At 38.2% G+C, this 71,634-nt stretch overlaps 4 protein-coding genes across 7 annotated transcripts in view; 1 reads left to right on the forward strand and 3 right to left on the reverse strand.

Moving 5' to 3' along the window:
- The first annotated feature begins 1,316 nt into the window (after positions 1-1,316).
- On the forward strand, positions 1,317-36,853 carry atp2a2a (ATPase sarcoplasmic/endoplasmic reticulum Ca2+ transporting 2a). The gene is made up of 21 exons (XM_022670582.2): positions 1,317-1,807; positions 3,988-4,005; positions 4,121-4,203; positions 9,739-9,843; positions 10,102-10,240; positions 18,785-18,865; positions 19,661-19,746; positions 20,501-20,965; positions 22,788-22,876; positions 23,464-23,566; positions 24,494-24,625; positions 24,754-24,873; positions 25,895-26,113; positions 27,334-27,669; positions 28,614-28,834; positions 29,615-29,817; positions 30,393-30,478; positions 30,714-30,847; positions 32,001-32,118; positions 33,458-33,578; positions 36,090-36,853. The coding sequence occupies exons 1-21, from the start codon at positions 1,690-1,692 to the stop codon at positions 36,101-36,103; spliced, it is 2,991 nt and encodes a 996-aa protein (XP_022526303.1). The 5' UTR covers positions 1,317-1,689; the 3' UTR covers positions 36,104-36,853.
- Positions 36,854-37,797: 944 nt separating this feature from the next.
- Positions 37,798-45,988, reverse strand: anapc7 (anaphase promoting complex subunit 7). The gene is made up of 11 exons (XM_007229100.4): positions 45,770-45,988; positions 44,766-44,952; positions 43,850-43,969; positions 43,654-43,765; positions 42,835-42,988; positions 42,585-42,727; positions 42,114-42,231; positions 40,981-41,177; positions 40,359-40,583; positions 39,531-39,681; positions 37,798-38,805 (listed from the first exon to the last, which is right to left on the reverse strand). Exons 1-11 carry the CDS (start codon positions 45,868-45,870, stop codon positions 38,616-38,618), a joined length of 1,698 nt encoding a protein of 565 aa, XP_007229162.1. The 5' UTR covers positions 45,871-45,988; the 3' UTR covers positions 37,798-38,615.
- Positions 45,989-48,253: 2,265 nt separating this feature from the next.
- Positions 48,254-49,999, reverse strand: LOC125806100 (proline-rich protein HaeIII subfamily 1-like). Of its 2 annotated transcripts, none has more exons than XM_049485835.1 (2): positions 49,738-49,999; positions 48,254-49,611 (listed from the first exon to the last, which is right to left on the reverse strand). In XM_049485835.1, the coding sequence occupies exons 1-2, from the start codon at positions 49,997-49,999 to the stop codon at positions 49,463-49,465; spliced, it is 411 nt and encodes a 136-aa protein (XP_049341792.1). In that variant the 3' UTR covers positions 48,254-49,462. The 2 variants fall into 2 exon arrangements, with proteins under 2 accessions (XP_049341792.1, XP_049341791.1); XM_049485834.1 differs by having other exon boundaries at positions 48,254-49,635.
- Positions 50,000-50,352: 353 nt separating this feature from the next.
- The window catches only part of rapgef1a (Rap guanine nucleotide exchange factor (GEF) 1a), a 37,611-nt gene continuing 16,329 nt past the window's right edge, over positions 50,353-71,634 (reverse strand). Inside the window, exons 10-25 of one of the 3 annotated variants that reach the window (XM_049485825.1) lie at positions 70,363-70,565; positions 65,463-65,627; positions 63,231-63,323; positions 60,935-61,011; positions 58,580-58,685; positions 56,377-56,452; positions 56,056-56,144; positions 55,651-55,739; positions 54,572-54,757; positions 53,714-53,798; positions 53,406-53,500; positions 52,708-52,786; positions 52,500-52,601; positions 52,311-52,408; positions 51,312-51,440; positions 50,353-50,503 (exon numbers count right to left, since the gene is read on the reverse strand). In XM_049485825.1, the coding sequence (XP_049341782.1) occupies positions 50,353-50,503; positions 51,312-51,440; positions 52,311-52,408; positions 52,500-52,601; positions 52,708-52,786; positions 53,406-53,500; positions 53,714-53,798; positions 54,572-54,757; positions 55,651-55,739; positions 56,056-56,144; positions 56,377-56,452; positions 58,580-58,685; positions 60,935-61,011; positions 63,231-63,323; positions 65,463-65,627; positions 70,363-70,565 (1,823 nt within the window). The remainder of the gene's footprint in view (positions 50,504-51,311; positions 51,441-52,310; positions 52,409-52,499; positions 52,602-52,707; positions 52,787-53,405; positions 53,501-53,713; positions 53,799-54,571; positions 54,758-55,650; positions 55,740-56,055; positions 56,145-56,376; positions 56,453-58,579; positions 58,686-60,934; positions 61,012-63,230; positions 63,324-65,462; positions 65,628-70,362; positions 70,566-71,634) is intronic. The other 2 variants (XM_049485826.1, XM_049485827.1) reach the window with 2 other exon arrangements.

Below are 71,634 nucleotides of genomic sequence, written 5' to 3' on the forward strand. Positions count from 1 at the left end.
ACTCTTCCTCCAGACTCTGTTCCCTTGATTTCCTTCAAATGAAATGTAAAATTTACTGATGATCAGTGATGGTGGTTGATTGGTGTTGATTCACTGTGTTTTATTAGATGCCGATTTCATTTTCCAGCAGGACTTGGCACATTTTCCACACTACCAAAAAAATCTCAAATGGTCTTTAAAAAATAAAATACTCAAATGTTCTGAGACACTGATTTTTGGTTTGTTTGTTTTTTATTGGCTGTAAATCATAATCATCTTAAAATAGACCACTCTCTGTGTAATACACCTATATAAAGAATATGTGAATTTCACATTTTGAACTAAAACACTGAAATAAAGTAAAAGCAAAACTTTTTGATTAAATTTTTTATGCACTTGTAGGGCTCTGGAAAGGGCCACTTTATTCTGATTTCTGAATCAGTTTATTTGATTTTGCTACGTATAGGTTTATGTTTGAGTAAAATGAACATTGTTGTTTTATTCTATAAACTACAGACAACATTTCTCCCAAATTGTATATAAAAATATTCTAATTTAGCATTTATTTACAAAAAAATTAGAAATGTTCTTATTGAGCTTTCAGACCTCAAATAATGTAAAAAGAAAAAGTTCATATTCAGGACGTTTTAAAAGTTCAGAAATCAACATTTGGTGGAATAACCCTGGTTTTTAATCACAGTTTTTGTTCATGCATCTTGGCATCATGTTCTCCTCCACCAGTCTTACACACTGCTTTTGGATAACTTTATGCTGCTTTACTCCTGGTGCAAAAATTCAAGCAGTTAATCTCAAAATAATGACTTAATATCTCAAAATATTGAGATAGTATCTTAAAATAATGACTTAGTATCTCAAAATATTGAGATAGTATCTCAAAATAATGAATTAGTTTCTCAAAAAATAATGAGATAGCAGTTTACTTAATAATAATAAAAAATGTGCTGGAATATTATTTTTAGGTGGCGGTAATAGGCTTCTATACACTTCCTATCTCAAAATAATGACTTAGTATCTTAAAATATATAGATAGTATCTAAAATTATGAACTTACTTTTTCAACATATTAAGATAGCAGGTTACTTAATACTAATAAAAAAATATGCTGGATTATTTTAATTTTTTTATGTGGCGGGAATAGGTTTTTATACTAGACAGTGGGTTTATTATGGATTATTATTATATTATTATATATTATTATAGCAGGGAGGGTTTGTACCTCTTAAAGCACAAACTCCTGAGCCGGGGCGCGCGCTGATTGGCTGTGCCCGCGCGCCGAGAGGGGGCAGCAGCGAGGCGGTCGCGATATAACCTCATGTGCCAGTGGACGCGGCGCGAGGCTCACCGGCACAGGTCCCGGTACACACACCCCGAGCGCGTGAGAACGCCAGACAGAGAGCGCGAGCTCAGCGGAGTGCGGGAGTGAGTGTGATGCGGTAATAATAAAGCGGAACCTGGAGATAGTGCACCTACCTGTTTAAAGGTAGGAAAAGGAAGAAGACCCTCACTCCTCCTCCTCACACCTGTGGAGAAAACTACTACTGCTGCCACTGCTCACCTGAGACAGAGACCTGAGACAGAGACCGGACTACTGTGAACGAGAGACAGCTACTCAGCCTGTTCTGAACGCGGATAGACAAGCAGACAGACACACAGACGGATAGACAGACAGACAGTGGCGGCAGTGGCGGGATGGAGAGCGCGCACACTAAGAGTGTGGAGGAAGTTTACAGCTTTTTCGGCGTGAACGAGAGCACGGGACTGGGGCTCGAGCAGGTTAAACGGCAGCGTGAGAAATGGGGACCGAACGGTACGTGAGAAACCCGCGCGCCTTTGCGCGTGCGTGCGTTTTACTCAGTATATTAATGGGAATTCCGGTGTTCCATCGAATTCATGCGCTACCCATCGATATGTGATACTTAGCGTCTGTGCGCATGCGCAGAACTCTCATTTTTTGACTTGTTTAATGTGCTAGAAGTGGGAAAAGTCCAGAAAGTAAAAATCCATCCCAGGGTTTTGTACCAACTGCCTGGGCGGCTCTGCTGCGGGGCTGCAGCAGAGCCGCCCAGGCAGTTGGTACAAAACCCTGGGGTGGATTTTTACTTTCTGGACCTGGGTTACCCATCTTTAGTTTTTCCCCTGATAATTTACAATTATGATTTTTAATCACCAATAATGCCTTAAATCTATCCTGATACATACATTTAAACTTTTTAAATTTGATTTTACCGATATTTCTACTGCATGCAGCATATTTTAATAATATATAACATTTTTACAGTTAAACATTAAAGACTAGGGTAACTTAGCACGATTTGACAGGGTAGCAGAATTTGACATAACTTTTGTAATAATACAAAAAAATAGCACCATATTAAAGCATGTTCCCAGTAGATGTAGCTAGCTAGTATGTTTGGAAAGCATAAATTACTATATCATATGTTACGCCAATAATGATGATGATGATAATAATAATAATAATAATAATAATAATAATAATAATAATAATTGCATTTATTCTAATTTTTATTAATTTTAATTATTATTAATATTATTACAGTATTTGTGCAATGACAGTGAATGCAGGTTGTAAAAGATTTATTATTAAAAAAATTAGAATACAAAATAATGCACGAGAAATAATTTAAAAAGTGTAGGTTGGCGCATGCGCAGTGCCTTTAGGAAGCACTTATCGATGGGTAGCAGAGCTCGACAGAACACCAATCGCTAAACAATCAGTATAAAGGCTGTTAAACGATTGCGAAAGTGCTGACGTCACCACGCACGTCTTTTATATATGTATTTATGTATACATTTTTATGTATATGAATGTAAGAGAGAGAGAGAGAGAGTGTGTGTGTGCGTGTGTGTGTGTGTGTGTGTGTGTGTGTATCAGCACTGGACTGAATGTGCAGGACATTTGAGGCAGATAACGTTAGATGATGAGGGTGAAAGCAAGGTCATTATAATGAACATTGTTGTTTTATTCAATAAACTACAGACAACATTTCTCCCAAACTACAAATAAAAATATTCTCATTTAGAGCATTTATTTACAGAAAATGAGTAACTGCAAAAATGATGAAAAAACAAAAATAGATTAGAAAATAATTCAAAGAAAACAAGTTCATATTCATAAAGTTTTAAGAGTTCAGAAATAATCAATATTTGATGGAATAACCCTAGTTTTAAGTGCATCAGTTTTTTATGCATCTTGGCATCATGTTCTCCTTCGCCAGTCTTACACACTGCTTTTGGATAACTTTATGCCGCCAAATTCGAGACAATAAAGAGCAGGATAGAAACTACCACCACCATGTTTCTCAGCTTCTCTTGCCTTTATTAAATGGACAGTTGTTTGGCACTTAATTTAATGTTAATGCTAGAATATATAAAAGTTAATTTTTAAACTTTTTCCCAAGTAATTTTCGGGTGTTTCTATTGGTGTACTCCTTGTGAAAGTTTTATTCCAGGTTTATTTAATGCAGCAAAGGGACACAATATTCAATCTTGTGTGATGATGCTATATATATATTTTTTAAATATTTTGCATATTTAAGGTTGGTGCATTTAGTCCTGGGGCTTTTTCATTGTCAATAAAGCTCTATTTTCAGTTCTATTTTACAGTTGTTGGAACACTGTCTATGCTTGCAGTTGTTGCTATTTGTAGACGTATTAAATAAAGCCTTTCTAGTCTAAAATAACGGCCCATCTGTTCTCAGGAGAAGATGTGAGAAAGCCCGGTTAGAAAGCAGCTGCTAAAACTCCTTTCTGTAGTGAATCATCATCATCATTATTACTGTACAAAATCATCCAGTGCTGCTCTGTGTGTCTCAAATGTAGGCAAAAGTGTGCCTAATGCTGCTGTTATGAAGCTTTCTGGATTTGGATAATGTCAGGAAAAGCTGTTTTTTAAAGTGAACAGGACCTTTTAATTGACACTTTCCCTCTTTTCCCATTTTTCCTCTTCTGGTCATCATTCCTGTGCAGAATTACCAGCTGAAGAAGGTAATTTTCTTCTTTCTTATTTTAATCAGTACTTTTATTTATTCATTAATAAAATGGACCTACACAGATTGGTTTGCATTGACCGATCCTGACCTCCTCCTCCTTTTCTCTTCAGGAAAATCTATATGGGAGCTGGTTATTGAGCAGTTTGAGGATTTACTCGTGCGCATTCTTCTACTGGCAGCTTGTATATCATTTGTAAGTATATCTTTTGCTATCAGAGGGGTAAAAGTCTCTCAGGGATTGTCTCTTAGTTTTAGGAAACCCTGATTAAGCTCACACATTTTTCTACAGTGCAAAATGTTAAAAGTTTGCTTTTCAAATATTTTTTTGTCTTAAACATGCTTCATTCCTTCATTAATATTGCTAATATTAGTTAAACTAACGTTAGCTGGATAAATGTTAGGGAGATACTCTACGCTGTCCACTAAATGTTATAGTACCTACAGACAATTATTCGTATTTTTTATATTTTCGTTTAATATAAAGCTCTGGAAAAAATAAGAAACCACTTAAAATTATGAGTTTCTTTGATTTTACCAAATTAAAAACCTCTGGAATATAATCAAGAGGAAGATGGATGATCACAAACCATCAAACAACCAAACTGAACTGCTTGAATTTCTGCACCAGGAGTAAAGCAGCATAAAGTTATCCAAAAGCAGTGTGTAAGACTGGTGGAGGAGAACATGATGCCAAGATGCATGAAAAAAAAAAAACTGTGATTAAAAACCACCAGGGTTATTCCACCAAATATTGATTATTTCTGAACTCTTAAAACTACTTTATGAATATGAACTTGTTTTCTTTGTATTATTTGAGGTCTGAAAGCTGTGCATCTTTTTTGTTATTTCAGTCATTTCTCATTTTCTGTAAATAAATGCTCTAAATGACAAAATACATACAGGTATCCTAGAATCCCCTAAAAAATAACATCCAGCCTGTGTGAATGTTTCCTATAAAATATTTTTATATAATTTTTAATTTAATATAGGTATATAGTCAAATGTAGGGCATGACATAAAAAATAATCGTGACTAATAAAAAATAATTGCGACTAATAAAAAATAATCGCGACTAATCGAACAAATAATCAGCTGATTAATCAACTAGTAAACTAGTCAGATCTATAGTTGCAGCTGTAATATACAGTGGACAACAGTAGCATGTTTTTGTGGAATGCTAATGCTAATAATTAGCGTTGTGCTTGTTACAGCAGGCTGGGGAATGTAGATGAGGGTTCCTCCTGTTGTCCTCTCTGAGGGCATGTGGAAGTGCAGATTAGCTTGTTAGCGATGTTAGCGTCTCGTGTCTCATGTCTTCACCGTGTCTTGGGTTACTCACAGATCAGAAGGTTAAACAGCTGAGAAAGCCGAGGTGTTTAGGAATGGTGACAGCAGCGTTTGTGGGGATCGAGTGTCGGTCGCTGGCTGCCGGGCGAGGCGTCGGGGCTTTGGGCTGATGTGTAAAGAGTTTTTTATTAGTGCGGATTGCTTCTGGAAGGAAAGGTCTATCGCTGTCTGTTTGGACGTTTAGACGTTCAGTACTGATGGTGTTATTATAATAGTAAATGGTTCTGTAAGGTCATATTCATATCCTGTCACTTTTATTTCAGGCTAGGCCGCCAAATAGGGACATGCGACTTCGTTGTATTTACAGTATGCTAAACAACACTGAGTGTTTTCATGCACACCTGACTGTACATCTATCAGTACATTTTGACGAACGTACTTGGGGAAAGGTTTTGTTCTGATGACTCTGTTACTACCATATTTTTTGGACAATATATCCTAAAAATCACAAAAATCGTCAGAGCTCCTTATAATCCGATGCTCCCTCTGTATGAATTCCACCAGTCAGGTATTAAAGAGCAGTAGTACAGAGTTATACAGGAGTTTCAGTAAAGTTTCTCCAGCACTAAGGCTGGAGCAGCGCTAGGTCTTTCGCCGTACAAAGGTGACTATATATCGGACTGAAGTCTGCATGTTTACTCTGTTAAAACAAGCTAAGCTAATATCAAAACCGCTAGCTAATATCGCCCTGGCTTACTGGAACACTCAGTGTAGCGCTATCGGACGGCATTTACTAGCGCTAAGCACTGCTGCTAACCATGCTGTTGAAAATAATGGAAATCTAAGCTAAGTCTGAACCATCTAGAAAAGTGTTTCACACTGCAGAAGAACCGGACCATAGTCCTTTAATTCAGATCTTGGTTCACAGCCTCTTTCACACATGCTACTTTGATCTGGATCCGAACTAAAACTCCTTTCAAAATGCTGTGCTGTCCAAAACTAGGCTTAATACCTGTTAATACCTAAAACTGACCTGTAATGTTTAATTTACTTACAGCGTCTTTCAGACCTCAGCTTGAATAATTTTGGTTAACTGGTATTGCTTTATTGTAATATAATTATTCTATTATATTGCTTATGTTTCTTCTTCTATAAAGAGAAAAAAAAGAAAGCACCTAAAATGATGAGTTTCTTTGATTTTACCAAACTAAAAACCTCTGGAATATAATCAAGAGGAAGATGGATGATCACAAACCATCAAACCACCAAACTGAACTGCTTGAATTATTACACCAGGAGTAAAGCAGCATAAAGTTATCTAAAAGCAGTGTGTAAGACTGGTGGAGGAGGAGAACATGATGCCAAGATGCATGATTTAAAACTGTGATGTATGTTTCCTCTGCTCAGCTAGTCCTGAGCTTAGTTTTGGGATAAGCTGGTAAGTCCAGTGAGCACTGAGCATGCCCTGTGGTACTCTGTGGTGATCTCTCGACCACATGGCACTTGGACCAGTTCGTCCGTCCGTCCGGAGAGAGGTATGCCCGCCAGCTGTCCGCTGCCCAGCTGAGAGATAGCAGGGTGTTGGACTTTGTCTCTGACAGCTCCTGCTGAGCGGACTGGGGGAGAGGGCATCGCTGCAGGCCAAATTTGGCTCCTGACCTTCGGTGGGAGACTACTTGTTCCGGTAACTGGGAGAACTGGCCGGCAGCGGAGGACTAAAGCCCACAGCCGAGAGCGGGGTGTTAAATCTGCAGCCAGAACCAGCAGGTAGCACGAGAGGAACATCATGTGGAACACGGCTTCTACTGTTCTGTACTGAGCGGCTAACTTTAGCTCTGACTTCATTTCTGTGGGGTGTAGATCACAGTATTGTGGACAGCTATGCCCACCCACAGTGCGTGTCATGGGATAATAGTAGCGTTAGTTAATAAAAGGTTAATAAAGGGCATATCACAATAAACCAATAGCAAACAATTGGTAAATGTACTATAATATAACTCAATTCAGTGCAATGCAAAAAAATAACCCCTGGTCAAATGTAAAGATTAACTAATTTTTACTAATAAACTTCAAATTGCACAATGTTTGATTATTTTATACTGAAATATGTACTTATGTCGTCAACACAGAACTATATAACTAAAATGTTTCAGCACCAAAAAGACATAATTTTTTAAGATTTTGAACTTTTTTAATTCTAAGCCTTTTAAACTTCAACCAATCATTAATTTACTAATATAACAGGGCAACAGAAAGAGGTCAGACTCTCCATAAACAGCTCTGACCATGCAGAAGATGTCTTGTGGACCTGTGATTCTCTCTTTCTGTGATCCTATTGGCTGTCGGTAGCTGCTGCTCCTGACTCCCAGTCGCCGACTGGGTCAGATATCTAGCATGGCAAATGAGAGAGATCCCCGATTTGCCTCTGAAAGGATTTTTTTGTCGCTGATCAACAAAAAACTGAAAAACTGGGATGAAATCATTTAGTGCGAACCTGGCATTAGATGTTTGAAAGTGTCTGACAGTGAATTTTGTGTTCCAATGACTCTTTTATATTTATTATTTATATTTGAGCAAAAATAAAACAAGAAAGAAATCATTTTGTACTGAGCAGAAACAAAATGATGAATAGTTTTCCACACTATATCAAAACTAGAAAAGTATCTCAATGCTTTGTCATTAAAAACTTTACAACACCCCATTTGTTTAGTTCTATAAACCACTCCAGGCACCATGTTTGATGCAAAAATCGCAATTTTTTGTCATTTTCTGAGCTTAATAACTCAAAAAATTGTCAATACATCAGCATAAACCATATATATGACTTCAAAGAAATCATACTGTTTCTAAAAAATTGCAGCATCATCACACTTGCTTAGACAGTTTTATTTTTAATGCTCTGCCCTTTTTTGGATCAGTTCCTCTTCTCATTACGTAGTTTTTCACACCGTCTCTTTTTTTTTAGGAATGCAGTGATTCAACCAACGACTATGATATTTCAGTACAAAAAGTCCAGACTGTTTATTGTGAAAAAGTGAGAGTGAATTAATTGATATGTGAAGCAGTTCATAGTAAGAACAGCAGAATTTACAAACAACAAAAAACACCTCTGCTCTCCTCCCACCTCCAGCTCTAGTGCTGTTAGTGTTATAGTGGATTACGCAACAACCTGGATACAGTCCTGAGTTTACTCCATTCAGACACTTTTTAAATTCAGTGCCTAAATTCATTATTTTAAAATGCATTGCATTGTGGATAAATGCTAAAGTCATCTAAATGATGAAGAAAGTAAAGCAGCACCTCTTCCTTAGATTAGACAGTTTTGAACATCTCTGCTGGATTTTCTCAGTCAGTTTTATGAGGTAGAATTCAGGCTTTCAGTTAACAGCTGTGCTGAACTCATCAAGAGTTAATTACTTGAATTTCTTGCCTCTTAATAAAGTGTTTGAGAGCATCGGTTAAAGTAAAGTAGTGAAGAGGTAGAGTTACAGGTATACAGTGAATAGTGAATATTTGAGTAATGTTCAAATCCAGATTATTGTAAAAACTACTCAACTAAGTAAAAAAAAGGAAATCTGAAACATTTCAACTTTTATAATCTACTCAAGTGCAGTCAGAAAGATCATCAAAAGCATTATGATGAAACTGGCACTCATCAGGACTGACCAGGGAAAGTAAGAGTGATCATGCTTCTCAGTTTGGCAATCCAATGTGGATGATTTTGTGTTTGGCGGTTGTCAGGAGAATGATACTTGTCTTGACTGCATTGTGCTGAGTGTAAAGTTTGGTAGAGGGGGGATTATTATGATTATGGTGTGGGGTTGTTTTTCAGGGGTTAGGTTCGGCCCCTAAGTTCCAGGGGAAGGGGCTCTTAGTATACCAAGAGATTTTTGGAGTCAAAACGTACAATTTACAGTTTTATTCAACAACTATTTTAATGCATCACAAAAAAGAATATTCAATTAATTATGTTATTTTATGTTGATTTAATGTCATAATTGCCGAGCCCTAGATAATGTTCTACACAGTGACAGTGAAGAAGCCACATTACAGTGAAATCGTTCATATACACAGTTTATATGAGTCTTGCCAAAACACTGCTAAAAAACAGTTATATAATAATAATAATAATAATAATAATAATAATAATAATAAATAATATTCTAATTTTCGGAGACACTGATTTTTGGGTTTTCATTGGCTGTAAGCTTCATAATCATCAACAATATATATATATATGAGTTTCACATTTTAAACTGAATTACTGAAATAAAAAAAGTAACTTAAAATAAATGAGAGTGCTGACTGCTAGTGTTGCGTGTTTCTACACGAGGCCTGAATCTGTGGCCCTCCAGCTAAAGTCTGTTATGAGTAATGCTGCATTTATAATGTTGTGTATCAGGATGAATCTCTCATTAATATTCTCTGTTATTCTCTGCAGGTTTTAGCCTGGTTTGAAGAGGGAGAAGAGACCATCACAGCCTTTGTGGAGCCTTTCGTAATCCTGCTTATTCTTATAGCCAATGCCATCGTAGGGGTGTGGCAGGTGAGTGATGGTAGTTTATTTCACACCTGTACATGTGAAAGGTGTAGCTACAGCTTATTTGTAAGAGTTACTTTTTTAATTTGTTTTTTTATGTAGATAGTTTGGGATCATTTTTATTGTATTTATAATAAATTAAGACCATTTCTTTTAGTACCTCTTAAAGGAAGTTAATTTAAATTCTTGCCTCAGCTCTAAACCACTCTTAAGAAGAATAAATAAAGAGATCTGACTGAATCGGCCGCTCTGTCTCTCCATCAGGAGCGTAATGCTGAGAATGCCATCGAGGCTCTGAAGGAATACGAGCCTGAGATGGGGAAGGTGTACCGGCAGGATAGGAAAACCGTGCAGAGGATCAAAGCCAAAGACATTGTGCCTGGAGACATTGTGGAGGTGGCTGGTAAGATGCATTAATCATGCTTATAACAGCTTATAACGTTTTGTGTAAGTCAGTAGGGAAATGTAATCTATTAAAAGTGAGCTTAGAGTACAATTAACACTTAGAGGTGTTACTGAAGGACACGCTTTACACATACATGCATTTTTGGACAAGCTGAGAGAAACAGAACAAGTATCATAAGTATTGTACGCAATAATATCACCCTTATACTCTCTCTCTCTCTCTCTCTCTCTCTCTCTCTCTATATATATATATATATATATATATATATATATATATATATATATATATATATATATATATATATATTCTGCCATATCACCCATGATTAGGGTCTTAGGGAGTTTAGAGCAGCTATGATTCTATAGAAATATTCATGTTTGGTTACGCCACGTAACAATTCAATATGATACGATCGAAATGATACGATCCCACCCCTAGACACCCTCAGTAAATGTCCGTATCTGAACTCTTTTCTGTGCAGTGAGCTCTCAGCCTCATTGCTCTGCAACACACACTCTCACACACACACACACTCTCACACTGCTGATGCTGCTCACACACTCTTCACACAGCTCTCAGCTCTGTCAGCAGCAGCAGCAGCAGCTCTCAGCATGTGCAGAAAGGCTGGGAGTAATTCTGCAGTGAGGGAGGATTAGATTCTGTAGGATTCGGAGCTGCTGCTGCAGTTCAGATGGTTTCTAGGAAATTAAACCTGTTTTTTTTTTTGTGGGATGATTTCCAGGAATGTCTCACATACCCTGCTAATCCAGGCTCATACAACACACTGATCAGAAGCCTGGAACATCAGTTCTAACACTTTCTTGTTTACGACGGCTTTTGTTGGAGTGACTGTTACTGAATGATGTTCATTACAGGGAGCTGCTGTCGGTTTACTGCATTCAAGCTGTGCAAAAAGGGCAAAACACTATAGCACTACATGTAGCGTACTGTATTTTTTGCTCTGTAAGGTGCATTTAAAATCCTTTAATTTTCCCCAAAATCGCCAGTGCGCCTTGTGTAGGAATTTTATCAGTCAGATATTAAGGAGCAGTAAAGCTACTCTGCTGAAGTTCAGAGTTATACAGGAGTTTTAGTGAAGTCTCTCCAGCACTAAGGCTGGAGCAGCATTAGCATTAGCCACTAGGGAGTATTATCATCCTAAGCTTACTGTTAATAAACTCACCCAAATAAACAGTTTTCAGGGAGAAATCTGTGTAAAATAATACCAGCGCTTGTTTGAAAATGTTGTTTTGTTTTTAAAAAATTACAGTTTTGTTTACTTAATTTAACCTGCTGAATTAGAAGGGAAACATGGTGATGCCGCTGTTCCTTACTAGTGTCGCATAATACACCTCATAATCCTGTGTGCCTTATATTACAAAAAATACAGTATGTTTTATTTGCACTTTGATTTTACTGTATTTAGAGTAAAGAACTTAAATCTGTGTGATGGGTTCTAGGTTCTTGATTGGTGGATTGGTGAATAGGTTCTCCTGGCCGGTTCTGCTGCTGTGTGGTTTTGTAACGAGCTGAGAGCTCAATCCCTGCATTCCTGCATTCTCCCTCTTTTCCTCTCTCCTCTTCTGTAGTGGTGGGTTTTATTTTTAGCTCATGTGGGCTGTTGAGATTATGGAATAGCTTATTTATAGCTCTCAGTTACAATAGTTAAGATGACAGGTGTTGAGCTGGCCCCTCCCCTCGACTGCAGTGTTGCAGGGGATGACGTGAGGAGGTTCGGTCCAGACGGACGACGGTGTCACCTTGAAAAGGTCACTGGTGCTGCTGAGAGCTTTCAGACGTCATAACTGTTTCCACAAGCCTTTAGAGCAGCATTTACATACTGAGTGTGCAAGAGTTTGGATCTGGGTGAATCTGGATTGTGAGTGTGTGTGTGTGTGTGTGTGTGTGTGTGTGTGTGTTTATAACATAGTGTGTTTAGATAAGCAATCCCTTGTGAATTTGCTGAAAAGCCTCTTCTGTGTGGTCCAGAGAGGAACTGAAGAGATCAGATGAAGTGTTTTAGACTAAAGGAACTTTAAGTCCTTAAAAAAAAAAAAGATTTGAAGATTAGCTGTGGGATTTGTGGAGACATTATCAGATTTGACCATCAGTGCTGTTCTAGTCTTTTATATTTAGAGTTAAGTTAAAAGAACACTCCACTTTCTGAATCAGGTTCTCTGATTTTGCTATTTATAGGTTTATGTTTGAGTAAAATGAACATTGTTGTTTTATTCTATAAACTACAGACAACATTTCTCCAGTTCATATTCATTAAGAGTTTTAAGAGTTCAGAAATCAATATTTTTTTAATCATGCATCTTGGCATCATGTTCTCCTCCACCAGTCTTACACACTGCTTTTGGATAACTTTCTGCTGCTTTACTCCTGGTGCAATAATTCAAGCAGTTCAGTTTGGTGGTTTGATGGTTTGTGATCATCCATCTTCCTCTTGATTATATTCCAGAGGTTTTCAATTTGGTAAAATCGAAGAAACTCATCATTTTTAAGTGCTCTCTTATTCTCCACTCCGCCACATACAGGTAACCTAGCAACGATGCAGCGCTTACAAGCCAAACAGTGCAGCTACAAACAGAGCAGCAATGGAACTATTTTAATTGGTGGAGTGTTTATTTTAGAACCAAACAGATCCTATTTTTCCCCCTTCTTAACTCAAAATCTTTCAGTAAACAGTGATAATGGAACTATGGTATAATCGTGCTATTAAGTGTAATATATTGGCACTGCTGTGCTGCGGTCGTAAGCACTCCCTCTTTTGTTCCTAAACAGTACAGTGCTATGTTGTATTGATTGATATTAAGAGTAATGGCATTTTTGGCATTTTTTTTGTACTCCAGAAGGTCTATCTGTGGTTATTTTGAGTAGAATGAGTGGTTTATGTTGGTGATGGAAACGATGATGATGAATTGGTGAACAATTGCTTAACATGTTGATCTCAAGCCGAGATTTTTGGACGTGTCTTTAGAGGATTTTGTAACCTGACATCTGCGGCTTTTCACTGCACGCGTGTGCTGAAAGCGTGACGCAGGCAGTGGCTCGGCGCACAGGCTGGACTGGGGGACTGGGGGACTGTAACTGACTTGGCCGTGAACAGAATTACAAACACAGCCAATCCTGTGCTGAATGACCGTCAGCTTCTCCGGGGCTGAGTGTGTGTTTGTGGAAGTGTGTCTCATCAAAATTCTGCTACGTGCATCATTTCTGTCGGATCAAAATCTCAGGGCTCTGGCAGCTGATGGCAAGTCAGTTTGCATCTCTAAAATTATTTTATTTCAGTAATTCAGTTCAAAATATGAAACTCCTATATTATATAGATGTATTACATACAGAGTGATCTATTTTAAGTTTTTATTTATTTTATTGTTGATCATTATGGATTACAGCCAATGAAAAAAAAATCTGTCTCAGAAAATTAGATTATATAACAACAATAGGTACTTTTGCCAGTGTGGGCAGTGTGCCAAGTCCTGCTGGAAAATGAAATCTGCATCTCTATAAAAGTTGTCAGCAGAGGGAAACTTTTTTGGACTTCTTTGGATAAAACACAGTAGATCATCACCAGCAGATGACAGACATGTCTCTCCAAACCATCACTGATCATCAGTAAATTTTAAAGGTCTTGTGTGACGTTTCCACCAATCAGTGATGGTTTGGAGAGACATGTGATCTGCTGGTGACCCTGCTGCTGATGGACAGAAGTAAAGGTATCTGTGCTGGGCGATGTTTCTGGGAGCTTTTGATCTGTTCTATCAATACTCGTGTCGTGATGGTGTTATAAAGGTTTGATTTATACCTCGTCCTCTGAGCCGTGAACAAAGGGGAAAGCCCCCTCAGATAAAAGGCGGGGGGCGTGACTCTCGGCTGGTGGTTGATAAGCACCCTGAGCTCGGCTCCTATTGTTGGCTCTCAGAAAGATGACCTTGTAGGGAAGAGCTCGTCCTGTCCCACCCCTTACCCCCCGGGGCAGCGATCGAGCTACTCCCCAGCCCCTCTCTCTCAACCACGTGGGCGATGGGATTCCAAACACCCTGTGCTGGAATGCAGGCTTCTGCTGGACCTGGCAACCATCTCCTGTCACTGAGGATACTTGTGGGCAGTAGTAGGGTAGTGCCAGGTGTCTGATGCCCTCGTGCTGTCAGCAAGAAGCCACAAATGGCTGCGCTGAAAAAAAGAGAGCGAGCAGGAGGGAGGGAAGAATATGGGTCTTTATCAGGGACATGAATGAGACGGGTGTCTAGCGGGTGCCTCATTGTTTGATCTTCCTTTGAACAATATAGCGAAATTAGGGTAATAAAACTATATAACGCATATATACAGCTGAATAAACTGAATTTAATGGGCTTTGAATTTGTATGCCTTTATGTGTAGTAAAGCAGTGCTGTATGTGTACAGTACACATTCACACTTTCATCATCATAATAACTAGAAAAAGACACAAACACCGAGAATTCTGTGACTATTAAAAGTAGAGAGAGAAACAAATGGAGAAAAAACTGCTACAGGAAGAGTCACGTCTGGCTGACCCACATGGAAACAGCAGCTTTAGCCTTTAGCTCAGATTAACATGATTAAGGACTGAAGGTCCAATCCCATTTCTCGTTCCTTATTTCTTGTGTGATGAAGAGCTGAAATGAACTTTTATTTGCTTTAATTTTATTTTTCCGTTCCACCTTAAAAGTTGAAGCTTTTGTCGATTGTTTCACCGTTTAAGGTGGAAAAGCAAAGTTAGCTAGCTGGCTAGTTACTGAGGAGAACTACGAGTGAAATTTTATTTATATTTGTTTATTTATTTTTTATGCTTGTCATGAGGTCCCAGAAAATGTGTATATTTTCTAAATACCGGTTTCTAAAATGCTAAAACGATTCCCATCCCTATGTGAGACATGACCTAAGTTAACCCAGGACTTTACCTGGAGTTCCCACTCAACAGGTGATTTCGAGTGTTTGTATCTAAACTCAGGATCTTCACAAATTTCAGTCAACATGAGCTCTGTGATAATTCACAGAAAGTGAACTTTACAGTGCACCACAACCTGTTCCGTCACCTGCACAGGGCGTGCGTGTACTCGTGTTCTCACCTGTGTGCTACCGTTCTGCTCGTGGTGTTTGAGGTGGATTTGTGCTGCAGGCTCTTTAAATCTAAAGAGGAGTTAAGAGTTTGTTTGGCTTCGTCTCTCTTCGGCTCCAGCCGGTGACTCACGAGGCCGGTATTGTTCTGGTTCTCAGCGTGTGGAGGGTCTGGCGTGGGTGTTTTAGGGCCAGGCCGCTGGTGGAGAGTGGGGGCGGATGTGTGAGCAGAGAGGGCGGATAACCTCCTCACAGCAACTCGAGAAGTGAGGAGAACAAGCCTGTACCTGCAGGCCGCTCTGCAAATAGCTCTCCCACCACACTCTGAGCTCTGAGCTCTGAACACTGAACTGCTGCTGCTGCTGTAACTTCTGTAAAGCTATTAAGTTCTTAAAGAAATACAGAAAGACAGCTTGTTGACCCAAAACGCACTTATTAAAATCAATAATAAACTTCTGATTCTCTGCTTCAAATGTTCCTTTAAGTGAAGCCACAGAAAAAACACATTTGCGATCATGAAGATCCATTTTTGGATCTTTATGAGCCTGGGCCTGGGCATTGAACCTATAATCCTGCAAAGTATAATACAGCACATTTACATGTTTTACATTTTCTTTACATATCCCAAGTCGGAAAGCTGGAATCACAGGGTCAACTATACTGAACCCATAACCCTGCATCACTGTTTGCGATCATAAAGATCCATTTTTGGGCATTGAACCTATAATCCTGCAAATAATAATATAGCACTTTTACATTACCTGTGCCAGCTTGGAAAGCTGGATTCACAGGGTCAAATATACAAGAAGATACCCTTGAGGCAGAGAGGAGCCAAGAGTAGAAGCTTAGAGGACCTAAGTATTGAACTCATAACCCTGTGATGCATAATAAAGCACGCCTGCTGCTGAACCACCAGTGCCATATAATAACCAATATACTTATATACTATAATACTTCTGTAGTAGAAAGGAACCAACAATGGCAGCTTGGAGGATCTGGGAATTGAACCCATAACCATGTGATTGCTTTTATAGGCATTGACAGATGGTCTTAATGAAGTGTTCTTCAAGTTTTCTTTACATATTCCAGCTTGAGGATGTGGACTCGGAGCACAAGGGCAGCTATACTATAGGGTTAGAGACCCCTTATCGATTCTAAGAAGTGGATTTTTGACTGAAGGACACTGGTTTGATCCCCTAAACAAAAATAGAACTAGACTGAAGTTCCATCAAGTTCCAACACCTTCTTGCACTGATCTGATCTGGAGCCACGTGTTCTGATTGTCCTTTTAGTTTGAGGTGTCTCTGCAAAGATGGATTAAAATCAGAGGTCAAATCCCTTTGGGAACTACATAAACAATTTTCGAGCAGTATATCTTCTTCTTTAAAGAGAAGCAGAGTTATGTTCCTGTTGGACTGTCCTCACCTTTGGCACATCAGTCCAGTTCCTCTAACTTGTCAGTCCCTACTCAACCCTGTGACCTGCTCGTCACGGATTGGCTGCTCTCTGGCAGCGACAGGGTGGAATGGAATCCCTCTGCCTGTGAACAGTGCCGGCTGACCTTCAGTAAAGTGTGGCTGTTCTCGTTCGTTGCGTTGTTCCTCATGTGGCGTTGAGTCTTTCTGAGGAGAGTGTTTGCTGGCTGGATGGACGGCTGGCACCCTGTGCTCTCGCCACTTTAACTTCAGCTGGGAGCTCGTATCTCCTGGCACAGTATCTGCTTGTTAATTCAGCACGTCGAGGTCGGGTTGCAGGTACATGTGTGCCAGCGGGCGCCAAGCCTGTGCCACAAGCATTGTCACCATTATCATTATCATTATCGGTGTCCATCATTTGTCATGGTGGAGTTCTGCACTGGTGGATAATTTGCAGCTTTATTTGGTTGCTGGATCACCTTTTAAAAGACCTAAGCGTAGCTTTGTTTAAGAAGTCCAATCTGATCTAAGAACAGTATTTGCTGGCTTGTTTTTGAATAAAACCCTTCACTTGAGTGAAACAGTACATTTTGCTGCCAAAACGTATTACTAATGATTATTTTATGCTCAAAAATGGCCATAATAGAATTAAAACCACATTAAACTAGATAGTGCAATGTAGAGATGGGACTGTTTCGATACAATATCGTAATTTAATGTATCGGATATTAGGTGAGCACGGCCAGTCCACTAAGAAATCCATTCGTTATTGGAAATACAGTTAGCGTCAGTTAGCCTTTAGCTATTGCAGCTAATTCACTATGCTACCTGTCAAAATAAAAGTCTCCTGCGCAACCAGTGCAAAAAAAGCCCTGTATTTAATATTTAACTTTTTTTTATAATTTAATAAAAATTAAAACATTTAATTCAAAAGGAAACTATTGTTATTTGTATATAAAGTTTGTCAAATAAATGACTTTTTTGAATGCATTTAGATTAAAAGCTCTTGTGTATACTCTTTTAAAGGGTTGAGTGTTCTGTTACAGCCTCATTATGTAACCTTAATCATAGCACAAATAATAAACTAAAAGTATCTGTATTTGTATCGGTATCGGCAGTTTTATATCAGTTTTATATCGGTATCGGATCAGAGCTGGAAAAAGTGTATTGTCCCATCACTAATGCAATGGTTATCATAATTTTTGACAAAGAAAATACAGCATTTGTGGGTTTTTTTGTCACTTTCTTTGGGTTTCTTTGGTCATGAGAATCAACAAGAATCACCACACCCTACCCTTTTATCCAAATGAGGGTTAGGGACTAAGTGCAAGGGATGATATGGGATTGGGCCATACTGTGTAATGGTTGAGTTTTTGGTTTTTCATTGAGGACGACTTCCTCCATCATGTTACAGAAGATCAGTTTGTCCTCAGAGCCTGAGAAACCTCAATTTGGCCGGAAACCAGCCACCATCACCTCATGCTACTCTTCCTGTTGAGGGCAGCTGTTCTGGAGCGTCCGGATTTAAACCTGATCAGCGGTGCATCGGGGAACAGATCAAAATAGTTTTCCCATGTTTGGCTCAGTGCATTGTTGCTCCCATGCTATTTTCTTCTCTCCCGCTCAAGGGCACGGGGAATGCACACAAGAGATGATGTGTCTGTTTTCTCCTGAAAAGGGAATCTTTCCGGCCCTTTCTTTCCTTCTGTTTCTCGGGTCTTGGCCTTGGGTCTGTACTTTTAGTCTGTAATGAAGTCATTAAGTCCATTAATGGAACAAAACACATTAAATTAACGTTGATCTATTGATCTGGTTGGTTTTGAATAAGCTCTATATTAACAAAGTCAATGAGATACTCAGGGTGAACGTGCTGTTTTTATCGTGTTTTAGTGATAAGAATAGATACGAATAAAGAAGGAAAACCACTTTTTCTTCAATAAGTTTTGTGTGTAATCCTTTTTTTTTTTTTTTTTTTTTTTTTACTATAAATCAGATTTCTAACCTATTTTTTCCCTTTTTCTCTCTCTTTCTCTCTGTCCAGTGGGAGACAAAGTCCCTGCAGATATCCGCATTTGTTCCATCAAGTCCACAACACTGAGAGTGGACCAGTCCATCCTCACGGGTAACAAACTGTTAAATATACAGATTAATACAGACCAATCAATCTGAGTGATGTGTACTTGTGGAAAGAAAGTTCAGAAGTGAACAGAAAACATTGAATTAATTGAATAATAATTTGATTAATCATATTACTGTTTTAATCAGATTTTTTAAAATGGAATAATCAAAATTATAGATTTTTATATATATATATACATTGTGCACTTTTCCTTAACTGAAATACAAGGTTAGGTTTGAACCGGGTCGAATAAAAAATAAATGTTTGGGGAAACAATAGCTTGGGTATCAAATCTAAATTGTAAATTATAATCACTTTTTATATTTGAAGAATATCAGGATCAGGACAAACCAACCATGCATAATAAATCCACCTCAACAGTGCTATTCTAATCATACATTTACTTCAGCAGTTCTATTCTAGTGACACATCCACTAATGTTACTGTCCTAGCTCTATACAGCTTATCTGTAGTAAAGTCAACTTTTTTGAAGTCAAACAAGACTGGAAACTGTTTTATTTGGGTGAGTAAAGCTAAAGTTTCCATTTATTTACAGTAAGCTTAGATTTCCAGATTTCCACTAAGGCTGGGTGCAGCAACATTAGCATTAGCAGCTACCCGCTAGCATTAGCCATGATTAGCAAGACTTTGAATCAAAACAATCGGTGCACCCCTTGTACTTAATATATTTGTATTTGTACAATGCTTGTATTTACTAAGCAGTAAAGAGACTAAACTGTATGTGTCTGTCTCTCTCTCTCCGTCTCTCTCTCTCTGTCTGTCTCTCTGTGCACACAGGTGAGTCTGTCTCGGTGATTAAACACACCGACCCCGTCCCCGACCCCCGCGCCGTCAATCAGGACAAGAAGAACATGCTGTTCTCAGTGAGTATCACCACAAACCGGCTGCTACTGACCTTTTCTGCTGGCCGTCAGTGAAGCGCTATCAGGCTACTGCTGCCATTTCTTTCTATTACCTTTATTATTAAATGTCGATCCGTATTAGAACAGCGCTCCACTTCTTCTGTGCTTCTTCTGTTCTGTTCTTATTAGGGCTGCAGCTGTCGATTATTTTAGTAATCGAGTACTCTACTGCAAAATCCATTCAATTAATCGAGTAATCAGATAAAACATATATTTGCTTGCTTAAAGCAAAAGAATCCTTACAAGCAGTGTAAATATATATTTTAGAAACTCCATTATTAATTATTCTATCAGTATTTAGTGCAGTTGTGTTCCTTACCTCTAACTGGTAATGCTTCAATTAGGATAATTCACTCGTTTTTCATAGAAAAAAAATACGTTTCAACTTTTTTTTACTGTTTCACTGCTTTAGTACTTTTTAAAAGACGTATAGACATATAAAACAGTAGTTTTACATCACATTGGAACATAACATTGCAATTGCAATTGTGTTAGTTTAGATTTTAGTAGCAGGGGGGGGGGGTTGTTGCAATATATTCGATATTTGAGATAAACCATTTTCATATTATATGTTGAAAACACTGATTTAGGCAAGCAGAAGAGTTTCATACTGAAAAAAAGTACTTTTAACTGATTTTCGTAGATCTTCAAACTTTACAATGGGTCAAATTGACCATTAGGGTTAAACTGAGTGAGCTCTGTTTCTGTAACTCAGGGAACCAACATCGCAGCTGGTAAGGCGGTGGGCGTGGTGGTGGCCACGGGCGTGAACACGGAGATCGGTAAGATCCGAGATGAGATGGCGTCCACCGAGCAGGAGAGGACCCCCCTGCAGCAGAAGCTGGACGAGTTCGGGGAGCAGCTCTCTAAGGTCATCTCTCTCATCTGCATCGCCGTGTGGATCATCAACATCGGCCACTTCAACGACCCGGTGCACGGCGGCTCCTGGATCCGGGGGGCTGTGTATTACTTTAAGATTGCCGTGGCTCTGGCTGTAGCCGCCATTCCTGAGGGGCTTCCCGCCGTCATCACCACCTGCCTGGCCCTGGGTACTCGCCGCATGGCCAAGAAGAACGCCATCGTTCGCTCCCTGCCCTCGGTGGAGACGCTGGGCTGCACCTCCGTCATCTGCTCCGACAAGACCGGAACCCTCACCACCAATCAGATGTCCGTGTGCAGAGTGAGTACTTTTTTTTTTTTTTTTTCTAATATGCAATTTTCTCCCCAATTTACACGGCCAATTACCCAACCCTCTCATTAGGACTCCTCCCCCTATCACTAGTGATGCTCCCCAACACCAAGAGGGTGAAGAAGACTAGAACACGCCTCCTCCAAAACATACATGCGAAGTCAGACTCCGCCTCTTTTTGAACGAGAAGCCGAGTAGCATCATCACAGCGCTAATGCTCGAAAGGAAAGCGCCGCGACTCGGTTCTGATATATCAGCTCACAGACGCAGCAGCCTTGTGCTGATCCACATCACCTTAGGAGTGATGAATAGGGGAAAGAGAGAGCGCCATCTACTGTACTGTGTATTGTACTGTACACCCAGAGAGGGCAAGACCAAATGTGCTCTCTCAGGGCTCTGGCAGCTGATGGAAAGCTGCATGCACAGGATTCGAACCGGCAATCTCCTGAACATAGTGGCAGCGCCTTAGTCTGTTGGACCAGTAACTAATATTCCTCACCGAAGTTTTATTAACCCTATTCATTTTATTATAGCGCCCCCACGTGGAGTTATGAGCAGTAACTTTAGGAGTGTCCACTAGAGCCGGAAATCTCACAATGCAATATCACGATAGGCTGCCTATGGTAACAATGATGTCGTGATGCACTGAGTGCATTCCAAGTGTGACATCATTCTTGTGTTGTAAAATAGCTATACATTTTTTCTGATGCTGTTAAAATGTTTAGGTAGAACATAAACATAAACTACACTTCACTAAATTGTATTTTTTTTTTTAATTCTATAAGCATAAGCTTAGAGAAAAAATACATTAATGCATAAAAGTATAAAAAATTACATTTATTGAGAAACTCTGTCTTCTTTATCCACACAAACGTGCAAAAATGATCCTAAAACTGTTTTAATTACGGCTTTATTTGACACAGAAAACAGTGCAAGCTGTACTGAGCTAATTTTACGGAGCTCTTGCTTTATTGTCTAATGAGGTTTAGCTGTGAAACGCTGACTGCTGACTCTTATTACTGAAAATGCTGATCTGTTCATACAGTCGTCAAGTTACCATCACCTCACTGTCATCTGCTGTCACTGTCTCAGACAATAGACTCAGAGAAGAGTGTACAGGACAGGGTTGCCAGGTTCACAGTTTTTCCCCAGAAATTGGGCTTGTTTAAAGATTTAGAGAGATATGGGTTGGATATCACGTCTTTTTTTTAATAATCCTGATTATAATAATGAGTATGGATTTCATTTACACTGATCATAGCAAATGCTTTTTTTCCAAGTTCCAGAAATTATTCTAAAGCTAAATTCTTACATTAAAAAGGACTCTAAAATACAATAATTTAGATGATAAAGTTGATGAAAAATAGTAATACTAATAATGCAATGCCCTTAAAAGAAAAAGGTTTCAAAAATAGTATAAATTAGACTTTAATATTAAAAAATAAGTACGATTAACAGAGGTATTGAGTTTAGTACACTTTTAAGTTAATTATGCTAGTACTTGTTCCGTTTACATTCAGTTTGATTCAAACATCTGTGACAACCTTTTAAACAGACTTTGGGCCTTGATATTTTTGCTGGACCTGGCAACCCTAAATTACCTTCAAATTCAATGAATTAATCCCTGAGTAATCCCACTAAACAAAAGAACTGGAGAAAGAGAGCAATCTGAATAAAGTGCAGAACTGAAGAGCACCAGAGATTAAAGTTCCTGACAGTTTTTATCTGTTGATCTCCTAAATCTTCAATTTGATGTGATAAAGCATTAATCAATATATTAATGTATTAGTGTCTCTTTGTTTTCTTTTCCCAGATGTTTATTTTGGAGAAAGCGGAGGGTGAGAGCTGCTCTCTGACTGAGTTCACCATCTCCGGATCCACATACGCACCTGAAGGAGACGTGTGAGTGTCTCAATATACCTCCATACTCAGTTCCTTAATTTAAGTAAAACTATTAAGAATCTGGCTTTAAAAAAAAAAACATTTCTTTTAAAGTTGTATTAAGCTTCTCTTTACTAAAGGAACATGTAAATGCAGCATAAAAGGCCACAATAACAGTTGACTACATGAGAGATGTGTTTATGATGTTTTTCTTGATTTATTTTAGATATTTTTAATCAGTGTAATCTTCTAGAATTAATGTGTAATTTTACCAGATTACAAGTGGAAATTATCATGTTTTTGGCTCTTTGGCTGTTTGTGGTTTTCTTCTCTCTCACTTCTAGTTCTTGTTTATATATTCTCCTCCCCATCTTATTTTACTGCATGTCTTTAACTTTATTAATGAAATAATATTACAAAATGATTAACTTCTTGCTGTTTATTTTAAGTCTTTTTTAAGGTTTCATTTCTCACATTTTTGGTCTTTTTAATGGTTTGTCTTGTAAAACGGATTATTCAATATTAAGTGAGAATTATTTCAGGTATAATGATGATATAATAACATGATGATCAGTAATGACTGTACGCGCCGCTGCGTCCCCCTGCAGGTACCTGGATAACCGTCCGGTGAAGTGCTCTGGATATGATGCTCTGGTGGAGTTGGCCACCATCTGTTCTCTGTGTAACGACTCCTCTCTGGACTATAACGAGGTGCTGAACCAGACCTGCTGAGACCCACCCAAACAATCTGTTACTGCTGAGCACTAAATTACATTAACTTAATGCTTTTAGAGACGTTTATACTATAGAAATAAAATTGAGACAGACAGACAGATCTAGAGACGGACAGATTTATAGATGGACAAACAGGTAGATTTATAGACCGGCTGACAGACACACAGACAGATTTATAGACAGACAGATTACCAGATTTATAGACGAATAGACAGACAGATATATATTTATAGATGGACAGAGAGACACAGACAGATTTATAGGTGGACGAACAGACAGATTTATAGACAGACGGACAGATCTATAGACGGATGGAAGGACAGACAGATACATTTATAGTAGGACTGACAGACATACAGAAAGATCTATAGACAGACACACAGATTTATAGATTGACAGAAAGATGGATCTATGGAGAGACAGACAGATTTATAGACGGACAGACAGATTAATAGATTGATTGACAGACAGCCAGATCAATAGGCAGACAGAGAAATGGCCAGACAAACACAGAAATCACAGAAATAGACAGAGAGACATGTCGACAGACAGAAAGATCTGTAGACAGATAGACATCTGTAGACAGACACAGATGATGGGATCTATACAGGCAGATCAGTCAGACAGAGAGAGAAAGACAGACAGATGCATCTATAGACTGACAGACAGGCAGATATACCTATAGATGGAGACACAGATGGCGACAGACAGACAGACAGACAGAAAGACAGACAGACAGTGCAGTAGATGATGTTAACAAGCAAAAAATAATCTATAGAGAAAAAATAGAAGCTGCAAATAACATTGATTATAGGATACAGTAAACTGGGGTGCTTATATGTATTTATATGTGTGTATGTATTTGTGTGTGTGTGTATATTTTGTGTGTGTGTGTGTGTGTAGTCTAAAGGTGTGTATGAGAAGGTGGGCGAGGCGACGGAGACGGCTCTGACCTGTCTGGTGGAGAAGATGAACGTGTTTGATACGGATGTCCGGAGTCTTTCCAGGATTGAGAGAGCCAACGCCTGTAACTCTGTAAACACCCCCAGCAACTCCACATTATACACACACACATTACACAGCAAGATTTCAGTTATATACTGCTCTGTGATTGGTTCCTGCAGCTTAGTGTAAACGTGTGTGTGTGTGTGTGTGTGTATCAGGTGATCAAGCAGCTGATGAAGAAGGAGTTCACCCTGGAGTTCTCGCGGGACAGGAAGTCCATGTCCGTGTACTGCAGCCCCAGCAAGAGCAAGTCCTCTTCCTGCAAGATGTTTGTGAAGGTAAAGAGAAGCTCTGTGGATCAGGATCTCACACCTCATTCAATTATATACACAAATCATTTGCACAGTGTTCCAAATTATTGTGCAAGTTATATATTTTTCTCAGAAATGACAGTCAGTATAATGTCAAGTCATGACCCGTTAAGTATAAATCCAGTTAATACTCATTATTAAGCAGGCCACAGGTTTCAAGCAATATGGGAAAGAAGAAGCATCTCTCTCTGCTGCTGCTGCTGCTGCTGCTGCTGCTGCTGCTGCTGCTGCTGCTGAAAAGCGTGAAATGCGTGAAATGCAAGTGCAGTGCCTTGGACATATAATCCAAACACTAAATATTTCACAAAAACTAGAGCCTAAAAGATAATCGTACTGTGAATTGATTTGTGGCTGATTCAGAGCACAAATGGGTTTGTGCAGATACAGGCAAAACGTGGCAGGTCAGACAAATATTAATAAAAAAAGTACTGTTATTATTGTGAGGTCAGCTAAAATCAGGGTTTTTTTGTTACCTATTAATAAAAAATAGGCTAAAAACATAAAATTACATGAACATCCAGTCTTTATTATTTTATTTGTACTTTACTAAGTCATTTCTTATTAAAATAAGGTAAAGTATCTAAATGCTGTTAATATATGCATCTCATTTTTAAGCATTTTATCATTAAAGAGCCACATATTTCAGCTGCATTGTGGCCCAGTCTCTTCTTATCTTGCCAGCTTCAGTTCTAATCCTGTTTCTTTGGTTTTAAAACATGTGAATAAGCAGATAAAGACTGAGTTTGCCTTTCTTTTCTTTGGTTAATTATTTTTATTTTAAGAATAGTGGAGAATAAGTGATACAAATAAACCAATACAACATCTATCTCTGTTTTGCGCAGGTATGTGTAATAATATAGTTCTTCAATTGCTCCTTCACAAAATAGTCCAAGGACCTACCAGACATCTTAAGGACTGCCAATTTAAATATGCGTCATACAGTTGTTGCTTTAAAACCCCTCTAACTGTGACTGTGTGTGTTTTGCAGGGAGCTCCAGAGGGAGTGATTGACAGGTGTACATACGTACGTGTGGGTGGCACTCGGGTGCCCATGTCCAGCGGCATTAAGGAGAAGATCATGGCTGTTATCAGGGATTACGGGACAGGACGGGACACCCTGCGATGTCTCGCTCTCGCCACTCGCGACAGCCCACTCAAAAAAGAGGAAATGGTTCTTAGCGACACCGCGCGCTTCCAGGATTATGAGGTATTACTCAGGGAAATATTAAAGTATTGCATTATTATATATATATATATATATATATATATATATATATATTATATAGAAAAGATGTTCACAGTCTTTATAAGTGCCCATTTTAAAGCTTTAACACTTGCGATTTTACTGTGTAGGGTAAAGCATAAGATTTACACAGTAAAATTCAACCCCGTAAAGAGTCATATATTATCTATGTAACCCTGATTAGAGTTAATACACAAGTGGAACAACTTTCAAAATGTTAATTTAATTATTTTGTTCTCCTCCTTGTGTTAACTTACACCCTGTTACTTTTTTCCTGAAAGAGATTATAAAATGTTAGCTACACTGAATAAATTACTTATTGAGCAGTAATTCTGTCCCAATACAGCAACTCTTCAGTGCAGACTCTTATCCAACTTGCAACCCAACACCAAGAGAGTGAGAAACACTCTCTCTGATCTAAACGAGCATATAAACACCAACACACACTTTTAAAACACCCACAAACAATATAATAATCCCATAACCCCAAACAAAGCATAATGTTGGCAGCAGACCATTTTGGGAGCGAAGCAAAATGAAAAGGCAAGCTTCAGAGACAGAGTACGCCTTGGAACGTTGAACTGTGAGAAATGGGTTAGGGTAAAACCCAGGGCGTCAAAAAATTAACGCTGTGATTTTAAGATAATCCTTTTTAATTCCACAATGGGGAAATTTGCAATGTTACAGCAGCGCAGAGGAAAGGACGGAAAAACAGGCCAGGAAAATGTATGAACAAATAATAATATATCTATATATACAGAAGATTACAGAAAAAATGTAAAAATACTAAAAATATAATAAAGAAAAATTTATACATCTAGTGCAGCTAAAACACAGTCAGAGGAGATATGATTATGGTAGGTTGTGACCAGTATTATTGCATTATAAGGTTAGTGAATAAGTAACAAATAAATAGTAATGTCTGGTGATAAAGAGATTCACACAGTACACATTGGAATTGAATATTGCGCACAATAAAGCATTATATTACAGCTATACTGAGTAAAGAGTAAAGTAGTTTTTTTTTATGTAGAAATAAAAATAAAACACTGTAATTTTAACACAGAGATTTTAACATGTACATGTGTATGCTTTACCAGTGATCTCAGATCAGGCTGCTCTGATATTTTAATATTTTAATATTTACAATATTTTGACTCTTTTCTCCTCTCTGCTCGTTCCAGTCTGACCTGACCTTCGTGGGCTGCGTGGGCATGTTGGACCCGCCCAGGACCGAAGTGGCCGCCTCCATCAAGCTGTGTCGGCAGGCGGGTATCCGGGTCATCATGATCACGGGGGATAATAAGGGTACGGCCGTGGCGATCTGCAGACGCATCGGTATCTTCTCCGAGGAGGACGACGTCCACCGCATGGCCTTCACCGGCCGCGAGTTCGACGACCTCTCCCCCCACAGCCAGCGCGAGGCCGTCACCAACGCCCGCTGCTTCGCGCGAGTCGAGCCCTCGCACAAGTCCAAGATCGTGGAGTTTCTGCAGGGCTTTGATGAGATCACTGCCATGGTAACGGCCTTAAACCCGCCCACACAGCCCCATCACACATGTAGAAACTTCCTGAGCTTTAAAGGCCTGTTAGGATAGTTTTACTTTGTTTACTATGTTTGTAAAAACACATCATTTAAAACTACAGTTTCTGCAGGATGCAGTCAGAATTAATTGCTTTAAAATTTAATACACTATATGGACAAAAGTATTGGGACACCTGCATATTCGTTAAAAGTATGTTCAATTAGGTAAAAAAAATAGTAAAGTACAGTTTCTATTTAAGATACTTTAAGAAAATACACATTAAATACACATTCTCTGTATTCCCATAAAATGTATTTTTTTGCAATAAGCTTTAAATTATATGTTAAGTTGATAGAAAAATATATATAGTGAAATATATATAATTTATATATAGTGAAATACTGCATATTTTTTTATTTCCAGTGTCATTAAAGTGTACACTGTGTCAATACATTAATATGCAAAGTAGAACACTTATAAGATAATTTAAGTGTATTAAAAATTATTTTTAAAAACATAATTTTGTGCTGTGTTACATAATATATAATATTCTTTGATACTTGATCTGCATTTGTGTTACTTAAGAGAATAAAATACTGTTTTTAGGACTATAAGAACCACTTAAAATCCTTTATTTTGTTCTTATAATCCAGTGCGCCTTATGTATTATCGGCCTGTAGCTTGCTGTTAACCCCGGCTAGCACTGCTGGAGCAGTATTAGCATTAGCTACTAAACTAGGCTAAGCGCTAACTCTATTGCTGTTCATGGGTAAGTATTATCGGACTGTATTACTGAATTAGAAGGGAAAAATGGCGACACCCCTGTTCCTTACTAGTGTCTCATACTGCGCCTTATAGTCTGGTGCTCCTTACAGTGAGAAAAATGCAATACTCCTAAATTAGCAGATGTCTCTCTCTCTCTCTCTCCCTCTCCTCAGACGGGGGATGGGGTGAACGATGCCCCTGCCCTGAAAAAGGCAGAAATTGGCATCGCCATGGGCTCTGGCACTGCTGTGGCCAAGACAGCCTCGGAAATGGTCCTCGCTGACGACAACTTTTCCTCCATCGTGGCCGCTGTAGAGGAAGGACGCGCCATTTACAACAACATGAAGCAGTTCATCCGCTACCTCATCTCCTCCAACGTGGGAGAGGTCGTCTGGTCAGTGTCTCTGATGAGAATCAATCTGTGTCAGGCTGTGTTTAGATATATTAACCTTTACCTTCACTGAACTATACCTTCTGAACATGTTTTATTAAAGTGACAGTCCGTACGTTTTGGGGATTTAGTGATCTCTCTGGTGAATCTGGTGATTTTAGACTTGGCCGGGACTTTGTCACACTCTCTCTTAGCTCGCCATTTTTTTTCTTTTTCCAATTCTGTGCTTTTTGGGTTTAATAAGGAGTCGAAGACCGTCAACAGCCACCAGAGCCCCGCCCACTAGAACAGTTAAGAATCCACTTTTCTGGTCCGCTGGTTGAGAACCTCAGACAGCACATAGCATTAGTATTAGCCAACAGACTTCTTCTGTCTGAGGGATCTATAGCTACTGTCCGTTGCAATCTATTGCAGTTAAGAACAAACTAGCTTATTTGTTTTGTCATTTATCCAAAGCAAACAGTAAGGTGTGGTAAACGCTCAGCATATACATGTGGCAGGTGTGGCATGCAAAAGCTTATTTGCATAAAAGTGACAGAGCTCTTAAAGGGTGCATTCTGAAAGGGATTGAAACTGGCGAGAATAGAGCTGCTGAGATCTCTTTCTTTATGTTAGAGTGATTTTGTGAAACAAACTTCATGCACATGTTTTGTACAGAACATACACCTTGGTTAAAGGTTGAATGTTGTTTATTTTGCTTTCAAGTAAATGTGCTTTAATTGATTCCACTGACAATACATCATAATAATTATTGAATTGCTATTTTTCTCCTCCAAACTCCAGCATCTTCCTGACGGCAGCACTGGGTTTTCCTGAAGCTCTGATCCCGGTTCAGCTGCTGTGGGTTAACCTCGTGACGGACGGTCTGCCCGCCACCGCCCTGGGCTTCAACCCCCCCGACCTGGATATCATGAATAAACCCCCCCGCAATGCCAAGGAGCCCCTCATCTCCGGATGGCTGTTTTTCCGATACCTGGCCATTGGCTGTGAGTCACTATAACTGTGCATAGACATACTGCTAGCAAAAACTAAAATCAGTTTATCTGGCCAATTGTTCCAGCTGTGTATCCCCCTATCACTAGTGATGGTTAAGAAGACTAGCACACGCCTCCTCCGACACATGTGCAGTCAGACTCGCTTCTGATACATCAGCTCACAGACGCAGCCTTGTGCTGATCCACATCACCCTAGGAGTGATGAGGGGAAAGAGCAAAAGAGAGAGCAAGAACAACAGTGCTCTCTCAGGGCTCCGCCAGCTGATGGCAAGCTGCATGACCAGGATTCGAACCAGAGACATCCCAATCATAGTGGTAGTGCCGGGGAGGCAGAGCATAACTTCACATGTGTCGGAGTCAGGTATTTGGCCTTGTAAACATGGGATAAAAAATAACATATATATTTTCTCATGATGTCTTGTAGACTTCCACTTGATGATGATCTAAAGAGCAGAATGTCAGTAATCTGAGGTTTATAGATCCTCCTGTAGTGTGGATTGAGAGGCAGTGATTGTAGATTGTGGATTGTAGGTGGTAACTGCAGGGTGTGTGTTCTGTGTTCTCAGGCTACGTGGGAGCTGCTACAGTGGGCGCTGCAGCCTGGTGGTTCACTGTGGCTGATGACGGACCTCAGATCACCCTCTACCAGCTGGTAAGTGCTCTCGTGTCCTGAGTCCTGAGAGACTGAGAGACGAGTGATTGCGGGGTTTAGAGCGGAGGACGTCTCGCTGGCGGTTTTCCTAGATCAGCTGTACGAACAGCACAGTACATCCATCTGAGCTTCAGCTCTGAGAGAGAGAGGGGATTCTGCTCTGTTTATTTGAGTTTAACTGGTATTTCCTCTCTGTGTGATTTCTCTTCTCTCTCTTTCTCTTTCTTTCTCTCAGAGTCACTTCCTGCAGTGTTCTCCTGATAATCCTGACTTTCAGGATCTGGAGTGTCACGTGTTCGAGTCCCCGTACCCCATGACCATGGCCCTGTCTGTACTCGTCACCATCGAGATGTGCAATGCTCTTAACAGGTCTGTGTCACTGGGAGTTAAATACAGAATTAAATACAGCACATAGAATATTATTCATATTTTAGATTCAGAGGATTTTCTAGCTTTGTCTCACTGCTGCAGTATATTTTCCTTAAGACATACTTTATTTAATTTTATGAGGATTTAATAAAAATAAAAATAAACACATTACAAAGTTATAATCACTGGACTGATTGGCGTGGGACCAACTATCAATATTTGCAATATATCATATTACTTTTGATTGCAATACATTATCGATACATGGCGTGAAGAATTTATACTTGCCATTCAATTAGACTAACTAAAGCTAATGCTTCGTTAAGCCATAAGGTGGCGCTGTAATCAAATTATTGGTTGTGAAATTCTGTGAAACAGACACCAATAAATCCATAATCATAATAATTCCTGGTATTTATATATACCATATATTTATACCATATATTTATATATGTATATAGATGTGGATTTCATTTTCCAGCAGGACTTGGCACACTGCCCACACTGCCAAAAGCACCAACTGGTCTTATATAATTTTATAATTTTCTGATGATACACTGATTTTTGGGTTTTCATTGGCTGTAAGCCATAATCAATAATTAACAATAAAAGAAATGTACACTTAAAATAGATAAAACTGTGTGTGATAAATAAAGTCACTTTTCAATGATATTCTAGTTTTTTGAGATGCACCAGTTTATGCTCATTGAATTTTTTAATTACTCCAGTAAAATATAGAAGTACAGCGTTTTAAGGGTGAGTTTTTAGTGAAGTTTCTCCAGCACTAAGGCTGGAGCAGTATTAGCATTAGCCGCTAACCACAATCTCTTTCGCCGTTCAAAGGCGAGTATATTTTAGACTGTAGTCTGCGTGTTTACTGTGTTAAAATAAGCTACATGGTACGAACCGCTAGCTGTTAGCGCCCTGCGTTACTGGAACCTTCAGGGTTCCTCTGTGTTATCGGCACTAACACTATCGGCTAAAACAAAGTATTTGTACTTGGTTAATCACTATTGCAATACTGTTGACACTTCTGGTAAGAAACAGTTTATCCTCATGCATTTCTACACTGTCGGTACAGAAGAACAGAAGTTCATGTATATATATATATATATATATAATGACCCCTCTGCTCCTGTATCTCTGTATCCAGCCTGTCTGAGAACCAGTCTCTGCTGAGGATGCCCCCGTGGGAGAACGTCTGGCTGCTGGGAGCGATCTGCCTCTCCATGTCGCTGCACTTCCTCATCCTGTACGTGGAGCCGCTGCCGGTAAGATCTCAGAGAGGAGAAAGAGCAGGACGCCTGGCAGCTCATCCTCCAGCTGCAGCCAAGAACAGGATTTCAGCTTGACTTCATCTTATATTATAGGAGTCCTGGAATTACTGCAGCTTTCTGAAGAGAGAAAGGGAAAGAAAAGGCTTGTTTGGAGCTTTTTATTGAACCAAAAAAGGAAAATGAGGAAATTCTAATGAAGAAAATTAAAAAAAAAAATGTTCTCACATTTGGATGAATTCTGATAGTGAAGTGAAATTAATTACTAATTTTTGGGAAGTTTCTTATGTAAAGGGACTTTGATAAGAGCAATTTATACTGGAAGGCTTTCAATATCGTCGCTGTTGAATAAAAAACAAGTATCTCCATTTTTGTCGATTTTTAGTTTACTACATCATTTGAACAGACCAATAGAAATACTTCACAATGACCTGAAATAAACTTTCAATGGAAGTCAAAGTAAAAAAAAAAAAAAAAAGTTTATAAGTTTTTTTTTTCTCTCTTATGTAAAGTTGCTGTTTTGGAGATACTTTTTTTTTTTTTTATTGGACAGCAACGATATGTGTTTTACTGGTGAAAAATGTCCTGGAAAAAGTTTTCTCAATGTTTTATCCTCCACCCAGCCTGGGATTTCCATCTGATCTCTGTTGTACTGTAGGATTTATGGAGTTAACAAAGGAAAGACCTATTTTCAGGAATTCTGCCTTTCCTTTTTTGGACATTAACCAACAGCCTGATCTCTCTCTCTAATCTCTCTACTTCTTCTTATCCACCCCCTTCTTCTGCTCAAACCATCTTCCTCCAAAAATGGAATTTCAGCCAGAGAAAATTGTCTTGTTTTGTATTTTATTATATTGTATTGTATTAAGGCAATGCAAGATTATTTGTATTGCACTATTTATACATGGAGGGAATTTAAAGTGCTTTACAGAATGATTTAAGAACCAATTACATTCAGCTCTGGAAAAAAAAGAAACTTTGATTTTACCAAATTAAAAACCTTTAGAATATAATAATCAAGAGGAAGATGGATGATCACAAACCATCAAACCTGAAAAACTGAACTGCTTGAATTTTTGCACCAGGAGTAAAGCAGCATAAAGTTATCCAAAAGCAGTGTGTAAGACTGGTGGAGGAGAAGAACATGATGCCAAGATGCCTGATTAAAAAAATATTGATTTCTGAACTCTTAAAACTTTATGAATATGAATGTCGTCTGTAGTTTATAGAATAAAACGACGTTTTAATCATTTTACTCAAACATAAACCTATAAATAGCAAAATCAGAGAAACTGATTCAGAAACTGAAGCCTCTCTTTTTTCTTTTTTCCTGCAGGTCATCTTCCAGATCACTCCTCTGAACGTCACTCAGTGGCTGATGGTGCTGAAGATCTCTCTTCCCGTCATCCTGCTGGACGAGCTGCTGAAGTTCGTGGCGAGAAACTACCTGGAGCCGGGTAAAGACCTGGAGGCGGAGCCCCGGCGGGGAGGCGGAGCTCAGGGCGTCTCCTGGCCCTTTGTGGCCGTCTCCCTCCCCCTGGTGGTGTGGCTTTACAGCACAGACACTAACATCAGCCGCCTGCTGCTGAGACCCTCCTGACTGATCTGAGACCTGCAGTGACGCTAACAAGCACCCGTCCAAAATAACAGAAACACCATTAACCAGGAAACACATTAACCCAGTCAGCGTTTGCACAAACCTCCACGAACTGTACTGTCTTTTATTTTAATATCTATACTTTTGGTGTGAAATGAGTGATGATTGATTGATTGCCATTTTTTATCATTTTATTTTAAAGCACACTTAAAGACATTTTTCTATGGTTTGTTCTTTTTTATAAAGAGAGTGAATTTGTTCTCAGCTGCTCTTGAATTCCTTTGTCAGATGATCTAATAAGAAGTAAGAAAATAGACACTATATATTTACATGGACAAAAGTATTGGGACACCTACACAGGGGCTTTTATTATGGAATCCCATTTTGAATCCATAACCATCAGTGTGTAGTACGTCCCCCTGTTCCCAATTCGAAACACTAATTTTATGATTTATGACCATTTTTCTTACTTTTATTGTTGTAATTCTTTAAATCAAAAACATGAAAAATGATTAATAATAATTATTTCTGCCTCTGCTGTGGGAGAGTTCAGCTACCTCATTTTAAGTCGTATTAACCCTGAACCCTGGCTATATTATACCATTTTTAAAGTTTAGAAAACCCACCCGGCATGTTATCTTTCTGCTTTTATTCACATACAACATTAATGTGTGTGTGTGTGTGTGTTAACTGTGTGCCAGTCAGCATTAATTATCTTAGTACCAGGTTGAATAAACTCAGCACAATGGTCCTACCGTATTTTTCGCACTAAAAGGCGCACTGGATTATAAAGCACATTATGTTACACTAGTAAGGAATAGTGGTGTCGCCATGTTTTCCTTCTAATTCAGCAGGTCTCGCCGCTGGGAGGTGAGCTTGTAAAGCTAAACAAAACTGTAATTCTTAAGACAAAACATTTTCTTTTAAAGTTAAACAAGTGCTGGATGTTAATCTACACAGATTTCTTTACTAAAAAACTGTTTATTTGGGTGAGTAAAGTGTTTCCGTTTATTTACAGTAAGCTTAAATTTCCAAATTTCCAGATTTCCACTAAGGCTAGGTGCAGCAGCAGCATTAGCATTAGCAGCTAACCCCAAGTGTGTCGGTAAGCCAGGCCCACTGTATCAGCTAGAAGTTCGTCTTACGTAGCTTGTCTTAACACAGTAAACATGGAGACTACGGTCTACAATATACTCACCTCTAAATGGTGAAAGAGCTAGTGCTTGGTGTGGTTAGCGGCTAATGCTAATACTGCTCCAGCCTTAGTGCTGGAGAAACTTCTCTTACACCTTGTTCCTGTATAACGCTGTACTTCAGCAGAGAATTCATATTATAAAGCGCACTAACAATTTTTGGGAGATTTAAAGAATTTTAGCGGCGCCTTATAGTGCGAGAAAATCCGGTATTCAGTTTTAATGGAGTTTTAAAGGTGAGAATTGAATTTTAGAAATGGAGTTTGTGCCATTAGAAGGCCCCGCTGGTTGCAGGCCTGTGTATATAGCACATGCTGGAAACAGATCCTCCCTATTTTTTTAATCTGAGCTGCACTTGATTAGGAATGTCTGATTTCAGGTGATTGTGGTGAGCATGCTTCACTCAAAACTGGGCTTAAAATAATAATATTAATAATATTAATGACGATGATAACACACAAAAACACGACTGTAACTTCATCACCTCCTTAATAAATACTACTGTACAGAAGAACTCACTCACTGATTGATGGATTGTTGAATATTTTGTGTGTAATTGAAGTTATAGTGATGTAAACCTGGTCATTTAGTGTGTTTTGATATTATGGTCCATTAATATAAAGACATTGAGTGCTCCAGCAGTCTAAAGCTCTGCCACTATGATCTAGCTGGAGATCGCTGGTTCGAATCCCGGTCATGCAGCTTGCCATCAGCTACTAGAGCCCTGATAGAGCACAATAAATGTCCTTGCTCTCTCTCTGGGTGGGTACAGTACAGTAGATGGCGCTCTCTCTCCTTCCCCTCATCACTCCTAGGGTGATGTGGATCAGCACAAGGCTGCGTCTGTGAGCTGCTGTATCAGAACAGAGTCACTGTGCTTTCCTCTGAGCATTAGCACGCTGTGATGCTACTTATTAAAAAGGTTCAAAAAGAGGCGGAGTCTGACTTCACATGTATCGGAGGAGGCGTGTGCTGGTCTTCTTAACCCTCCTGGTCTTGAAGCATCACTAGTGATAGGGGGATATACATTTTTTGAATCAGCTTTGAAACATTATTGATTTAGGATATAAGATTTAATTTACATTGCCTTTGTTTTTTGTTTGTTTGATTGATTGTTTCTTCCACTCATTACTTTTTATTGTTCTTTCTTTCTCTCTTTCTTTTCTCTCTCTCCTCAGCTCGGGCGATTTGAGCCTGGCTCTCAGAAACTCTTTGCGGAAGCTGTAAAAGGTTTTAATAGATTATAGAAAGTGTGATTTGAGCAGTACCACATCATCCAAGACCTGCATGCCATGAACTGTGCTACAGAGAAAAATCAAATAAAAATCAAAATAAAAGTACAGGTGTATAAATAATTAGCTTAGAAAAGGTACTGGAAAAAAAACAGGTTTGTTAATTTGGAGTGAGTGGTAAAGACTGTTCGTTTTTTAAGTTTTTAAAAGAGACTTTAATTGATTAATAGAATTAAGTTAAAATCTGAAGGGAAATGAGGAGCTCTTCATGGTGCATGCCCCTTAAGATACTCAGACATTTTGTTCTGGGAAGATTATAAGCTTTTTTGTATAGCACAGCAACACTTAATTTATATATAGATATATATATATATAATAGAGATTTTATATATAGAGATAAAGATGGCAGATGGCATTAGTGTTTACCAGGCACCATTTTTTTTGTCTATTTTTTGTCAGAAGACGTTTTTAGAGATATAATACTAGAATTTCCCTCGGAAACCAATAAATATGTATTTCTCTTTTTTAATCAGCCGATTCTGAGCGTTATCTCTCGGCACAGTGGGAAGATGTGCGTCCAGTTTTAGAGCAGATCAGAGTTTCAGCTGAGAGGAGTTTCAGTGATGAGCGATGGCGAGACACTGTCCAATCAGTGTTGAGTATTGTAATTATCACAATGACTTACGGTCAATAAAGGGACAATAAAAGAGTGTGTTGGTGTTTTTTTTTTTTTTTCCATTATTGTTGCAGTGTACTGTACTGAACAAAAGTTGAGTGAAGTTATATAAGTTATATATATATATATATATATATATATATATATGTTCTGCATTGTTGATTCATATTAACGTAAAACAAAATATGTAGAAAAACATTCATTTGTATAACAATTTTTTTTTAAATACTAAATAATTTCATATATTTTATATATTTTAGATTCTTTAAAGTAGCATCTCTTGTATTTGCATAAAGGAATTTACCTGGAATTAGTTTCTCAGTGGGTCCTAAAGGTGATTTTATTCCCGTCCAAAACGGTCATGTTCGTGTTTTTCTCAGACGTCCTCCGAAATAAAAAATTACAGGCTGAATTATCTACTGTTTTTCTCTGAACCCTGAACTGTAATCGTGCTCCTCCGGTAATTTTAGTCCCGTCTGGACGCACATCTCTGAGTTTCGTCTCCACGCGTTTAATAAAATAGCAAAATAACTATTTTAGCGTTATAGTAATAGCGTTTCCATGGAGATCCACGTTAAAAAAAGACAACAGCGAGTGGAAATGGAGGAGCTACTGAACTACGTGATGTCATGTGACCGAGAAAAAAAAGCCAAGAAAAAAAAAAAAACTCACTGGTCCTCCTGTTTTTTCAAATGAAGTCTGGATGTAGCAGTTTTATCATTAAAGAGTAGAAGAATGAAATATTTTTCACAGAAAAACTAAACTAATCTGGATAGAGCTAAAGAAAAGGGTTCCCAACCTTACACAACTCCTGAATCCGATTGGCTAAATCAGAGGAATATCGATACAGCCGATATACTAACCAATCGATCTTCACATATCAATTTTTTCTCAAAAGAACAATTCTCCACCTCACAAGTTACTAAGATTTACATCATTAAATATTTTAAGCATAAAAAAACATTAAGGCAATTTAGCTAAGCATCCGTCATGATTTTTTTATTTTATTTTTTTAACATTCAAAAAAAATAGTATTATTCACAGTTCACAATACCATACACGTTTTAAACATTAGAGTAAAAAATAAGCAAAACCACAGAATAGAAGAAGCAGGAAGAGCACCTCAGGAGATTTGGCCTGGATCTGCTGCTGTCTGTTAATAAACGCTTTTTCTTTTTTCTCCTTTCAGACAGATCTATCCGTTATTCTCTATCAAGTCCTTATAAAGCTTATTGGAGATTTACAAGGCCGAGAACAATGACTCTTACTTAGTTAAGATCATGTTATGAATGAAGTTCAGTAAAAACCACAGGCAAAAGAAAGAGAGAAGAAGAACATCATCATATCAGGGGCAATTCAAACGTGTGTAGTTCACCAGAGTATTGGCAGCACTGTGCGCACATACACTCTTCACACACCATAGAGCTAGAGGAGATTCCACTGTGCTTCTCTTCTATAGTGGTTGCCAGCACTCTTCCCAAACCCTTCTCTCTATAAGATATAGCTGTATCGTCCGTATTCCGGCTGGTTTTCAGTTTTAAAACTCCAGATCAGATGTTTATCAGGACTTCTCTCTGCTTGCGCCGTTTGGCCACATCTCCCAGCCAGCAGGAGGCGCTGTTTATTTGTTTAATCAGTAGGCAGGACTCTCCTACAGTGGCTCTGAAATTCCTCGAGAGTCACAGTGCTGATCTAGGGTCAGTTCAGGCTGTTAATATAGAATATATATAAAATTCCGCTGCATTACGATATAAGAGATCCAGCCCTCAGAGACTGTGAGGTGCAGCAGGACGATGTCACTGCATGCCGAACCACTGCTCCTGATCAGCCCACTGCGCCGCCTCGCTGTCGCTGCCCTCCAGGTCCCCCTCCTCCCCGCTGCCCTCCATATCGTCCCCGTCCAGCTCCACCGTGGCGTCCGTGGGGCTTTCCTCCTTCTCCATCTTCTGCATCCCTTCCAGAGACTTCTGATCGTTCGGATCCAGACTGAGAGAGAAGAACAGAACACCATTAATGATGATTTTTAGCTACAATGCTCTAATAAAAATCATGAACCATGAATTATGAACTATGAAATGCTTGCACTGTACCATCCACCAGAGGGCAGAGAGGAAGAGGCAGAGTTCTGTGTGTGTCAGATCTCTATTTTTATTTATAGTATTTTTCTCACTATATGATGCACATAAAATCCTTTAATTTTCCCAAAATTCATCAGCACACTTTATAATCCGGTGCTCCTTATGTATGAATTCTAGAAGTCAGGTATTAAAGAGCAGTAAAACTACAGACAACATTTCTCCCAAATTCCAAATAAAAATATTCTCATTTAGAGCATTTATTTACAGAAAATGAGAAATGACTGAAATAACAAAAAAGACGCAGAGCTTTCAGACCTCAAATAATACAAAGAAAACAACAAGTTCATATTCATAAAGTTTTAAGAGTTCAGAAATAATCAATATTTGGTGGAATAACCCTGTTTTTTTTAATCACAGTTTTTTTTTCATGCATGTTGGTATCATGTTCTCCTCCACCAGTCTTACACACTGCTTTTGGATAACTTTATGCTGCTTTACTCCTGGTGTAAAAATTCAAGCAGTTCAGTTTGATGGTTTGATGGTTTGTGATCATCCATCTTCCTCTTGATTATATTCCAGAGGTTTTTAATTTGGTAAAATCAAAGAAACTCAAATTAAAGAGGATATATTTACCTCAGCGCTATGCTGTACTGATCCATGGCCTCCTGATAATCATTAACAGCTACTAGAAAATCTCCCAGCATTCGATGGAGCATGCAGTCGCTCTGATTGGCCAGCGTGTTCCGGAGCAGAGCTATTCCCTCTTCATACTTCTGTTCTCGACCTGAAAAACACACAATTATAGAGACAGGTTAGATATTAATTGTTATAGACAAGCTGCAAATTAAACTAAATCAAAAGTCATAGAAAATAAATGGCACATAGTATTGATCAATCAAAAATACGGCCTGTCCAAAAAAAAGTCATTTACTGGACATACAAAAAGCAAAATGGGTAAGATCCTTAAGTTGGATAATTAATTACTGCATGGGTGATTAATATACATCAGCTGGCATCAAGCTATTTAACCCTAACTGATGCAGAGAGTAGCTTCTCATTTGTTAAACAACTATGTGAAAAAGATGTTAATCTGTTTCAGAAGGGTGAAATTAATATACCACTGTTTCAATAAACATATCGATATGTGACGCTCTGTATTGATAAATTATCGCAAAAGTAAATAATACAATATATTGTGATATTGATATTTTGTTCCACCCCTATTTAGCTTATGTGCTTCACTGCTACCCAAGCACTAGCTTTAACAACTAGCTAATATTAGCCAGTTAGCATAAAAAGCTAATACACTGGAGCAACGGTAGCTCAGCTCTGTGGAGTCGAACACTGTCCTACCTGGAGAAAAAAAATGAGAACAGCGCTTTATCTGAGGAGCTCCTGCTGCTGTTTCTCACCATACAAACGTTTTTTTTTTTATCCGAGTAAAATAGAAAAGTTACGTACTGAGGAGTTCTGCTTTCTTCACCACAGCTTTGATGTAATCGGGCCGCTGGGCGAGGGCTTTATCCAGCAGGGTTTTGGCTTTCTCCTGGGTCATGGGATCCTCCAGACACACTGTGGCCAGGATGGTGAGAGTTTGGGCGTTGGCTCCGAGGGTTTTGTAGATGTTGTTGGCCATTCCCATCGCCTCCCGGATACCGTTAGACGCCAGATAACAGTCAATAAGCCCTTTAATAAGAACAGATAGTTACGGCAGATAGGACAACACTGAAGACGAGTATTTAAAAAGGTCTCCTTCTGCTAAAATCAATTCTTTCTTATTCCTTTTAAAATACTAAAGGTCTCTCCGGATTGTTTATACATGCTGAATATGAAATATACATGCTGTTTCTCAGCCTCCATTGTCTGCAGTATCCAGTAAAAGAAAATCCTCAGAATATTCATGAGCAAGAGCCGAAATCCTGTCTTTTTTTCAGAGACCACTAATTCAGTGAACTAAAGCAGGGCTATACAGAAACACCGGAGCACTTTTTTTCACAAAAAAGACATTTTAAAATTAATTTAAAATGATGGAATGAGATCTTTAAAATAGTCAGTGTAATTTAACAGTGTACATCTCTCTAACCTTCATAACAGTCCAGTCGGCAGGGGGCGAGTCTCATGGCCTCTCTGAAGTGTATGATAGCTTCCTGAACTCGACCCATGTTCCTCAGTGCTGCCCCCTTCAGGAGGAGCGCCTGCACACTGTTACTGTTCAGCTGGATGGCCTTGGCCCCGAGATACAGAGCTCGAGAATAACGCTTACTGTAGAAACTGTGACACCTGGAGGAGAAGAGAGGAAACTGTGAGGAATATAAAACTGAACTTAATGCCTGAAGAGTTTTTAAAACAAGGAAAACACGTAGGAATTTAAATTATCGTATTTTACGGACGATAAGGCGCATTAAGTGACACTAGTCCCTTCTAATGGGGAAGCTGGGGAAGCGCCCAAGTAAACAAAACTATAATTCTTAAACATTTTTTAAGAGAGCTTGATGTTAATCTACACAGATTTCTCTCCTGAAAACTGTTTATTTGGATGAATAAAGCTCTTTCATTTATTTACAGTAAGCTTAGATTTCCAGTATTTTGTTTAAGGGTGAATTTTCAGTGAAGTTTCTCCAGCACTAAGGCTGGGTGCAGCAGCATTAGCATTAGCCGCTAACCTCAACGTAACCCAGGGTGCTATCAGCTAGCGGTTTAACCCACATGGCTTGTTTTAACATGGACTGCTTGCTGTTGCTGCTGCAGCTCAACCAATCAGCTCTGTGTCCTGCCCCGCCCCTAAACCCATACATCACTCAGTGCCCTTCCCAGTCAGCTCAAATCAGAGGGTTGAGTTACTCTTTAAAAACGTCTTTGGTCCTCAGGCCAGGCCAGACTTTTTATTAAAAGATTTAACTAAATATAATGAAGAACATCCATTTTTTGTATTTAATTTTGACCATTTTATTTTATTTAGACTTGTGAAATATCTAAATTATGTTACTATATTAAGCATTTTAAGCAGGGCTGGTATATATTACTATTAATTACAGAGCAACATATTTGAGCTATTAATGTTAAAAAAACAAATATCTTTAATATATCTATATTTAATATCTTTAATAAGGCTTTAAGTCGACTTTTAAGAAGCCTAAATTTTTCATTTCCTTTTGTTTGTATCAATATCAAAATTATATCATATCATATTTGTGAAGAACATTTAATCTCACTCACCCCGAGATTACCCACGGTTCAGCGTGCTGATCAGAAATGTTGAAGAGTCGACCTCCCAGAACCTCCACATCCTCTAGGTGGCCCTCTCGAGCCATAAGGTAGCCGTACACATCCATTCCTAACAAACAGCGCAATATAGAAATTACACATCATAATCATATCATATAAAAAAACAGCAGAACTTACTTTATCTAATCAGCACAGTAATTTCATTCTGTGCTTAAAAATTCAGCTCTGTAAACAGTTAGCATTGAAAGTTAGCCATCAGCAATTACGGCTGATCCGCCATTATGGGCTTCATAATAAAAGTCCCATTGAAAATTGTATTGAAACTCATCCTAAAAGCAATAAAAACAATAAAAAACAGAAAAGTGATGTATAGGATTGCATTCGATCGTTTTGGACTATTTTACAGTTTTCTGTAAGCAGCTACAACAGACCCCTCCAGCAGGAAAACATAAATCTGAGTACCTTTAATCAGATAGGGGTCAAGCATCTGCGCCTGCTCAAATTTCAGGATGGCGTTCTTGGTGTCGCCGGCTCTGAAATAAACATCCGCGAGGCTCACCAACAGATCCACATTATCCCTGAGCAGAGATTTCTTCTCCAGAGAGCTAAAGAGCAAAAATAACGACATTAAATCATTAGTACATTTAAAACTATGTTAAAAAAGAAAAAATATACATAATAATATTAAAGATTTACAGAGTAAAAGTCTCACCAGATTGTATTGATAGCTCTGTGATTGTCTCCTCCGTGGATAAAGGCGTACGCTTTAATCCAGACTGAGAGCCAATCCAGATTAGGGATGCTCTGAATCACGTCCATGGTCATAGAGGCCACCTCAGCTCCCTTCACAGAGAGAGACAGCAGCCCTGCAAACACAGAGACAAGCACAGAGACGCACAGAGAGAGACAAACAGAGAGAGACGCACATAGAGACACAAAGAAAGACGAACAGATTAACAGAGTCACACAGAAAGATGCAAATAATGAGAGACAAACAGAGAGACGCACAGAGACAAACAGAGAGACGCACAGAGACAAACAGAGTGAAGCATAGAGACAAACAGAGAGACGCATAGAGACAAACAGAGAGACGCACAGAGACAAACAGAGAGACACACAGAGAAAAACAGAGTGAAGCATAGAGACAAACAGAGAGATGCACAGAGACAAACAGAAAGACGCACAGAGACAAACAGAGAGACGCACAGAGACAAACAGAGAGACGCACAGAGACAAACAGAAAGACGCAAATAATGACGAACAGAGAGACGAACAGAGAGACAAACAGAAGCACAGAGACAGGAACACAGAGAGAAGCAAAGGAAGATGAAGAGAGAGACGAAAAGAGAGAGACAAACAGAGAGACGCAAAGAGAGACACAAATAAAGATGAACAGAGAGACAAAGAAAGAAGCAGAGAGAGAAGCACAGAGACGCAAACTTTTCTTAGTAACATTTCTCAAAATCAATCCATTTTTTTGGCTTAAATTTGTATAAATTAGTGTTAATATTTTATTAGCAATATTACTCACCAATAATGGCATCGAGAGCGAGAGGACACTGACGCAGAACCTCCTTGTAGCTCGTAACAGCTGAGCGCTCCTGACCCGCCTTCCGGTACAGATTCGCCAGCATCATGTTAATCTGTTGGGATCAGATTAAATATACAAATAGAAATCACTCTCACAAAAAAACAACCAATCAGAGATCAATAGAAAGAGAAGACACCTTGGGGGTTCTCTGCCTGGAGGGAATCCCATCCAGCACGGAGATAGCGTCTTTATCCAGCTTCAGAATGGTGTAGCACTCCGCTATCTTATACTTCACCTCAATCTCTGAGGGCAAATTCTGTAAAATATTAATAAACACATTAAATACTTAAAGATTTAATTTCACTAGAAAGCACGTAGTAATTGATCTTTTTTAAAATACAGTAGGTCACTGAGTTAAACATGAAACTGTTCTTCTACTCTTATTGTCTGCATTAACCGATTAAAAAAAAACAAACAAATAGAAAAACAAGTGAATTGGGAAAAGCCCCCGGACTGACATCAACCTGTAACTAAGGATTCATGGCCTTGTTAGCCAATCAGAGGCAAGGCATTTGCATGGAATGAATATACTCATAAATAAAAGCTGAAAATGCTACCTTTCTTCCTCGCCCACTCCTCCACTGAACTAAAACAGCCTGAAACAGGAGCACCGGAGTACTTTTTTTTTTTTTTTTTTTTTTTACAAAAAATAATGGACACACTTTGTCAGTTCTATATTTTCATTTTTAGGTGTATATCATAATCTATAAAATATTTTTTTTCCATTAAAGCCTCCTTTTTTTAACTGTACTTTTCTTTTTTTTATTTTTTTTTTATATTCTTACATCAGGTTCATTTTCACTTTTCATAGAGATCAACTTTATTCAAATGAGCAATAGCGGCCACATTGGATCTAACCAATCAGGCAAGAGTAGACGGGTACATCACACACATACAAGCATCAGACATTTAGTTTGGTGGCCTTTTGGTATAGAATTTTGAAACCAAAAATGTCCTTTTCCTTAATTTTATCAGATACTCAATATAAAAAAGTCTCAGTATGTTAAATAAAGCAGTGTATCATTACATCACTACGGGAGCTGAGGTCTGACCTGAGTCTGTACGGAGGACGAGCCGCCGCTGCTGGACGGTCTCACTTTAGAGGCTTTGCTCAGCACTTTCTTCTGCTGCAGGGCCATGTTGTATTTGCAGGCTGCGTTTCTGTACTCCTTATCATGGAAGATGGAATCAGCGTGATACACCAGCAGCTGATACTTCTGAGCCGGAGAAAAGAGCTCCCTGTAGGAACAAGAACATTACATTTTATTATATTACATTTACAGATATTTACATCTAGATCTGATACAGTTCAGAAAACAGAACCGTGTTCTGATACCTGAATATCTACATTCAGTTTCAAACACAAAACAGAGATTGTCTATATGGGTGAAAAACTACCAACTATGAAGCTGAGAGAAGATGAAGAAACACAAATTAAGAACCATCACACAAATATCAGACATAGTCAGAACAACAGTTTAAAATGTCCTGAAGAAGAAAGTCGTCACTGGTGTACTACATAACAGGTGATGAACAGGTAGATTAGTATTCGGGTATCTGGTTATTTAGGTATGTATTTAGTTAGTTATTTAGGTTGAGGTGAGGTAACACCCATGGGTTATGTAGTTAGTTAGTTAGTTAGTTATGTAGTTAGTTATTTAGTTTAAGGTAAGTTCAGACTTTCGGGTTGTTGGAGCTCATGGTCAGCAGATATTTAGGTATTTAATTTAGTTATTTAAGTATTTAGTTATTTATTGAGGTATTTGGTAATTTGTACTCACGGGATGTTGGAGCTCATGGTCAGCAGCAGGTTAGTTAGTTAGTTAGTTAGTTATATACTTAGTTATGTAGGTATTTATGTATTTAGTTATTGAGTTATTTTGTAATTTAGATAGATATTTGGGTATTTGTACTCACGGGTTGTTGGCGCTCATGGTCAGCAGCAGGTTAGTTATTTATTTAGTATAGTTAGTTAATTAGTTATTTATTTAGTTAGTTAGTTAGTTAGATTAAGGTGATATTAATATTATTTAGGTATTTGGGTATTTGTACTCACGGGTTGTTGGAGCTCATGGTCAGCAGAAGGCTGCTCAGGATCCGGACATTAGAGTAAAGGCCGGCGGCCGCCATGTCCCGAACATAATCAATAACACTCATCTTCAGCTGATTAACTGATAAAACTGATAAAACTGATCAGAAATAATCAGAGTTTAATCCGCAGCGCTGAGAAACACAACGCAGATCAAAAGCGACAATTTCAAAATGGAAGGGAAGTGTTGCGCAGTTACATTTCAAAATAAAAGTCCCCACAGTCTGGTAGCCCAGTGTTTAATATAACTTACATTATTTATTTACATGTAGCTCATAGCTTATTGCACGTGTTTATAATATTATTATTAATAATAATAATAATAATAATAATAATAATAATAATAATGATACATTGAGACCCCTTCACTTCCGTTTCTGAATCAGTAAAAATATTGTAATTTAGAGCATTTATTTGCGGACATAAAAAAAATAATGCAAAGAAAACAAGTTCATATTCATAAAGTTTTAAGAGTTCAGAAATCAATATTTGGTGGAATAACCGTGGTGGTTTTTAATCAGTTTTTAAATCATACATCTTGGCATCATGTTCTCCTCCACCAGTCTTACACACTGCTTTTGGATAACTTTATGCTGCTTTACTCCTGGTGTAAAAATTCAAGCAGTTCAGTTTGGTGGTTTGATGGTTTGTGATCATCCATCTTCCTCTTGATTTTATTCCAGAGGTTTTTAATTTGGTAAAATCAAAGAAACTCATCATTTATAAGTGCTCTCTTATATTTTCCAGAGCTGTGTATGTGTGTACTCACCTCCAGCCGGCAGTATAAACTCTGTTTACTCCTTCTTTTCAGCCATGCTTTCATTTATATAATTTTTAAAAAGGATACAATATGAATATGTGAGGTCAAATATTTCAAATATTTGCAGAAAAATATTTTTTTTTTATCGAAACTTATTACATGTATAATACATTACATTTATGGCATTTAGCTGATGCTCTTATCTAGAGCGACTTAAGCCCTATCTGGACGGAATTAGTTTCTCAGGAGGTTCTGGGTAATTTAGCCTAAAAACTCACTGATCCTCCTGTTTTTTCAATTGCAGTACAGGTGCAGGAGTTTTGAAATATTTTTCACAGACGTCCCCCTGAGAAACTAATCCCATCCGGATAGAGCTTAACAAGGTTAATTCTATTACGGATTTGGGCCAATAAGAGTCCTTGGGCAAGACTCCCATTAGTGTAGCGCAGCATTCAGTTACCCAAACCTGGAATTGAACCCGAGTCTTCCACATGGTAGCTCATTGGCAGGTGGTGGTGTTATCCACTACACCACACACACACTAACTTAAATGAACACTTTTTTATTTTTACTTTCACTTGCCCCCTCCAGTTCCTAAAGTCATCATTACTTCTTAATTCCACATGGTGGAGCTATAATCAAATGAATAGGGTTAATAATCCTGTGTGAAGAATACTGGTTGTGAAATTCTGTGAAACTGAAACACCAAAAAATCCATAATTCCCGGTATTTACTTATTTTTAGGAGTATTTTTTCCTATTCAGTAACACAGATGCTGTGAAGTATCATAGAGAATTGTATTGCAATGTACTGAGTATCGCAGAAACACAGTATTGTGAAATCATTGTTATTGTGGACAATGTATTATTATTGTGATATCATATAGTCAGACATATGGTGGTGATCATCCATCAAATTAGAACGTCTTCCCGAGACAGTTAGTCCAGCAAAAGCAGTATAAACTAAATTTTAATACCCTCGATTCAGGTAAAAACAATAAAACAAACAGGTGTCCCAACAATTTTAAACATATAGTGCATCAGTTGCATTGATTATTTACTGGGACCTTGAACTACACAGCATTTGAATGAATTTTTTCCATTAACCAGAAAAATATAAAGCTCTGTAAAAAATGAAGAGATCACATCAGTTTCTGAATCAGTTTCTCTGATTTTACTATTTATAGGTTTATGTTTGAGTAAAATGAACATTGTTTTTTTGTATGCATCTTGGCATCATGTTCTCCTTCTTCTCCTCCACCAGTCTTACACACTGCTTCAAGCAGTTCAGTTTGGTGGTTTGGTGGTTTGTGATCATCCATCTTCCTCTTGATTATATTCCAGAGGTTTTCAATTTGGTAAAATCAAAGAAACTCATCATTTTTAAGTGCTCTCTTATTTTTATTTTATTTTTTACAAAGCTGTATATAGTTCAGGACTAAGCCTAAGCCCTGTTTGAAAGGAAACCAGCACTGTAACATCATTTCTAGTAACAAATTAGTCTCCTGCCATTGTACCGATTCTTTTATTCATTTAGTTTCAGACTCAGACCTTACTTAGGTCATTTTTATTTATTTGTTGTAACCACTATTTAATCCCAGCACTTTCATACCGTTTAGAGAAAGGGAGAATAAATCTCTCCGAAAGTGTCCTTAATATAAAATCCGTATAAAAAACACCACCACAATAAACAAAAGGAGAAGACTTATATTATATAAAAATAAAGAACACAAATCACGCCACCAGTTCAACAGCTTTAGGCACTTGGTATCAGGTTGTGTGTGAGCTCTGTTGTAGTTAAATAACAAAAAATGGACTTCAGAAGTGTAACATACATATACAACATATACAGCTCTGGAAAAAATGAAGAGAGCACTTAAAATGATGAGTTTCTTTGATTTTACTAAATTAAAAACCTCTGGAATATAATCAAGAGGAAGATGGATGATCACAAACCATCAAACCACCAAACTGAACTGCTTGAATTTTTACACCAGGAGTAAAGCAGCATAAAGTTATCCAAAAGCAGTGTGTAAGACTGGTGGAGGAGAACATGATGCCAAGATGCATTAAAAAAAACTGATTCAGAAACTAAAGTGGTCTCTTCATTTTTTCCAGAGCTTTATAAAACAGTCAATCATATGAATGTGTTTCTACAGTACATTTGCTATGATGGATATTTAATGGCATTAAACTACACACTTTACATCAGAGGACCGACTCAAAAACACAATCTTTTTCCTGAAAAAAGCAATTTTAATAAATACGGTTGGAAGACTTGGTTGGAGGTGTGTTTCATCAATGGGTCATTCATACACACAACATTGAACAGGAAGAATGACAAGAGAAAGAGGACAAAACCAGCAAACCAGCGTAATCCAGGTAAACCAGTCCAGGTAACTGGTGTTATCTCAGCAACAGGGGCAACAGAAATCTCCATGATAAGGAAAAGGCCCTGGTTAAAATCCCAGGAAAGTGCTAAACTGGTTGAAATGATCGAAAGCATTTGGTTCATAATAATAATAATAATAGTACTATTATTAATAATAATAACAATAAGTAACAACCACTGCCTGCAGATACCAAGACCTAGTGCCAAATGCTGAAAGCTGTGAAAACAGCGACTGTAAATAAACAAACACTCATAAAAACACTCCTTCTAAACTTCTAAAGTTCTTAGTAAACAGTCGTCCATGTGCATTGTTTTCCACGTATTGTTCCATGTATAAAAAACTCCACGTTTATTGTTCAAACTTCTTGTTTTTGACGTCTTCACAATTCAAAGCCATTTATTTCCACAGAAACTGATGTCACTGTGTCACAGGCAGGGGGCGCTCTAGAGACAGTGTGTCCACAGAGCCTGAGAAAAGAGTCATAACAGCATGTCCAGATGAAGAAGTCTTATCGCATCGAGTTCCTCATTAAAACGTCCAACATAAATCTTGTTAACAGAGGAGGTTCTCGACCCAGAGGAGGAAGATCTCGACCCGGAGGCAGAGGAGGTTCTCGACCCAGAGGAGGAGGAGGTTCTCGACCCAGAGGAGGAGGAGGTTCTCGACCCAGAGGAGGAGGAGGTTCTCGACCCAGAGGAGGAGGAGGAGGTTCTCGACCCAGAGGAGGAGGAGGAGGTTCTCGACCCAGAGGAGGAGGAGGTTCTCGACCCGGAGGAGGAGGAGGTTCTCGACCCAGAGGAGGAGGAGGATCTCGACCCAGAGGAGGAGGAGGATCTCGACCCAAAGGAGGAGGAGGACCTCGACGCAGAAGAGGAGGTCTCCACCCAGATGAGGGTCTCCACCCAGATGAGGGTCTCCACCCAGATGAGGGTCTTGAACCCTGAGGAGGAGGATCTCGACCCAAAGAAGGAGGTTCTCGACCCAGAGAAGGATCTCCACCCAGAGGAAGGGGGAGGATCTCGACCAAGAAGAGGATCTCAACCATAGAGTAGAAGGATCCAGGCCCAGCAGATGAGGATCTCGAACCCAGAGGAGAAGGTTCTCCCTTTAGAAGAGGATCCAGACCCAGAGAAGGAGGATCTTGACCCAGAATCTTTGCTCTCTGAGGTCTCCCTCACTCCAACATTTACACAGGTCGAGATGCAGTGCAATCCCGAGATATATTATATATATAAAAAAGCAAATTTGTCCTGTAAACTGTAGCGGAAATGCAGTCCTGCTCCCCCGTCCCAGTCTCGTAGCTGCCGTCACGCCGCCGTCGCCCCAACCGTTTCTTCTCGTGGTTTCCGTCCACACAGCCTTTCTTTACCCAGAGTTCTGCTGGAGGAGAAGGAACCCCTATGTCTTCTCCTCGCGCTCTGTTTTGCGGCGGGTGATGTTGCGAGGCTTGATCTTCAGTGAGAGCTCCCATAACGCCTCCTCCGCCAGATGATCACTGAAGTCGTTGAAGAAGGACACGATGTCATCATTGTGTTTGAGGTCATAATGCCTGCAATAGACAAAAACAATAAAACACGAATTAGATTTGATTAAAGATCAGGTTTCTATACTGAATATACAGTTTCTGAATCAGTTTCTCTGATTTTACTATTTATAGGTTTATGTTTGAGTAAAATGAACATTGTTGTTTTATTCTATAAACTACAGACAACATTTCTCCCAAATTCCAAATAAACATATTCTCATTTAGAGCATTTATTTAAAGACAATATCTGTTGCAGAAATGGCTGAAATAACAAGAAAAAGTTGCAGAACTTTCAAACCTCAAATAACGCAAAGAAAACAAGTTGATATTCAAGTTACACAAGTTTTAAGAGTTCAGAAATCAATTCTCTGTGGAATAACCCTGAATTTTAATCACAGCTTTTATGCATCTTGCATCTTGGCATGTTCTCCTCCACAAGTCTTATACACTGCTTTTCATCTTCCTCTTAATTATATTCCAGAGCTTTTATGTGTGAGAAACAGTTAGTATGTTAGCTAGCTCTCTCCTAACCTTAGTTTTCCCCCCAGATTAGATTTTCCCACCAGCATTAAAAACGCACCGTCTAAAAATGTAATACCTACAGCAATTTTACAGTAAATTGAAGACAATTTAAGACCTTAATAACCCATATTTTAATTTAAGATATTTTTAGATTTTTAAGGACCTGCGGGAAACCTGCAACAGACGGCGCCAGTCGATGCGGCGTCTATGTATATACGTCTATGTTGTAACCCACTAGGCTACAGCTATTGTTAAACCATTGACCACTTTCTCCCACAGTCCTGAAACACTGAGACGCTGAGACACTCACACTTGCTGGAAGCGCCGCATGCTGTCCAAGATGTTGAACTGCTGCCAGCGCTTGGAGAAGTTCACCTTTCCTTCAAAGAAGTCGGGATTACCAAGGTGCACAAAGGTCAGGTCCTGCAGGATCAGACCTCTGAACAAAGAGAAAAGAACAAAGGACAAAAAGCTGAAGTTAGTACAGCAACAGGGTGTAGCAAAACATGATAAAGAGTACTGAGAGCTTTCTGTTTCGTAGCTACATCTCTGCTGTATGTAATAAACCAAATTGTGTGAAAATTGGGTATTAATTGGTAAAGTTATGATTATTATAGGTATATTAAACACCTTCCTCAGTGTAAATATATAAATGCACTGGGCATTGCCAGCTGCTATGCCAGGAGGCAAGCTATGCAGAGTCTATGTCTGTCTGTCTGTCTGTATCTAAAAATATATAATAATTATTATAATAAAACTTTGTTTTAATTGATAAGGAATTAAGATAAAAAAATCTAAGATTAATACAACAAAAATTAGTTAAAATTAAGCTTTTACTTTAAACTTATATATAATACACTAAAAATACAAATACATAAATGAACTGAAAAATAAATAAAAGCAATAATAAAAAAATAATAGTAATAATAATAAAAGTAAAATCTTAAAGTTAAAAAGCAATAATACAAAACTATAAAAAAACAATAATTATAATAAATATGTCTAATATTAATAATTTATAAATATTAATGATAAATATGTTGTTATTAGTGCGCTATAGGATATAAAAAGTGTTTTTTAATAAACTTCTTGTGCACTTTTGTGCAGCCGTTGTAAAGAGTGCTGAACAAAAAGCACAAAACTGCTGGATCTCAGAAAGTTGCAGGAGAGCGGCGGTGGGCTACTCAACAAAATTAAGAACATTTTATCACGTTTTAATAAATACACCCAAAGTCAATTTTACACTGGAGTTTTACTTTAAATAAATGAATAAATCTTTTAAAGAAGGTATAATACATGTATCACATACAGGTAGGGTATGCAGGGAGGCTCTACGTCCGCCAGCGCTGCTCTGTACGCCCGGAAGGAGGAGGAGCTATCGATTAAAGTGCAGTATTCCTCCAGACCCTGAGAGACACAAAACACACAACAATCATCAGCACAACCCCGACAAGATCACTCTGTAAAGAAACACCGGACGCTGAGCGACGGCTCTCACCTCTGAGGTTTGTTTCTGCCACTCCAGCCTCCGGATTGGTGCAGAGTCCAGCGCAGACAGAATGGCCAAGTAGGAGTTAAAGTTATTCAGTTTTCTTAAGTGCTGAGGAGCAGAAGAGGAGGAGAGGTTAATCAGCTCAGTGTGGATTAATCTGCTGGATGATGAAACATCTTTAAATAAATCCAGAGAGAAATTTTACTGCTCTTACCTTCATAATTTTTATAAATTTGAGGAGGAGTTTTTCCCGGTCCTGGGCTTTTTCCTGCTGGATGATTAAGGAGCGCACCCTGAGAAAAGACGAGAGATTAAACAAGTTGAAGTTACTTTATTTTAGTAATTCAGTTCAAAATGTGAAACTCATAAAGAGATCACTTAAAAATTACAAGTTTCTTTGACTTTACCAAATTAAAAAATTCTAGAATATAATCAAGAGGAAGATGGATGATCACAAACCATCAAACCACCAAACTGAACTGCTTGAATTTTTGCACCAGGAGTAAAGCAGCATAAAGTTATCCAAAAGCAGTGTGTAAGACTGGTGGAGGAGAACATGATGCCAAGATGCATAAAAACTGATTAAAAACCATCAGGGTTATTCCACCAAATATTGATTATTTCTGAACTCTATAAACTTTATAAATATGAACTTGTTTTCTTTGCATTATTTGAGGTCTGAAAGTTCTGCATCTTTTTTTTGTTATTTCAGTCATTTTTCATTTTCTGTAAATAAATGTTCTAAATGAGAATATTTTTATTAGGAATTTGGGAGAAATGTTGTCTGTAGTTTATAGAATAAAACAACAATGTTCATTTTACTCAAACATAAACCTATAAATAGCAAAATCAGAGAAACTGTCATCTGCTGGTGTTGATCCACTGTGTGTTTTATATAAAGTATAGTCGTACCAGTAAGACATGTTGTTGAAGTGCTCTGTAAACAGGGTAAGATTGGGGCTCTTCTCTTCATTCTGTTCTTTCGCCCAAAGCAGAACCTCAGGAATCTACAAACACAGAGGATTAAAGAATGAGGAATCACTGGAGTATTGGAGAAGTTAAAATGTGTGATAGCTTCAGTCTTTATTAAATGGACCAATATGTTTAAACGGCCACACTATGCATAATTTATACAAATAAGATCTTTAAAGTGAAGCTCTTGCTGTTTAATTTTACTGAGCATGAATTAGGAGCGATCTGCACCCAGATATATTGATTACCTCTATTTTGTAGAACAGTTCTGCATCCAGCAGAGTGAGCTGATCTGCGATCTCATGGCTGCGGAAGTCGTGAAGTGTTCCTGGCCTGTGAAAAGAGGATGATATCAAGCCAAATTTAGTCCACTCCAACGATCAATAAATCAGCATAAATAGATGAGCAGGCTGTGGTTTCAAAACTACAGTATCACAGTATACTGGACTTTTTTTAACTCCTGATGCTTATTAACCCTTATTTGTTTCCCAGAAAATGCAGCGTAAAATAATTTTCAGAAAATTTCAGCAGAAAAGCAAACTGACTGAACTTGAGCTTATTTAAAAAAAACATTTTTCTTAATTTTTTATATTACTACAATGTTTAAGCAAACCAAATGTCCTTTAAACTGTGTCAAACTTTCTTGATGAATGGACCAATAGAATTTCTAATTTTCAAAATTACCTAAAATAAACTGTTTTTGCATTGACTTTAATTGAAAGTTAAGAAAAAGTTGCTCTTCGGGAGATACTTGTTTTTCATTGGACAACGATGATATACAGCTCTAGATAAATATAAGAGAGCACTTAAAAATTATGAGTTTCTCTGATTTTACCAAATTGAAAACCTCTGGAATATAATCAAGAGGAAGATGGATGATCACAAACCATCAAACCACCAAACTGAACTGCTTGAATTATTTTTGCACCAGGAGTAAAGCAGCATAAAGTTATCCAAAAGCAGTGTGTAAGACTGGTGGAGGAGAAGAACATGATGCCAAGATGCAAGAAAAAAACTGTGATTAAAAACCAACCAGGATTATTCCACCAAATACTGATTTCTGAACTCTTAAAACTTTATGAATATGAACTTGCAGTAGTATTTACCTGGCTGCTACACCACGAGCCGCCAGCGTCTTCAGCGAGTTTGTGTAGTTCAGAAGTTTCTTCTGCTCTACTTTATGCAGGATGTTCTTGCGGAGAATCCGAGCTAGACTGAGCTCCCCGTGACACACCAGACTGAACACCAGCTCCATCAGATGCTTCAGGATGTCTTCGGTCAGCTCCACCAAACTGCTCACGGAAACGGAGAGATAATCCATATTTACATTTACATTTAGTGCATCTGGATGATGCTCTTTAATGTTAAACAGCTAGAAAAATATAATGCCAGGGATTTCACAGTATTTTTCGCACTAGAAGGCACATTATGTAACACTAGTAAGGAACAGTGGTGGATGTTAATCTACACAAATCTATTTCTCTACTGAAAACTGTTTATTTGGGTGAGTAAATCGCTTCCGTTTATGTACAGTAAGCTTAGATTTCCAGATTTTCACTAAGGCTGGGTGCAGCAGCATTAGCATTAGCAGCTAACTGCAGCACTAGCGCTAGTAAATGCTGCCTGATAGTGCTACACTGAGGAACCCTGGGTGTTCCGGCAAACCAGGGCGATATTAGCTAGCGGTTTGTTCCACGTAGCTTGTTTTATAATGCAGTAAACTCACAGAATACAGTCAGATATACTCACCTCTGAACAACAAAAAAGAGCTAGCGTTTAAGGCGCTAAACAACTAATACTAATGCTGCTCCAGCCTCAGTGCTAGCCGGGGTTGGCAACAGACTACAGGCACGATAACACTCACCTATGACCAGTAAAAGAGCTAGCGCTTAGTGTGGTTTGATTTTAATGCTAATGCTAATACTGCTCCAGCCTTAGTGATGGAGAAACTTCACTGAAACTCCCCCTTATAACTCTGTACTTCAGTGGAGTGGCTTTACTGCTCTTTAAATACCTGACTGTTAAAATTCATACATAAGGAGCACCGGATTATAAGGATCACTGTCGATTTTTGGGAAAATTAAAGGATTTTAGGTGCAGCTTATAGTGCTAAAATAATGCTACAGGAACCCTGAACTGTAAATACTGTACAAACCAGACAACTGGAGCGTGTTAATCTACTCACCACAGCTCATCCACAACACGCACCAGCACAAAGAACGTGTTTTTGCTGACTCGCTTTTTGACACTGTCAGAACTGTGAGAAAACCTAGTATATGTGAGGAGAGGTTAAAGAAAAACCTAAACAAATGCAAAAATCACAGAAATAATCATGAAAAAATAAAAAACACTTTTGCATTTACTTTAAAATCATATTCCCAGCCAGATAGATGCTATTTACCAACAATTTAGCCATGCTGAAAAGTGGATATTACTCTAATTTTAAGTCAATTTTTGTTTTTTCAAGGAGAATCTAAAACCCACACGTTCACCATCGTCCTCACAATCGTTTTAAGGCCGTGTGAAAAATCCTCTAGCATGCAAATTAGTATCTGTTCTGAAACCAGGCCTTTCACTCTAGTCTGAAAGGATATCTATGGTGGAGCTTCTTAATGAGGTCCTCTGGGGTTAGAAACGTTCTGTACGTCGTCAAGAAAGCTTCACAGTATAGAACCAGATCTGTCAAAAGTGAACAAACACACTGAATTAACATTAAAACACAACTACACGTGCTTTTTACTTTAGTTTGACATCTCAGAGTGACACCTAACCCCTAATATAATCAGGTAAAAAAACAAACAACAGCTACTGAAATACTTCTTTTTTATGTATATTTATGCAATAAGCTTCTTTTTAAAAAAAAAACAGTTATTTAAAGAAACAAATGCAAACTACAAAAACACTACTGTACCTTTACGATCTGTTTCTGTGGCATGAACTAATAAAATATCCCCTGATCCAGCTCGAACATCAGGACCATCGTCAGTCTGTTAAAGAGAGAAAGAAAGAAAGAGAGAGAGAAAGAAAGAGAGAGAAATTGAGAGAAATAGAGAAAGAAAGAGAGAGAGAGAGAGAAAGAGAGAGAAACAGAGTTAAATATATTATAATCATTAATCATAAAATATTTTATCCAGTTAATCACAACAATAGTATGTGTACAACAATAATATTTAAGCAACAAAAGTAAGGAACAATGGTAAAAAGAACAAAACTGTAATTTTCGAAATTAAATCAAGTGCTGGATGTTAATCTACACAGATTTCTCTCCTGAAAACTGTTTATTTGGGCGAGTAAAGAGCTTCTGTTTATTTACAGTAAGCTTAGATTTCCAATATTTTCAGCAGCCTGTTAGCAGTGCTTAGCGCTAGTAAATGCCACACGATAGCGCTACACTGAGCTAACGCTAATGCTGCTCCAGCCTTAGTGCTGGAGAAACTTCACTGAATAAACTTCTGTATAATTCTGTACTTCAGTGGAGTGGCTTTACTGTTCCTTAATACCTGACTGGTAGAAGTCGTATATAAGACACACTGATGATTTCTGGGAAAATTAAAGGACTTTAAGTGCATCTTTCAGTCCGAAAAAGACATCAAGACTAGGAGTGTCACGATAACAATTTTTTGTAAACGATATTTTGTCCCAGCAATTATTGCGATAAGCGATATTGTTTGCATCTTTAGACCACTAATTTGGCACTAATAAAATGATAACATAATAATATCATAACAAACAGAGAGACGTGCAGCCCCGGTCTGTCCCAGCTGGACCGCATTGAACCAGCATAAACACCCAGCCTTCACTCGAGAAATGATGCTGATGCTGATGGTGAGAGGAAGGCTGAGGCAACATGAACCTAAGAAACATTAAAGTTAAACAACTAGAGCCGCACTGGGCCGCTATTATGTTCCTTTAAATCTGTTTTGGGTGTTGATGGAGGGAATTTTTCCTAATAAAAGGTATTTTTTTAGTTTTAGACAATATCACAATTACTAAAATGATTGAAGTCATGTCAATTTATTAAACAATAAGTCGATAATAGTTATTGTAGTTATTGTGAGTTATCTGCAAGAGTCTTAAGTCTTTACTGAGTAAATGTTATTTATAAAAATCCCAAATATCGTCAGATTATCACATTTTTCTGTGAGAACACCCCCATAACTCTAACTGTAAGATCTGAACAGCACAGCTCTTCATACGGATCAGTTCAGCTCAGCATGTACAGCCTCCTCAGCTCGTCTCTTCAGCCGTACTGCAGATAAACAGACCCGTACAGACGAGCAGAAGCCTGTCTATAAATACTCTCGCTCTCTATAAATACAGAACAGTGTGATTATGTACTCTCTGAGGGGACGCGCTCTCTCTGCAGCGAGTTTGACCTTGTCTTATGAATGCTGGGTGTTTCACATGCTGCACACTGCTGCGATGCATGTCATCACAGGCAGGGGGCGCTGCAAAGCCGTGTTCAACTCTGCTCAGCTCCATTAATACCTATATTTCCTTTACAGTCTCTTTTTTTACACTATCTGTGTATAAAACCCCAGATCCCCCCCCCCCTCAATCACTCAATCACTTATACTAATGCATCTAAAAAAAATAAAATGAATATCATTGAAAAGTTACTTTATTCCAGTAATTCATTTAGTTCAAAATGTGAAGTTCATATATTATATAGATGTATTAAACACAGAGTGATCCATTTTAAGCGTTTATTTATTTTATTGTTGATGATTATTATGGCTTACGATATTATGGCTTTACCAATCAAAAAATCTAAAAATCAGTGTCTCACCTACTTTTGGTATTTTTTTTTTCTTCAGTGTGGGCAGTGTGCTGGAAAGTCCTGCTGGAAAATGAAATCAGCATCTATATAAAAGTTGTTATCAGCAGAGGAAAGCATGAAGTGATGAAAGATTTTGGACTGGATATCCTACAGCACTTCATGCTTCTCTCTGCTGATGACAACTTTATAGAGATGCAGATTTCATTTTCCAGCAGGACTTTCCAGCACACTGCCCACACTGAAGAAAAAAGTACCAATCGGTCTTATATAAAATTCTAATTTTCTAAACCACAGATGTTTGGGTTTTATTTAATTGGCTTATGGAGGGTGTTACCTCTTGCTTTAGTGTGATGCGAGCCATGATCTCATCGTGGTCGACCAGAGACAGCTCATCCAGCTCCTCCGAACTCAGCTCTGAGTCTGCACACTTCTGCTTCCAACTGAGACAGAAACAAATAAAAATCATTAACTTAAATATTTAGCTTTAAAACCTGGTTTATCTGTGATCCAGTATAAAAGTTTTATTTATTGCACTTTCTTCGTTAACATATACAAGTAATCTAGAAACCTTAAAAAGGTTAATATTGTGTTCAGGCTCTGTAAACTTGGTAACCTGATCAATTTGCATGGTCACGTATTAGCAGTTTTTAGACGCTACAGTTAGATTACCAATATACCCAAGAGTATTTACAGTATTTACAACATTCCTAAGCATTAAAAATGTATGAATTTACCTAGTGTCAATAAAAAACATAACTGAGAAATTGCTACCATTTAACAATGTTGTTGTCGTAACTACTGTTCTTTTTTTGTACTTCTATTGCAAAGTTTTACCTTTTCATTTATGCTAAAATATGGATTAAATCTCATGAGTAACTCACTCCCTGTTAAACATATACTCTGCATGTTAAAAGACTCAATTTTTTCTCTTTGCAAATAACTCTACACTTCAAAATGTTAGAAACTTAAATGCCACCACAAAATCGGGTAAACAAAACAGGATAAGTGAATATCTTTGGCAACATAGTTCATATGGGGTCAATTTTCTCAAATAAAAAGGTCACAATACACAAAACTATTTCTTATAGAAGAAAACCTGCAAGCATTTGCAGCAGCCAACACTCATTTTACCACATGCATGAAAAAACAGCTCTATAGAGTCAGATTTAGCACATACGCTTCTACTTTTAGCTCATGCTGCTCTGTTAGCACTGTAGTAAAGCTTTGATCATACAACATCTGAGGGCGTTTTCACACCTGAAAGTCCAGGCCAAGGTTTGTGTTAGTGTTACGCTGTATACTGTGCTGATAAATGCTGGTTTCACATTGCAGTTTTTTAAGTAACTGAGCAGACTAAAGAACTTTGCTTAATCCTGTCTTCATCATCATCACCTACGTGGGCTAACTCACTCCCTGTTAAACATATACTCTGCATGTTAAAAGACTCAATTTTTTCTCTTTGCAAATAACTCTACACTTCAAAATGTTAGAAAATACAGGGAAATATCACAATATATAACACCACTAACAAAAGAACAAGAATGATTAAAGGTCACCTTCCGCGAAAATCCGATTTTTCTTGTTTTTTGTGGAATACAGTAGGTCTCTCCGAGTTGAATGTGTACACCTGCACATTAAACTGTTTTGCAGCCCCCATTGTCTGCAGGAGCTAAGCAAAGAAATACCCCCTCCCCCCCCTCCGAAAAACGGGTGAATTTTGAATTATCTTTCTGCCTACGTAGGCAGAAACTCACAGACCAGCCCACCTTGGCTCGAGAAACTCCCAGAGGCGGAGCTGAAGCGACGCAACATCACCGCTCATCAGTTAGGAGGTGGGAGGCAGTGAGCGGCAGAGCGGTGGAGGGGCGTCGCAGTGCTCCTAGCCAATCAGAGGAGAGATATTTGCATGCTGTTTGCATGTATGAATATTCATGAGCAAAGCTGGAATCCGGTCATTTTGGACACACCCCTAAAACAGTCCATTAAAAAAGAGCTATACAGAGACACCTGAGCACTTTTTTTTTACAAAAACGGCTCACATGTCATTCATTCATACTAGAGACCACAACTAGACATTTTAAAATGAAAGAAAAAACGACGGAAGGTGACCTTTAATTGCGATCAATCACAGAGTATTGGTGTGATTATTGATTTAAAAAAGTTTTTTTTTTTTTTATCAGATTGAACAATCAATAACAAACTATTAGCTCATTTAAGTATTTCTGTATTAGGATTGAAAAAACAGAAAATTAAAAAGGTTTTATATTTCATATTTTATCTTAGCAGGAATCAAACAAATTGCATGAATAATGCTCATCTTATAGATCCCAGATAGATAACTATGTTTGCGTGGATGGTATATAGTAGCAGTATAACTATAATGATATTATACACTAATAATAATAATATGATAAAAAAAAAAAAAAATCTGACTGTAGTGTAGTCTTGTTTTGTTTTTATAAATCAGAATAAAGTTGAGTTCAAACACTGTTGTATTAGACTACACAGTTGGGTCTAGACAGAATCTTTTAAGACTAGATTTTCCCTCTGCTGACAACTTTTATGGAGTTGCGGATTTCATTTTCCAGCAGGATTTGGCACTCTGCCAAAGACTAGATCTTTTTTTCCCCCTTATCAGGCTACAGTTGAGTCCAGACTGAACTACAGCAGCAGATCTCTGAAATCCTACCTGTCTGAGTTGTTCTGGTCTTTGCCGTGATCTGAAGCTGAATCCTGGAGCGAGTCCTCTGCTCCACAGCCGGGGTCCTGAAAAAATAACAGAGAGAAACACTCAAACAACAAACCCACAAACACACACCGCACAACTCAAACATGTTTACTCTGCTCATAAAAATAGGACGGCTCAGTGAATTAATCATCTAGCTGTGAGATTTCTCTCATTAGTGATAAAATCAACAAGCCAGGAGAACAGGAGGAGAAACAGGGTCTCCGGGTGGAGAGGAGACGTCCCCGTTGGCATTATGCTAAGTGTTCTGATGATGGAGGAGGAGGAGGAGGAGGAGGGCTTTACATCAACCTACTTCTCACACTGCCGGGATCGAGGAACGGAGACTTCCGACAAATTCAGCATCAACAGAAACACATAAACCGGCCGCCGACCAATCAGCCGGCGCGGCCTGTGTGTGATTTTTTTATATAACAGTGCTGTGATTATTAGGTATCGTGTCTTCATCATCATCACCTTCGTGGGCTGTGTCTCCCTGTTTTACACACTGATTGTTCTGCTTGTGAAGGTGTTGTGCTGAATTCTGCCTCCCTGCCAGAATCCGACTGAGCGTAACAGGAAGCTCTGATTCCTTCTATTTCTGTTCATAAATAAGGATTAATCTACAGTTACAGTAGATACAGCAACAACCAGCAGTTATCTGTTGTATCCATTAGGATTAAGTATTAAAATTCGATACCAAAAATATGTGCCTGTTTTTGATACTTTGAACGAAACACAAAGAAACAGGCTGTCTTTCTCTCACTCGCGCTCTCTCTCCCTCCCTCTCTCTTACTTGTTCTGTCTTTCTCTCCCTCTCTCTCTCTCTCTCGCTGTCTCCCTCACTCCCTCTCTTCTCTCACTTGCTCTGTCTCTCCCTCTCTCTCTCACTCTGTCTCCTACTGTCTCCCTCTTGCTGTCTCTTCTCTCTCCCCCTCTCTCTCTCCCGTTATGTCTCTGACTGTCCCTTTTTTCTCTCACTTTATCTTCCTCTCTCACTCAGTCTCTCTCTCTCTTACTCATTCTGTCTCTCTCTCTCTTACTCATTCTGTCTCTCTCTCTCTTACTCATTCTGTCTCTCTCTCTCTTACTCATTCTGTCTCTCTCTCTCTTACTCATTCTGTCTCTCTCTCTCTTACTCATTCTGTCTCTCTCTTACTCATTCTGTCTCTCTCTCTCTTACTCATTCTGTCTCTCTCTCTCTTACTCATTCTGTCTCTCTCTCTCTTACTCATTCTGTCTCTCTCTCTCTTACTCATTCTGTCTCTCTCTCTCTTACTCATTCTGTCTCTCTCTCTCTCAAAATCTCTCTCTCTCTCAAAATCTGTGTCTCTGTGTCTCTGTGTCTCTGTGTCTCTGTGTCTCTGTGTCTCTGTGTCTCTGTGTCTCTGTGTCTCTGTGTCCCTCTCTGTCCCTCTCAAACATAGAAGGAACTTGCAGCATTAAAACAAGGAAATCATGATTAGAATTAATTTAAGTGATAAACACCCTTAAAATATTGCAATTTAATGTTGAGAATGTAATACTGATTTTTATTCAAAAACAACTCCTAAAACTAAAATGCATAAAGCAACATGTGTAGAAAAAGAATTGAAGTTTAAGGTGTTGAACTTACACAAATATTAAAAGCTGTTTTACTTTAAAAATATATTTTATCAGTCGATAAATGGAAAAACTACGATTTATAGAGCAAATTTCTACAACATTTACAAAACTTATCCAGGCTTGGAAATTGCCAAACCCTGACAAACCCTGATTAATGACCTGCTATTCTAAGCATATTGTTGTTACGATAAAATATCTATACACTGCCAGGCTCTACTGTATATCATTTCTGGTTCAGAGTACGCTGTGTGCAATTATCATCGTGAACAGGATGCATTGAGGCTAAAGTGCGAGTGAAAACACTGTTAAAGCAGCATCGAAAATGTTATGCTAATCATGCTAATTCCCAATGCACTTTCCATCCAAGTCACATTAGCCCAGCTGCACACAACACACACACACACACACACACACACACACACAGCAAATATCCTCACACACACACAGGGAGCATAACAGAGCACAGGGGTGGGGTTCAGGGACCGTTTACTGTAACTCCAATAGGGCTGGCCCCAACGTAGGACTTTCTTCAACACCCAAAATCCTGATTATTCAAGTTAAAGAAATGTTCGTTGGCTTCGATGGTTATGATTCACTGTAAAGTTGTTTCCTTGGAGGGGACAGCCCTAAACTCCAGCACCGCTCCGCTACTTACTCCATTAGAGAGCGGCAGGTCCCCGCCGGCCTGGCTGGATGAATACAGATTGACGTACTCACCCTCGCCACCCTCATCACTAGCATTCTGGCTCTACAGAGACAGAGAAAAAGAAAGGAGGAGAGCAGAGGAACGGAGAGCAGTCAGAGAGAACAGAGAGAGACAGACAGACAGAAAGAAAGCAGAGAGACAGAAACAGAAGCCTACTGCAGACCTGAGGCCCAGCTAACGCACCACTGTCTGAGATAGAGAGAGAAAGAGACAGGGTTCATACACTTCTTAACCAATAAATAAAAACTATATTTCCATTAAAACTATAACCAAAATTGATTATATTAGGTCTAAAATGACTGACACACAATTTTGTATGTTTTTGTAGCTCAAAACACATTTTCTCCATTGATAAACTGAAACAAATATTTTAGACCAAATTTTTCTGGGTATTTTTATTTTTCCAAAATTTATCCAGGCCTGGAAATCGCAATTTTCTTATTCTATTAATTCTTTTCAGGTTTTTCATGACCTTATGAACCCTGGAAAGAGACAGGAGAGAAAAAGAAAAAGAGAGAGAGACAAGAGAGAGGAAAACAGACAGAGAGGCAAAGAACTAGCTGGAAGTTTCTGAAGACCCAGTCAGGAACGGCTGTATCACTACAGAGATACGATGAGTTTCTTTGATTTTACCATATTGAAAACCTCTGAAATATAACTGCTTGAAATTTTGCACCAGGAGTAAAGCAGCATAAAGTTATCCAAAAGCAGTGTGTAAGACTGGTGGAGGAGAACATGATGCCAAGATGCATGAAAAAAACTGATTAGAAACCATCAGGGTTATTCCACAAAATACTGATTTTTGAACTCTTAACACTTGTAAAACGTATAAATATGAACTTATTTTCTCTTATTATCTCTAACTGAACCAAATAGTGTTTGTGTGCACAAAAAACGCCCTAATACTACTAGTTATAGGTCAGCATTTAAAAAAAATAAAAGACAATATAAAGAGCATCAAAACTTGCTCGTATATTGTAAAGATCAATAATGTAGCCATGCTACCATACAGACAGTGATTCACACAGACTCCAGTGAATGTGTTTAACTTCCAGTACTGAGTGAGCAGTCTGAATGAGTCCAGTAAATAATAAAGACGGGCTGACGAGTGTAGACATGTCGGTACAGACAGTTTTCCCAGATCTACTGCAGACTTTTCCCATCATGCTGATGGAGTAACTCACCCAGAGGCAGTTACACTCCCCTGCTCTAAGAAAACAAACTAATATAAGTGTATTCTTCCCTAAAAAAAAGGAGGATTTGGATAGTCATCTTGACCATTACATAATTTAGGGTATACTCACTGTATGCAGATTTGGTTGAATCTTACTTAAGCCCTGTTCTGGCCTGCACTCACACTGCGTTTAAACAATCCGTGCCCGAACACACTTACGTCAATACTCACTGCTAAGTAGGCTTGATGGTGTTGTGCCGAATTCAACACCCCCGCCATGAAAAGCACCCTCTCTCATCTTCTTAATAAAAGCTGAGATAACCTGCTTTAATTTACTTAGAAATATCCATACTTTAATATGCATAGGAAAAAATATAATTGTAGTTTAAACTGTTGAACTTACCCAAATTTTTAAATATTTTTAAAAAAACCAAAACAGCTTTTATCAGTCGATAAACAGAAACCCAACAATGTATAGAGCAAATTTCCTTGACTTTTCCAAAACGTTTTAAGTATTTTTCTTTTTCCAAAATGTATCCAGGCCTAGAAATTGCTATTTTCAAATTCCGTGACTTTTCTAGTTTTTCAATGATATGCTAGTCAAAGGATATAGTTGATATAAAATAAAATATCTATACACTACCAAGCTCTACTGTATTCCCTTTCCGGTTGAGAGTAAGCTGTGTGTGATTATCATTGCAAATAAAATGTGTTGAGGCTGAAGTGCAAGTGGACACACTGTTAAGGCAAGATCACAAATGTTATTATGTGATGCTATTTCCATTTTCCATTGAGAGAGGGTGCTTTTCCTGGCGGGGATGCTAAATTCGCCACAACACCGCCATGTTTGTTTATAGGAATGTCTTATCACTAGTCCATTGACAGCAGACACAATCCCATAATGAAGAGTAAGTGCAGCAGTTAGGGGTCTAACAGTCAGTAAGAAGGAAAGTAAAGGTGAGACGCGAGTGTGAGACGTGAGTGCGAGTTAAGCAGATAGGACTCACCCCGTGAGCAGGAGAAGAGACCTGGCAACCCAGAGAGGAGCTAGAGACGGACAGGCTGAGCGCAGCGTCCACCTCAGCAGAACCCAGCCCGCCAGCACACTGCTGCAGGTGGCAAGACAGAGAGGAAGAGGAGGACGAGGAAGGAGACGCAGAGTGAGAGGAGGCCTAGGAGAAAAAAAGGAGCAAAGAAAGAGAAGAAATAAAAGGAGAAGAGGAGACAGGAGAAAAATTATTGGAGGAAATGAAGAGCAAAGAGGAGAAAAGAGAATCAAGTGTGAGAGATGAAGAGCAGGTTGGAGAAAAGAAAGGAGGAAAAGCCAAAGTTGGAAAAGAGAAGAGGAGATGAGCAAGTTGGAGAGGAGAAGAATTGAGCAAATTGAAAAAGAGAAGAGAAGAAAACAGAACAAAAGAGCATGCAGAAGAAGTTGGAGAGGAGATGAGCAAGGTGGAGAAAATAAGTTGGAAGAGAAAAGAGAAGAGCAAGGTGTAAAAAAAGAGATTAGCAAAATTGAAGAACAGATAAACAAGTTGAAGAGAAGAAGAAAAGAGCAAGTTGGAGAAGAAATGAGCAAAAGAAGAGAAAATAAGAAAACAGAACACACAAGTAAGCATAAGATGAGAAGAAAATGTGGAGAGAAGAAGAGCAAGTTGGAGAAAGAAAAAGAGGAAAAGATAAAGTTGGAAAAGAAAAGAGATGAGCAAGTTGCAGAAAAAAGTGCAAATTGGAGAGTAGAAGAGATAAAAAAAAAAGTTGAAAAATAGAAGAAAAGAGCAAGTAAGAATTTGAGACGATATGAGCAGGTTGGAGAAGAAAATAAGAGAACAAGACAGCAGAGCAAGAATAAGAAGAGAAGAACAAGTTGGAGAAAATTGAAAAATAAAAGAACAGAAAAGACAAGAGAAATTTGTAAAAAAAGATCAGCAAAATTTGAGACGAGATGAGCAAGTTAAACAGAAGAAGTGGAGAACAAGTTGGAGAAGAAATGAGCAAGAAAAGAGAAAAGAAGAGAACAGAATAGACAAGGAAGCATAAGATGAGAAGAACAAGTTGGAGAAAAATAGTTGGAGAAGAAAAGAAGAGCACGTTGAAAAATAGGAGAGCAAGAGGTACAGAAGATTAAAGAAGACCAAGTTATAGAACAGAAAAACAAAAGAGAAGATAGAGTTGGAGAATAGAAGAGAGAGTTGAAAATAAAAAGAGAGTTGGAAAGCAGAAGATATGAGTAAATTGAAGAAAAGTGAGAGAAAAGAAGAGAAAATTTGAGAAGAAAATGTTAATATAGAGGTTAATTAATCAGGTAAGTTAGCATGTTAGCACAGAGAGAGCAATCAGTTCACTTTAAAGCTGAAAAGGCTGATGGGAGACGATGGGAGAACTGCAGAGGAAGCAGCAGTAAAGGGTCTGCAAGCAGATCAGTGGTTTACAGCAGTGTTTACTGATCCTCCTCCTGTAAAGTGATGATATTTACTAGCGGTCTCAATAATGGAGTGGTGCTACCGCTGAAACACGCCTAAACAAAGAGCTGACTGATTCTGTCTGCACCTGGATCTAAAACACACCTGCAGGCCATCCTGCTGACTCATACTGACTGAAAGAGTGAAGCATGAAAGGAAAGAGTGAATGAGAAAATAAATAAAGGAGGTGAATCAACAATAAAAGAGAGGATGTGCTTTAAAAAAAGGCCTAGCTACTTTTTTCTGGGCTCAGAGTTAAAATCTTAGGCTGTGCCTCATTCAGAAACACATTTTTGACCATTTAAAAAAATCAGCAAAAGAGACGCAGAATAATTAAATGATCTAAATTGCAGTCTAATTTAACTTCCGGCATATAATGTTGGGATGTCACATGGATTTGTGGAATAATGAGACAGACAGCACACATTTATATATGTTTAAACAAAGCTTATATACACTTATATTTTACTTTAAACAATAAAATGAATACAAACAGACAATTAGGATTAGGATATTTAGAGAGAATGTTAGCCAATTGTTTATAAATCTTTTTTAAAATAACATCCTTCCGCACTTTTTGCCTCTGTTATTAAATAAAAAAACTGACCAACAAATATCAATTTGTAAGTAATATTAAGCTACTTGGGAATTATTTTTACAGTAGTATACATCACACATTTTTAAACTATAACTTTTAGACAAAATTTTGTGAAATTAATGTTAACAGTTCTTTTAAACATCGTTTATCGGTATTTCAGTCTAATAATTGATTTTATAGACATTTTTTTTTATTTAAGAAAATATGCACATTTAAATACTTAAATAAATGTGTTTATTTTGACATTAAAATAGTATGTTTTGATACCATTGTTTCAATAATAATTAAAGATTTATGTAAAAAACTTAAGGGACAATCTGGATGTGTTCTCTTTTTTTTATTTATTTATTTATTTATTTTTTTACTGCATTGCCAAAGTATCAGACTTGGAGGGGTCAAGCTGCATGACTGGGATTCGAACCAGTGATCGCTGTAGTCCATAAATGGAATTTTGTCAAACAGACTCAAGTGTTTTCTGTGGTGAACAGAATGATGGTTTAACATTTACGTGTGAGGAGTGTTCTTTAGTCTGTAAACAAACTGAACTTTGTTTTTAATCATTTTTCATTTTAAAATAGTTAAAAATAACCGAGAATTTGATGGTATTTTTTTTTTGCAGATCTGCAGTTTACGTAAATCACTGCCCCCAGTAATACCCTGTACTGTAATGATGTTTTAACGCTGTATTACTGCATAAAACAAAAGTAGATACCGCCCAACCCTATTATTGCCAGACCTTTGCCTCAAGAACTTCTGATTGGAGATCGTATCTCAAACTTTAACTCGAACTGCTTTCTATGGAAAGATGCCATCTGTCTGCAGGGTTGTTAAATTCAATGTAATGTGCGTCACTGAGGTGATCATTAGTATCAGAGGTGGAAAGTAACTAATTACATTTACTCACGTTACTGTAATTGAGTAGATTTTATGAGTAATTTGTAATTTTGAAAGTATTTTTTAAAGTAGTTCATTTTACTTTTACATTTTTTACATTTTGACACAAGTAATTTACTTCGCTACATTGGAAAACTTTCTGTTACTGAGTAAAAAATAAAATGCTGTGGAAAAAAAACATTTACAGTACATTTTAAATTGAGTGCTTTTTTTTACTTTTAATTGAGTAGATTTTTTAGATGGATACTTTTACTTGATTACAATTTTACACCTACACAACACACACACACATACACACACACACAGGCAGAGTGAGGAGGCTGATGAAACGGGTAACGGACTCATAATGAAAGGAGAAGAAACAATAACAATGACACACCAAACTAAGCAGCCCGAGCTCAGACCAGGCCCTCGAGCAGAGCTGTGAGTAATAAACACACACACAGCTTCCCACCAGCGGCGTATCCCATCAGCCACTGCTGCTGAACGTGGGTAATGAGAGAGCGCCTGCTGAGAGAAGGTAATCCAATGGAAAATAAGTATGATTAAATGCGTAAGTGCTGTTTACACAGGGAGGGAGCCCAATACACCACTGTGCCAAAGTCTGGCGACGGCGAGGAGGAAGGTGCGGTGTTTATCAGAGAGTGAGGCGGGAAGAGTTAAGAGTGCGCAAAAACTACAGTACAGGAGTGAACATACGGGTGTACTTTAGGGGTGTAAATCTCTGACATCACAATTATTTTACCAGTGGACAGAATGTTGGAATATATTAATAAATTAATAAAACTTTTTAGAGGCTGAAAGTGGAATTAAAATAAAAATATAGCAACTTAAAAGAGTAATTTTGTATCTTTATCCCTCCTGTTATGTTACGTTAAGTAAAATTTACCTATTTGAAAGTTTGAAGATCTACGAAAAACAAATAAAAGCTTGTTTTCAATATTAAAGTTCTTAAAATTTGCTTGCCTTAATTAGTGTAATCAACATATAATATAAATCACATCTAATCGTATTTGCTAAAACTAAAAATAAAACTAAAAATTTAAATGTTATGTTTTAATGTTAAGTAAAACTATAGTATTTTATATGTTGGTCTTTCAAAAGTAATAAAGTAGAGAACAATTGCTCAATTTTGTTTTATAAAAAACAAGTGAATTATCCTATTTAAACTATTACCTGTTAGAGATAAGGAACACCACTGCACTAAATATATTGATAAAATAATTAGTAATGGATTTATGAGTAAATGAAATATTTACCCTCCTTGTTAGGACAAATTCACCTAACAGAAGGGTTAAACACTTAGAATCTGTCTGGTATTGCCTGATATATATATATTTTTTATAATGATGTCTGATGAGGTTTTCAGTCACTACCTGTGTTAGCACCTGTTTTAGCATACCTGTATATGGGACTGGTAATCTACCATCCTGGTTATAATAATCATACAGTTTTGAACTAGTGCTGTCGACGATGAAGTACATAAAGTACAAGACTACAGATCTTTACACTAAAAAAAAAAAAAAAAAAAAAAAAAAAGGTCATTTTCTACAATTTGAACTAGCATATAAAATGAATCAATATACTAGTTATTATTCAAGAGGACATATTATAGCTCTTTTTACACAGTAATGTTCAGAATGAGCCGTTTAAGGGCTCTGACACTTTTATGCAAAAAAGCTGTTGATGGCCACACCATGTATATGTCGAGTGTTAGCACAAGCTAACACTAACAAGCTAATAGTCACTAACACTAACAATTGCCATAGTCAGAATTACTTAAGCGTTATTAAGCGTCAACCTGCGTTGATGAACTTTTCACCCCCTTACACGTTTGTAAAGATAAAAAAAAGAAGAGTCGGAACAGAAAAAATGAGTGTGTGTGTGTGTGTGTGTTTGTGTGTGTGTGTGTGTGTGTTGTAATACAGGCGGTAGCTCAGCGCTAAAGCTTACCAGCTGCCTCTGTTTGGGTGGAAGTGCCGGGGGAGGGAGGGGCTCGTGCACTGAGTCGCTGCTGCTGAACGAGTCGTTGAAGCCGTACACTTCCTGTAGGTGTTTGTTGCGCTGCTCGTAGATGCTCTCGCTCTGCGGCGTTTGATAGAAGACGGACGGCTGCGGCTCCGAGTAATCCTCCATAAACTGCATGTACTTCAGGACTGCGGGACACGAGAGAGAGAAAGTGTTAATGAAACTCGCAAACTGCAAATATACACCCCCAAACCAACACCATGACCTGATATAACCTCCACTAACCTCACACTAATACACACGGGGCTCTACAGGACAGCAGCTTGTAACGTTATCATGAAGCATGACCTCAGATAATGGTTTAGGAACTCTTAAAAGTAATAAAACATACCAGTCCTGCTGAAAAAATGGTGTCAATTTCCGCCTCTGCAGCGCCCTCTCAGAGTCAACTGTGGCGAACTATAGGCGACGAGGAGTTCTTTCTGCACCGCCTCTAAACCCATACATCACCCAGTGCATTTTTCACATTTAAGCTAAAGATGGACTCAGGGGGTTTTATGTTCTTAGCATTTCAGAAATATTAGAGCCCTAAATTGCATGCCCTGTGATGTAACTACATTTTAGAGGTGGGGAAAAAAGTTTTTAGATGCATCTCGATTCAGACGATTATGAATCGATTCACAATTGACGAAAAATGATTTAGAATGTTTTTGCAGCTATACTTTATTTATTTAGCTTATTTCCTCCATTAAAGCTCTGAATTAATCTCAGTAACTCAGCACATTATAATATTCTGTTTTAAAAAGCATCAAAACTGTGGTATGTCAGATACTGGTGTGTGGGTGGTTGATAACGATAAGGAAAAATCAGTGAAAAATGCCTTTATGTGTGGAGGCTCCCACATTTTTAACATCAGTTAAGATTTAAGAAAAATCCTGTGGTGTCAGCTAGGTATTACACAGGTGGTCTTAAAGTTTTGGCTCATCTGGATACATTTACACACAGACCGTACAAGAAAAAGAAAGTGGGCTTCGACTGCTGAATAATTTAAGAGCACAGAAACACACTGCTGCTACTGCTGCAGAAAAATACTCTAATCCTCCTAAACACCAACTTCAGAGAGGAGGAGAAAAACAAACCATCCGTCCACTTCCACTCTTCTGCCCTAATTACCACCACTCTTCTTCTTTCAGTTCTTAGAAAGACTCCCAGTGTTCAATAGCGACCGACGGGCATCATTTATAAAACATATACAGA

The sequence above is a fragment of the Astyanax mexicanus genome, chromosome 12 (genome assembly GCF_023375975.1).
Source record: "Astyanax mexicanus isolate ESR-SI-001 chromosome 12, AstMex3_surface, whole genome shotgun sequence".
NCBI lineage: Eukaryota > Metazoa > Chordata > Actinopteri > Characiformes > Acestrorhamphidae > Astyanax > Astyanax mexicanus.

Coding starts and splice junctions, on each gene's coding strand:
- atp2a2a (XM_022670582.2), top strand. CDS start 1,690: ATGGAGAGCGCGCACACTAAGAGTGTGGAGGAAGTTTACAGCTTTTTC. Junction 4,204..9,738: donor TGGCAGCTTGTATATCATTT/GTAAGTATATCT, acceptor TATTCTCTGCAG/GTTTTAGCCTGGTTTGAAGA. Junction 30,479..30,713: donor AGATCACCCTCTACCAGCTG/GTAAGTGCTCTC, acceptor TCTTTCTCTCAG/AGTCACTTCCTGCAGTGTTC.
- anapc7 (XM_007229100.4), bottom strand. CDS start 45,870: ATGAGTGTTATTGATTATGTTCGGGACATGGCGGCCGCCGGCCTTTAC. Junction 42,232..42,584: donor TGACCCCTATCTGATTAAAG/GTACTCAGATTT, acceptor GCTGTTTGTTAG/GAATGGATGTGTACGGCTAC. Junction 40,584..40,980: donor CCGACTGGACTGTTATGAAG/GTTAGAGAGATG, acceptor TTCTTATTAAAG/GGCTTATTGACTGTTATCTG.
- LOC125806100 (XM_049485834.1), bottom strand. CDS start 49,999: ATGGTTGAGATCCTCTTCTTGGTCGAGATCCTCCCCCTTCCTCTGGGT. Junction 49,636..49,737: donor TCCTCCTCTGGGTCGAGAAC/CTCCTCCTCCTC, acceptor TGGGTCGAGAAC/CTCCTCCTCCTCTGGGTCGA.